Here is a 72,089-nt window from a genome sequence, read left to right as displayed (position 1 = left end):
AAAGCTGAGGGGGAACCCTCTAAAGAGAAAGATGGTGAAGAAGAAAGTTCTTCGTCTGAGGAGGAACAGGATGAGCAACCAAAGTTTGTTAAGACCTATTTATTTCCTGATGGCGTTGTGGGAAGTGTTCACGAAAACATCAACATTCCCCGTCACTATTCTGGAAATCTGCTCGAAAAATTTGAAAGGGCGCAAAAAGAAATTGAAGAAGAAGATCAAGATAAAGCGGCTAAGAATGCTGAAGTAAATCTGCCAGAGCAATCCCTGTAGGTTCATACAAACTTTGAGCATATTCAAAGTATGGCAGCAGAATCTGAAGAAGTGTCGTCTCACGAAGGGTCATCTACTAGAGGAAATAAAATGTTAAGATCTATGAGGTCTATGCTCTCCTCAATGTAGAAGACTATGTGTCAGTCAATGATCTCCAGGGAAGAGGAAAGAGCGAATTTCGGCAAAATTCTCAAGATCCTAACTGAGCTGGATAAGACCTTGAAGATGAATACTTATGAGACCCATGTCTCGAATGTAAAGTTTGCAAAGTTTGAAAAGGAATGCTTCAGCCGCCAAAGTGAACTGTTTGACATTGAGAGGCATATCAATGATGAACTCCACAAGGAAACCATGGATGAATTCAGTCTGGTGAAGAATCAGATGGTAGAAATGCAGGGTTGCATGAGCAGAAATGATAATGAACGTCAAGCATTTACTGAGACCATTGCTAGAAAGTTTTAAGCAAAGGAGGATGCTTTAGGCAATGCTGAAGGTGCTCAACCTCGACCAATTCAAGGTGAGTCAAGTAGAAGGAATGATGGTGTGTCAACCGAGACCAGATCCAGGCGGGCCCCAAGTACTGATGACAATCCTAGGCCAACCAAGAGAGGTGGTGGTCGAAGCGGTGCTGAGCGTGGTGGAAGAAGTGGTGGTGGCCTAAGTAGGCTATAAATGTCGATCAAGGAGGACGTGCCAGTGCTGCTGAGCGTGGAGGAAGATCGAATGCAGGAGGTCGTGGTGGTCGCGAATATCCTCATTTCATGAACATGCTTCCCGGGCAAGAGATGAGTCCAACCGATCCTCGAGTGAAAAGGGAAGAACAATGATCTCTCTTCTTTTACTCTGTTTAACTTTATTGAACATGGTTTCTTGATAGTTTTTCGAATACTGGTTCTTTTTGGATGAATGGTGTAAGTGAACAAGGTGTTTGTTTATTTACTTGATGAATGCATGTCTTGTTATATGTATGCAGGTGTGTACTTTCTTCATCAAAAAGGGGGAAATTGTTGGGTCAAATTATTTTGACTAAGTGTTGAAATAATTTACCCACTAATATTTTGATGATGAAATAATTTTATAAGTTTCAATACAGGTGTATTGAGACAACATGTCGCTAGACTTGGATCTAATAAGGGCCATTAGACCGATGATGATTTTCATTCTCATAAAATTAGACGCACAGTCTAACACATCGGAGTTAGACGTGCAGTCTAATAGACATGTAAATTAGACGTGAGTCTAATAGAATTAGACGTGAGTCTAATAGAATTAGACGTACAGTCTAACTCATCGGAGTTAGACGTGTAAGTCTAATAGATGTGTAAAGAATTAGACGGATAGTTTAATGAATACACGGAATTAGACGCAAGTCTAATGGAATTAGATGTACAGTCTAACTCATCGGAGTTAGACGTGTAAGTCTAATAGATGTAAAGAATTAGACAGATAGTCTAATGAATACACGGAATTAGACGTGAGTCTAATAGAATTAGACGTACAGTCTAACTCGTCGGAATTAGACGTGTAAGTCTAATAGATATAAAGAATTAGATGGATAGTCTAATTAGTGAAAGTTAGACGTGAGTCTAACTCCTTCAGATTAGTCTGAGGTAGAACCGGAATTAGACGTGCAGTCTAACTCAGTGAGAGTTAGACGTGCCGGTCTAATGGTTATTGAATAATTAGACGGGTAGTCTAATTAGTGAAAGTTAGACATGAGTCTAACTCCTTCAGACAAGTCTGAGGTAGAACCGAATTTAGACGTGCCGGTCTAATGGTTATTGAATAATTAGACAGGTAGTCTAATTAGTGAAAGTTAGACGTGAGTCTAACTCCTTCAGACAAGTCTGAGGTAGAACCGGAATTAGACGTCCAGTCTAACTCAGTGAGAGTTAGACGTGCCTATCTAATGGTTATTGTAATTAGACGAGAGTCTAATTCTATTAGACCAGGCGGTCTAATAGACGTTTTTCATTAGAAGGAGTTGACTTATTTCATCAGACTAATTTTTTCAAATCCGTCTAAATGAAATACGTCTAATGCTCTGTTTCAGTAGTACGCTTGAATCTAGAATTTCTCCTACTCACGTGCTATAGTTGTACCCTACTCCTGCTCCACTTTCTAATGAAGATTAGTACAAAAGCTATATGCATCCAATCAAGGAATGCCACGTAAGAGAATTTTCCTCACATTACCCGTTTTGCAGGTACATCCCTGATGGAATATTCGGCACACTACCTGTTCAGTACGGCCACGATCCTTGTGCTCAGATCCTACTGTGTACAATGGAGGCTTTCCAATGGAAGAGTGCCACGTATCATTCTTGAAGATTCGACCGTTAGCTCCTGCTCAGTATTTAACAAATCCTAAGGACAACGGACAATCTGCCGAACGAACAAGCGAATACAAACGAACAAGCATCCTGATTTTGCAGAGAGAGACTACTCAATCATCTTGCTTACTGAACTTATTCTGTGAAGCTTCTTTCTGATTGTACTATGTGTGAATCGAGAGAGAGAGATAGAATCAAAACACCATTAGCTGAGTGATATTTTTCATCTTGTAATTGAACAGAAAGTGTTCTGTTCAATAGTGAGCTAAGTGCATGTAAACTGTATTTGATTCTTATCATCTTATAGTGAATCCTTCCGGTGGTTGGAAGAAGGGGTGACGTAGGAGAGTTTCTCTGAACATCCATAAACAAACTGTTGTGTTCTTCATTTCTGTCATCTTTTCATATTTCATCTTGTGCTTCAAACCCAAGTAAACAATTCCGCCTTGAATCTGTTTCAAGTGTTTACACAAGTTTGCGTAGAATAGAAAGAGATATTAATCCCTAATAGGATTTCTATCAAACCGTTTTTCATAAGCCTTCATCCTTAGTCAGACCCCCGTCTCTAACGATAAAGCCGATCCTATCATAAAAAGTGTTAAAAACCTAAAAGTTCGTCCACGGAGGATGATTTATGGCCTAAAATCGTGCCAAAAGGTATAATCGAATATTGAGAGTGTCGTTTTGAGTCAAACAAACATTAGTGAGAAACTTAAGGGTTCGTCCATTGAATTTGATTTAGAGCCTAAGATCATGCTGAAATATGTAATCGAATGATTAAGAACCACAAATTTTTTCCACAAGGAGTGAGCCAAAGCCAAATATCATGGCAAAAGGCGTAATTTAATGCTTAAGTATGGTGAGAATTGAGAATGATTAAGGTTTTTTTTAAGAACTTTATTTAAATCTCAATTTCAAGAAAGATCATACCAAAGATAATTTAAATAGTATATATGGGGTAACATACAAAGAGAGAGAAACCTCTAGAGATTTCACGGCACGATCGGCACGAATGACACGATTGACACGAATGGAAAAACAACACAATCGGCACAGTATCAAGGTCACGGTTTCACTTGTTGTGGTCGCGATTGCAGTCGCTCAAAGTCGCTTGTCAATTCAAGAACGTGCGCACAATCAGCACGATCGGCACAATCGGCATGACCGACACAATCTACACGATCGGCACGATCGACACAATCAGCACGAAAGGCACGGTATCAACTCTAATAACTAGGTCATTTATTCATCTACAAAGCTTAGTTAGAATGTTAGGGTTTCTAGTTTACCATGTTCTATAATAGTTAGGGTTTCTAGTGTACCCTATTCTGTTATTGCTCTGTTTTGTTGTTGTGTTCTGCTATTCATCAAAATGGGAAGAAAGAAAAGCAATAAGATTAAGGAAGTCAGAGAATTTGTGATGGAAGGTTTAAGGGAGGTAACTGAAAAAGAAATTGATAGAATTACTAAAGAAATTATCAATGAAAAACAGGAATGCAGCAAAGGTAAAGAACCAATTACTGATATAAATTCTGAAGAAAATGCAGTAGGAAAACAGGGGAAAATGAAGGAATATGAAAGGTTTGGTATAATGAAAGAGAAAACATTTTTGAACTTAAAATTAAATCACAAAACTACTGATGCATGTAAAGAAAGGAGAGATTGTGTTCAACAAAAAGAAAATACAGCAAACAATCGTCCAATTGAATATACATTATCTTCAAGATTGGAACCTACTGAAAAAGGAAGAATACGAAAAGATAGTAAACTGGTCAGTGGAAACAATGAGGGAGCTAATGAAGTCCCCAAAATCAAAGACCTATAGTATTAGGAGCAATTCCAACTAGAAGGTAAATGAAGTCTGGAAAAAGAATACAAAAAAGAAAGTAGAAGATCATTATACAAATGTCAAATCTACTTGGGTGAGTTTAAAACAAAAGTTGAGATTCTCAACTCTCCTATTGAATTTAAATTGTCCACTTAAGTGGAGGAGAAATACGTCAAAGAATGGGAAAATGTAGTTATTGGGAACTACATAGGAAAGAACCGTGTATCTTTTCCAAACACTAAGGAATCACTAATGATAATGAAACAATGGGAGCAGAAGGGACTGGAGAAGGTTTCTACAAACATCCATGATCTCTATTTTTACAATTCAAAAAGGGAACGAACTTGGAAGATATTCTGAAAATTGGGCATACTTATATTGGATCCAACTGTATGAAGTTGGAGAGATGGTCTGAAGAATTGAGCCTTCTAAGCAAGCCAAAGGAAACAGCCCAAATATGGTTCAAACTTAGTAACATCCCAGCACACATGTATAATGCTGAAGCTCTAAGTCACTTTGCTAGTCTATTGGGAAAACCATTATATATGGACCCAATTATAGAGGAAAGAGAGCATCTTACTTTTACTAGAATAAGCATTGAAGTGCATCCTCAAAGTACACTGCCAAAAAACATGATAGTTGTTGATAGGAATGGAAAGCCCACAGTCATGAAAATCTCATATGAATGGAGGCCAAATAGGTGTGTTTTCTGCAATATTTTCCAACATGTTAGTACTAAATGTGCAAAAGCAATTGAGGAAGAACAGAAAATCATGAAAGTCTGGGAAGCAAAAAAGCAGGAAAATGAAACGGAATAATCAAGAATGGGAGAACATATTGTGGAAGTTAATGATAGTAATAAAAAAGACAAAAATGAGGAAAATGTAGAGGAAGAAAGCAAGAAGGATTCTGAGAAAAAGGAAAACAGCGAAAGAAAGAAAGTAAAAGGAATCAAGGTGAAGAGGAAAAGAAAATTTTCTGTAATACGAATGATCAGGATGGAAAGGGAAGATGAACCTCAAGTTGTTGTTGAAGCAACTCAAGAGAAAAACACCAGAATTTCAAAGCTGAAATAGAGAATTCTAAAGCCGATAAAGAAGATTCCAAAACCGATGTGGAGTCTGAAGCCGAAGCTGAAGATAATGAAGACAATAATACAGAAATTCAAGTTGAAGATAACAAAGATAAAACCCTGAAATTCTCAGAAATAATTCTTTCTATCAAATCAGAACGGGCTCGTACAAAGAGAGAATTCAAAATGAGAATCAACAATACTCATCATTCTCTTCAATACAATCTCCTTTTATCGTTAGAGGAAGAGGAAGAGGAAGAGGAAGAGGAAGAGGAAGAGGAAGGGGAAGAATGCATCTCAATGAAAATAGATTGTATGCGAAATCTCAGGCTGGGATCGTTAGGTTTGAATGTAGTCTTTTCTATTTGTAATCTTTATTTTTTAGAATGTACTACTAATTAGTTTTTTTAGGGTCTTTTGATTGTCATCCTTAATCATAGCTAGGGTTTGTCTAGCTTTGATTTCTAACCTCTCACTTTTGGAATTTTAATGAAATGGTTTTAACCGTTTTCCAAAAAAAAATTATATATATGGGTGATAAGATAAAAGATAAGACTTTTCCAAAATCTTTCTCAAAATTATTCCAAATTTTTCAAAAAATTCTCCCAAGTCAGTTTCAAAAATCCGGTCAAATAAAGAACCGGCCTACGATTTGCAAACTTACATGGTTTTGATAATTTTAAATAAAATAATCAAAAAGGGAGAAATTGTTAGATAAAATTAGACCGGTTCACAGAACTTAACATAAATAAACCCTCCATGCAGGAACAAGTAACCGGACCGGACAAACAAATGGACCGGTAAAGAAGATTAACCGGTCAAGCCATTAAACCGACCAGGACATTCAGAACATGACCGCACAAAGAAAGGATCGGCCAAAGCTAAAAACTGGAAACATCAGACAGCCGATCAGCCACAAGGCAAAGGAATAACCGGAAGCTGTCCGGTTAAACCAATCACACCGGAAGCCATTCGGTTAAGTCAAATGACCGACCAGTATAAGAAGACAATTCGGGTATCTGTTGAATATGATACCAAAGGAACAGACTGAACACTTTCATACCCATACAAGTCTGAGGAAAGTCTGCAGGCTACAGAAGACAGTCCTACAGGATCTTTCCACTTCGGGATAAGTCAGAAAGGAGATCTTCCAAGTACAAACAAATGTCTAACCAACAGTTACCACATTGAATAAAAGACAAACCTAACAGGTTTGTCTTACACACCGGAAGAACAGACTGCCAAGTCTGTGAGATTGACCGTCAGGTCTGAACAGTTGACCGCCAGGTCTGAATCACTGAACCTCTGCTCAGCCAATCAGATTCAAGGAAGTGAAATATGACCGTTGGCATATTTCACCTATAAAAGGAGCAGTTGAAGAAGAGTAAATGCGGGACACATTACGAGACAAGTGAGATACAGTGAGACACAAGTCACATAAGTGACCATTCAATTTACAAGTGACAAGATTGTGTTCTATCTCTAGAGAAAGCCTAAGTGCTAAAGTTGAAGTATGTATTTTACAATTTCGGTGTAAATTGTAAGGGTGTTATCGAGCAGAAAATAAGTTTCGATCGGATTGTATTTGTATTCCTTAGTGAATATCCTTCTCGCGGTTTCGAGAGGAAGGGGTGACGTAGGAGTTTTATCTCCGAACATCCATAAAAACCTGTCGTGTTATTTCTTTTCTGCCGGCTCCGTTTTCTAACCGACCTATACTAACTTTAAACCGTTCTAACCTACTTGACTCTATCCAAACCGGATCACCAGGTTACAAAAACCGACCCATCAATTTTCAAACTTTCATCATCCGAAACCGGTTCTACCTATTATACAAGCGTGCTGCTTCAACCTGAAACAAACCTCTTCCGCGCTTGAACCTAGTTCAAGGGTTTGTGACAGTTTGTGTAGTATTGAAACCTCGGTGTTAATCTCTAACAGGATTAATCACCACCCTTTGAGTGAGACGCGCTAACCGGTCCAACCCCGGTCCTCCAGCGGCGACCTAGATCCTAATAATGGGTGTGAGAGATTTTAATAATACATTTTTTACTTTTTAGTATTAAAATTATTAATTATATATATATATACAAAATTCCATAAAAATATAAAAATATTTTTTATTTTAATTTATAATGTTCCTATATATATATTAAAAATATATAAATTAGAAAAAAAATAAAAATATATTTAACTAAATATGTTAATTTGTAAGCATCGAGAACTTATTTTTGATTTACTTATTATTTTAAAAAATAAAATAAGACATTATGTACTCGAAATAATATTTTAGAATTAACGAAAAAATTTAAAAAGAAAAATATTAATATATATTTAATATATTATTAATTAAAAAGATTGAAATAAAAAAAAATATTAGTTAAAAATAAAAATTCGTAAAACAAAATAATAAAAATATTTAAATTAAAAAACTTAAAAGTGTATTTAATTAAATATGTTAAGTTTTGAATTTATTGAGATATGTATTTAAGATTTATTAATTATTATAAAAAAAAATAATACACTTGAAAAAATTATTTTCTTATTAGCACATTTTTTATTTAATTATATATATTTAAATATATTAATTTTAAATAGTTTTTTAATAATTTATTATTATAAAAAAAGCAAAATAAAACATTGTATTGTATGACAATTTTTTAGTAACATATTTTTTAATTTAATTATTATATTAATTTAATTATATTTTAATATTTATCCAATTATTTATTATACTAATTTATTATTTTGAAAAACAAATTAAGAAACTCATGTATACAACAATTTTATTATCATATATTTTTTATAATTATTTATATATTATATGTTAATTTTAAATATTTTATATTTTTCTAATTAATTATTATATTTATTTATTTTTAAAAAATAATTTTATTTATTTTTCTTTTTTTAATAAATATCAATAATTACTAAATTTGATTATTAAATAATTAAAATTATTATATATAAAAAAAATTTAAATGAATTGGTTAGATGGTTTTTTTTAATATTTTTATTTTTTAAATAAATTTATAATAATAAGGAATATTAGAATCGAGTAAAACTTTATATAAATTTATTGTTAATTTGATCCAAAATTCATTGGTCCGCATGCATTATATTGAACTTCATTTTTTTATCAATTAAAACTAATTCAAATATTTGAATAATATTATTTTTATTTAAACATTTATATATAAATAATATTTATTTTATATCCTTAAATTTGTATTTTAAAATTTTAACTCTTATCTCAAATATAAGCCTCCTATCTTGAATGTGAAAGATCATCATTTTAATTATTAGACCTGATTGATTTTTTAATTAATAATTTTATGTGTGCATGTTGTATATATTTTATAATTAAAAAAATTTCAAATTTTTTATATATTTTTTTGATAAAATTAACAAATAACATTAGACCTATTTTATTAATAAGCTAAAATTATATTTTCAATGTAAAAAATATTATTTATTATTTTGTGTTAAATATAAAATATAGATAAATAATAAAAGAAATTATTTTATTTTTAACTATTTTTTTAGTATAAAAAATGTTAGCTGTCATCAAATATAAATTGTAGACAAATAATCAAAAATAATAATTTATTTTTATTTTATAATATAAAAATAATTAATATAAATAGAATTATTGATATATATATATATATATATATATATATATATATATATATATATATATATATATTGATTAAAATAATAATTTATTTTTATTTTATAATATAAAAATAATTAATATAAATAGAATTATTGATATATATATATATATATATATATATATATATATATATATATATATATATATATATATATATAAAATAAAAAAATTATATAGAAGAACACTGTTAATATAATTAAATTAATTTTAATTCTTAATCTTGTTTAATTCTTGAATGGTTAATGTTTGGTTTGAAGGTAAAAATGAAAAAAATAATTTTTTTGATATAATTTTGAAAATTGGTGTAGAATTATTATTATATATATATATATTATTAATAACACTTATTATTCTAATATAATTAAATTAATTTTTAATTCTTAAATTTTTTTAAATTGTTAATGTTGATTATAAATTTTATTTATTAATTAGAGAGAAATGAAAAGATAAGTATATAAAGTCTTACCCGTTTTTTTATTCAAATCAATCCACGTTTTGACACAAACAGGTCTTACACATTTAATCTCAGACTAAGATCCAAATTAATCACAGTGTCCAGAACTCCCGATAATCCGATTTTAAGTATTATTATATATATATATATATAATTGAAATAATATAAGAAAAATATATTTTTAATAAATAATAATATAATCTATTAGTTATCTACTTTAATATTATCTCAATCTAATCCATTACTTATCTACAATAATATTATCTCTTCTATTTATGTTAAATATTATAAAATTTGGTTATTAAAAAAATTATTCTAAAGAACCTCTATAAATTTAACTGTATTACCAATTATATTCATTCTGAGAATGTCTGGGTAATTAGAAGATATTAAAAGTTTACATAATAATTGTTATTTTAAAATTAAGATTCATATTTTTTCAATCATTCTAATTTAAGTTCATATGGTATGTCAGAGAGTATATGCATGTACCACATACCATTATGATTTATAATTACCAATTAGAATTAGAGCATGTAAATAAAATCCCACCAAACTTGATTTCATAATATATATAACATAGATAATTATACCCCGTTTGTCTATATATAATTTCTTGATTTGATGGCTAAGTCTCTTTCGGTGGTATATCGTGATGCTTAGGATCTGAAAATTCGCATTACTTTAGTGATTCTTCTACCATTCAGTTAGTTGGAACCCATATTTTCGTGAAAGGATGTGACTCTCTAGTGTCATAGCCTGACCGAAGTCTATTGTGAATGTAGAACTTATAACCATCACCATAAGAATGAGAGATTTTAACAATATGAGATTTGTCATAGTATCTATATTAGAGTTGGGAAATGAGTTTGATAAATACGAACCAACACGATATTTATACAGAATGACACGATACGATATTATCTCACTCGGTTCTTGGGTTGACACGATACAAGCACGAGACAACACGATTATGACTTTATACGATAGTAACACGGTTACGAGTCGACATGGACACGACACGAGCAAAAATATACACACGAAACGACATAAACACAATTATTCAAATGAACTAAGCTACTCACATTAACATTCTCTAAACCTATTATATTTTTATTCAATTAATAAATTATTTAATTTTATAAATATAATATATATAATTAAAATTAAACAAACTAAAATACAATATTAAAATTATAAACTTAAATAATATAAATTAAAATAAAATAAAAATAAAAATAAATAAATTATATGAAAAGAAATGTGAGTTTATTAATAATTTTCTTCTATATTATATTTATTAATTACTTTTTAATTTTTCAATTTTTTAATTATTTATAATTTGAATTATTGTTAATACATTAAATAATAAATATATGATAATAATTTTAATAATATAATAATATATATTTATAATTTCTACCTACCTTTAGCACTTGCTTACTAAAAACTACCACATTTAAATTAACATTATTAAATTATCACGTCTCTCCGAATGTAATTATCATTTAATTGTTTATTATCAAATATTTTTAAAAAATCTTAAATCACTTCAAAATTTTACAAGTTAATAAGAAACTTTAGTTAACAAAAAAAAAGTTAATTTATAAAAATAAAATTATTAAATTAATTTTATTAATTAAATAAAATTTAATTTATAAAATTAATATTAATTCAAAAAAATTACAAAAGTGAATATTTATAGAAATATATTTTAATCTAAAAAATCTCAAACTACTTTTAATTATATTAAACAAAAAATTAATAATATATCAATTCTAATAATTGTTTTCTAAAATCTTTAAATTTGCAGTAATAATTATTAATATTTTTATATCACTAAATTATTTTTAAAAAAATCTTAAATCACTTCAAAATTTTAAAAATTAATAAAATATTTTAAAAAATAAATTTTATTTTATCATAAAAAATCTCCATTAATTTTAATTATATATAATAATAAATATCATATACCTAATTAAATAATTAGGTATAAATTCTTATCTTATATTTTAAAAATTATAAAATTTCACATATATAATATTTAACTAACTTAATATATATTTTTTAAATTTAACTAATTTTATTTAGATAATTATTTTTTATATTTTAAAACATATTTTAAATAATTAACATTTAAATTATTATTTATGAAACTATATGTTAAAATTTATATTTACACATTTTACATATTAAATCAATTTAATACATTTAACTTATTAAATTAATTTAAAATTTTTAAATTAAAATAAATTAATAATCATATTTTATAATTTTTACTAATAATATAATTTAATATATATAAATAAATAAATAATTAACATGAGTGTGTCAAGACACGATTGTGTTGACACGATAACACAATTTAGTTAGAATAACACGAAACCCGAATTTAAACACGAATTAGCACGACACGAATAAACTCGTAAACACGAATAACACAACACGATTAAGAGTCTAACACGATTTACCCAAGTCGAATTCGAACCTTTATGCACGATGCCCAACTCTAATCTGTATAGATATGAAATGAGAGAAGAGCTTGATGAGATTTTAAGGATCAACTTCAAACTATTTATATTGAAAAATAAGTAAGATCCACATATTAATATTAATTAGTTTTGTTATTAAAAAATATAAAATAAAGGGAAAAATAGATATGGTCTACACATGGATGGATAAAATTGCGTGAATCCACAATAAGTTTTGTTTGGATTGAAAAATTATTCTCTAACAACATGAATAATTATATTAAATTTGAGCTATTTTTCTTTTCATTAACACAAATCCTATTAAGATTTTTTTTAAAGTTAATAGTTTTTCTTTATTAATCCCGATATCCAAATAACACCTATACTTTACTTCATGAATCAAATCATAATAATTTATACATCTATATATATTTATAATGATTCTTAATTTTTAAAGTGTCTGGATCGCCGGGTCGAGTGTTGTGGTTAATTTGGATATATATGTGAGAGTAAATAGATATTTGGGTCGGATTGTGGGTTGACCTGCCCATAAACTTAAAACGGTTAAAAATAAAATTAAAAATACTATATGTATGTTTCGAACTTGCGTCCGGATTGTCGGATCGAGAGTTGTGGTTAATTTAGATATATATGTGAGAGTAAATAGATACTTGGGTCGGATTGTGGGTTGATCTTCCCAAAACTTAAAATTGTTAAAAATAAAAATGCTATCACATTTTTACCGTAATTATTTTTCACGATTTTTATATCATTACTCATGCAAATGCACGGGCTACATGTTTGGTAATCTTTTGATTAAAAAATATTGGATTTAATTCATATAGATGTGTGTTTTAAAAGGTACCAACACGAATGTGTAGGCACATTTTTTATTGATAATAACAAAAAGTATTATTGTGTATATTATGATAAATAAAATAATAATCTATTGTTAGAGAAATATGTTTTCTAAAAAAAAGATAAAGTTGTGAAACTTAATATAAAAGAAAATGTATTGTTTGAATTTGCTTAGTTGGTGTTCAATTTGATTTTATGAGGGTTTAAAAATAAGAGATGTGTTTTTCTTTAATATTATTTTCATACAAATCTGAAGAACAAATATCTTCAAAATAGATTTTATGAAATGAATTAATAAAAAAAAAATTGGCTTGTAAAGTTTTGTATGACTTTTGATTATATTATGATTTTAACTAAAATGTTAATACATGTGACAATTGTGTATATCATAAAGACAATGGAAGTGGTCATTTCATTATGTGTCTTTATACAATATTTTATCATTGGAAATTACGATAAAAATGATTAAATCTACTAAGGATGTGAATTGCACTAAACGAGGTGTCATGAAAGACTTTACGTCTAAAAGTGAATATGTTGACACTTGAAAGTGAAACTATATGGGTGGAAATCTTCTAACAAAAAATATCTTTTTTGTGAAATATGTAATCGTTTACATGAAAGCATAATAGTTCAAAGACATTTTATCTACTAGTTGGCCAAGTAAACAATATTTTTCACAAAATAATGTTTAAATGATAATTATGTATGAATTATCGGACTTATTTGAAGATATTCCATGATTGTCTAAAAGAAAATTTCTAATTATTGTGATAATAATATGAAATTAGACAAACTTAGAGTAATTGACAAATTTAGACATACACGTCTTAGACCTAATGTCATTACACTATACTCTCTAATAGAGTTATATCATTTGACTATGTTAGTCAAAGATAATATTGTGGATCCACTAACTAAACTTTTGAATATAGAGTTAGTTTAAAAGTATTTTAAGCCATGAGTCTATTATAAGTTTGTATGAAGAAAAACCCAACCTATACAGACTGGAGATCCCAAGAACTAGGTTCAATGGGACAATCTAAATGTACTGACTTGGAAGATTATTGTTGAAGATCAATCCTATAATGAAACAATATATATTTTGACGAGGATAAGAAAATCTCTTCTAATGATTCTTTGTGAGCAAAGAGATCACCTATGTGAGGGAGAAGTGGAGCCGCTTCGAAAGAATAGCACAGCTCAATTCTAGACCCTCTCACAAAACCAAGTGTGTGTTCCATGACCAAAATGGACACAACCATGGGAACTTGACATGGATCAGGAAGAATTTTATGTGAAACTGTGAATTGTTTACATAAATTGCAGAATAGTTCAATGACATCGAGTCTACTAATCGGCTAGTAATGTTATATACTTTCATAAGGGAATGTTCAAAGGGTTACACTTACCTATCATATGTAGGATTCAACTATTGAACATTTCACCGAATTAATCTTTCAATTTCCATTAATGTGAGGGATCGTTGGAATTTTAAACTAATTTCATTAATTAAATGGAAATGGTAATTTGGATAAATAAATTAAATATAATTTAATATAAATAAATATAAATCCATACCAAATTCAGATATGAATTTTGGTGAAATTTAATGTCAATGGATAAGATTGAATGTCAATGGATAAGATCGAATGCCAAGAGTCTTGAAATGTCAAGAGTCTAGGAATTACAGTCGTTGGATAAATTATCAATCATTGTGATTGTTTAATTTTCAGCTATAAATATCCCCCTCATGTTAGAACTCTTCATATATCTCATATCTTTTTTTCACTCATTCCATAATCTCTATAATTTGAAAGGTTTTTTATTTATTTTCTTAAGTGTTCTTCGAGTTCTTCACTCATCTAAGTATTCTTCGAGTTTTTTTATTCAATCATGTGTTCTTTGAGTTCTTGACTCATTGTATTTCTGTTGAAACTCGGTGATCGATTCAGGTACTTTGTCAAGTTCGTTGCGTTGTGATTTCAGTGCTGAATCACTACTATATTTATTGTATCCTAGGAGACAGTCATCTGTGATAAGCTTCAACATAAGAGGAGACGGTGGAATTGTTTTAAGAAAAATGTGTTAAGCACATGTCTCGAATCAACATTGTATTTCGGTGATTTCGTTCTTGTAATATTATATTTAATTAATTTATTTGTACGTTATTTATATATATATATTACTTAAAGACAAGATTTCTAACACAATCATCTAGACAATGGAATGTTGAATGTACAAACAATTTTTTATTATTTTAAACCGTCTTCGCATGATAATTGTTTATTTGTTTATCATAAAGAAGATAAATCATTGTTTTGATTGTATTTGTTGATGATATGCTAATTTCATAAAATGATCTGGTTGAAATTTTTAGAATTAATAAGTTTTTAGATAACAGTTTTTTTATTAAGGACTTAGATGAAGTAAAATATTTTTCTGGCCTGAAAATTAGTAGAAATAAAGCAGATGTTTATGTTAATCAACGTAAATTCATCATTGATATCTTAATTGAGACAGGTTTACTTAGTTCCAAACCTTATAAATTGGTTATAATTTTTTTTTAAATCATAAAATAGAGAAGACTTATTGGTAGACTTATTTATCTAAATTTTACAAGATTATATTGTTTTTTTTTTCTGTTCAACAACTTAGTCAATACATGTATCAACCAAATGTATTGACAATCAGCTCTAAGAGTTCTACGATACATTAAGGTAGTGTTTGGTATGGGATAATAAGAGATATAACACTGTTTTTTTTTTTGGAATAAAGGAGAGCTAGCATGACACTCCCACAGTCATAACTTTTCGCTTAAACTCAAAACGGTTTCAGATATATTCGAACTCGTAGATATAACACTATTGGTATGGTATAAAGTATACTAATATTGTTTTAATGTGATGTTTGTTAGAATTTTACTATTGGTATAAATTTATATTTCTATATAATTTATACATTATATTTAGTATAAAATTGTAACTAATCTTTAGGTACAAATAATTTTTAATTTCTTTTTATACTCATTATTAATATTACATATAACTTATTATTATATAATGGGGAATTAAATTAGAACTAACATGACACCCTATAATTATGGTCTTGTTGAAACTCAAAACTCTTTCAGATTGAATCGAACTCGTGACATTTTTATCTCTTAAGTCGACTCTTACCACTGGACTATTTTAGTAGGGTTATTATTTTTAAGATAAGTAAATGTATAAAATAATAATAATAATTTTAAATTCATATTTATATAACTTATATTATATTTTTATACTATATACCAAACACAAAATTATAAACCATATATATAACTATAATATAATTTATTATAATTCATATTAAACATCAATAACATATACAACTTATACTACCATATACTATTTATACATCGTTATAATTTATACTTCTATACAACTTATACCCTATATAATATGTACCACGTACCAAGCGCTACCTAAAGGTAATTTATCACTTGACCTTTTTTACCACTACAAAAGTAACAAAGTGTGTTATATAAATGCAGATTGGGCAAATTACTTATACATAAGTCTTTACATGTTTTTGTATTAAATTATGAGATTCAATTATATCTTAGAAAACAATGAAACAAACAATTATTTCAAGATCAGATGCTGAAACAAAATATCATAGTTTTGCATCATCAGTGTGTGAGATTCTCTGGATTTTCTATATTTTTACTAATTTAAAAGAAATTATGCAATTTCCTATTACTTTATGACGTGATAATCAAGCAATAATACATCTAACCAAAAATCCAAATTTCACAAGAGGATGAATCATCTAGATATCAATTGTCATATTGTCAATATTGTCAAGGAGAAGCTCAAAGAAGGTTTTATTGTCCCAAAGCACATTTATACTTACTTATAAACTGTAAACTTTTTTAAATTTTTTGGAGATAAATTAATTTTAGAACTTGGTGTCCAAGTTGAAATTTGAAAAGGCAGTGTTAAAATAAGTGTATAAAATTTATATAAACATGAAAATCTCCATGATAGTCTATAAAGTTGAAAATACATAGAGTTGTAATTTATAATTTATATTCATAGATTTGTTAAAATAGATTCTGACATTATTTTAGTCTAAAGTAATATATAAGTATTATTAAAATACTTATAAAGAATTTACTTTATTCATCCAATAATAAAACAGGTGATGTCTTCATGTCTCATCACTTTTTTGTTATAATTCTTTCTTCTTATTTTCTCATTTGTTTTCTTGATAATTACTTTACTTAGCGAAATGACTTAAATTACTTGTCTACTAGTTAACTAAGTCAAATTCTTACATTATCAGTACACAATTTTTACATCTCCTTAATCACAATAACTAAATTGATTATTTTTCCTTTTTTTTTATCAATATTGGTGAAGTGACAATTTGAGCAATTTTTAAAGTTCTTTAAGTAAACTAGCATAGTGCAAGCTGAGGAAGCAAACCTGAGTTTTTTTTATGCAAGGTCGAGAATCAAAACGATGAAGCTTCTTTCCTATATATTTTATCTGCAGATTTCTTTGCGTTTTGGTAATGGGTTTTATTTATCAGGTGAAGAATCCAACTGCTAGTGTGGAACATGAAGCTACAAAGTTCAAAATTGGAGATGATCAACTATTCTACTTCCAGCCATGGTGGCCATGATTTCGGTGGTTCAACGAGCTTCTTGACGAGTTTGGAGCCGAAGTGAATTACCAGCTCATGAGCCTCAAGCTTGAAGGTCTATGGGTTAAGAACCGAAACATCTAGTCTGGTTATGGATAGAAATATTATACTCCTTTTGTTCAAGATTTATTTGCAAATATTTTTTGTGGGTATAATTTTAAGATTGAACCAATTTTTTATACTTAAAAAGTTAACATTACTCACCTGTCATTCTTTTTTTACCTCAAGTTAAGACTTAAAACGTTCTAAATTAATGATAATAATTGATCTATTTGTGTATATAAATTATTGAAATGTTCTGTTATAACGAAATCTTCTTGATTAAATTGAAATAAGTAATTTTATTATTATTTTATTTTAAATATAGCCCTTTATTACAACTAAATCTTTTTTTTTTGTTTTTTGGAAAAACGACTTAGCGTCATTTCATTAAAAATTCCCAAAAACGGAAAAAAAAAACCACGAGTTTAAGAGATCATTCTAGACAGGCCTAAAATGATTTGGAAGTGTAAATGAATTATCTGTTTACAATGCTTTCAATTCTAGTGAGTTTAAAAAACGGTAAATTCCAGTTCCTGCAGATATTCCAGTTCTGCTCCGTGCTTGGAATTCCTCTCCACGTTCCCGCGAGGGCACTGCAATCCGATACAATATCTTTCCACAACTCGTCAATGCTCCTGCAGGTTCTGTCATATACCATTGCATTCCGTTCTTGCCAAATGTTATACACCACTGCTCCAAAGTCGCGCTTGAACACGCTTGTTGCAAATCTATTTCATTTGGCTTTGAGTAGTGCCGCTTCTTTGATTTCATTCAATTTTCTCGGGAAACTAATCAGCTCCAGGCTTTTATAGAATCTGTCACAAAGCTCCGAAGCAATACAGCATCTCCCGAATAGGTGATCTATGGTTTCTTCATTTCCTATGCATAGAAGACAGCTCGCATCCAGGATCCTCATATACTTACTAATACGATCATGTGTGTTGAGTCTTTCCCAGAAGGCGAGTCATAGGATGAACTGGTGTCGAGGGATAATCTTCGTTGACCATACAAGAGGAGCCCATTCTACTTTTTGCGCTTTTTCCCGGATTACCTCCCATATTTTCTTCAATGCCAGCTTCCCATTGTCCTCAGCTTTCCATTCATGAATATCCGGTCTGTCGTGTAGTTGTATGTTACTTATATGATCAAGTATCCTCTTTCCTTCTAGAATTCTTCTCAAGAGCAAGTTCCAATTCCCGTCTTTGATGTCTCTGATTTTCGCTTTTGCGTAGTCCCTTCTGATACGAGTATTTTGAAACTCCTCCTTGTCGATGATAGGCTGGTTTTCAAACCAAGGGTCGTGCCAGAATAGAGTGTCTTTCCCGTCTCCTAGTCGGATGTCATAAAAATCTGCAATATCGCTTCTTAGTTTAAGAATCTTTTTTAGAGACCAGCTCATACCTTCGTGAATTTTGCAGGTCCAAATGCTGGTTTCGTGTTTCATAAATCTCGTATGCACCCATTTGATCCATAGTGACTCCTGATTGCGCTCCAAAGCCCACAGATGCTTGAAGGTTAGAGACTTGTTCCACTCGATACAGTTCTTCAAGTCGATGCCTCCCTCGTCCTTCGGTTTGCAGAGAGCTGTCCATTTGACTTTCTTTCCTCCTCTTCCATTACTACCCCAGATAAAGTTTCTCATCATTGTGTCGAGTTCCTTCATTACCTTCTTTGGAATGACCATTTGCTGCGCCCAATAACCAACTATGCCCATAACCACGATTTTGATAAGTTCGATTCTCCCTACATAAGAAAGTATTTTCGCTGCCCAGCCAGATATCGTGTTTTTTACCTTGTCAATCAGCAGCTTGTAGTGTGAGATCTCGATCTGCTTCGCAGTTAACAAAATTCCTAAGTACCTTATGGGAAAGTTGTCTTCATTGATTCCCTGATGTTGAAGATGTCCTGCTTTGTTTCGTCCTTCACGCCTCCATAAAATGCCACACTTTTGCTTTCATTAATAGTTAAACTTGTTACCTCAGAAAAAAACGTTAGTGCAGCCCTAATAGTTTTAATGGAATCAACGTCTGCGTGCGCTAGAATGAACAAATCGTCAGCAAAGCATAAATGTGTTACCTCCTCTACCTCACAGAATGGGTGAAAGATGTATGGACGATTCTTTCGGAACATCGCGAAGATGCACTCAAAGATCGCCATGATAGCTACAAAAAGGTAAGAAGAGAGGGGGTCCCCTTGCCTTACCCCGTTTTCACCCTTGAAATAGCCTCTGTGGACTCCATTGATGCTAACAACAAAGTAGGATGATAAAACGCATTGCATAATCCAATCGATAAAAATCATAGGAAAAGCAGAAACAACCAGAAAGTCTCGAATGGCTTCCCATCTAACAGAGTCGAAAGCTTTCTTGATATTTATTTTGTAAGCCACTCTCGGGGATATTTTCTTTTTCCGGTAGCCTTTTAATATGCTCTGCATGAGAAGAATATTATGAGAGATTGTCCTACCAGGGATGAATGCAGATTGATTAAGATTTATTATTTTTCCTATAACATTTTTAAAACGTCTAGAAATGATTTTTGAAATTATTTTATAAATCACATTGCAGCAGGAAATTGGTCTGAAATCTTGTACTTTCTCAGGTACCGCAGTTTTGGGGATCAAGGTTAGGACCGCTGTATTCCATTGCTTTAACATCTTCCTGTTTTTGAAAAACTCCAGAACCCCATTAGTAACATCTTTACCCACAACCGAACAATTATCTTTGAAGAACTGTGCATTAAACCCATCAGGACCCGGGCTTTTATTCCCATCAATACTAAACAGAGCTTCTTTAACCTCAACCTTCGTGACCACCCTTATCAACTCGCGACTATCTTCTGCAGAGATTTTCCTATCAATAATTTGATACAAGGTATTCAGGTGACTTTGATGCTACTTTCTTGTACCCATAAGTTGCTTATAGAAATCAATAGACAGATCTTGGACACCCTTTTGACCCTGAATATATTCACCATCATCATTCTTCAGCCTGTACACATTGTTTCTCATGTTTCTAGCTTTGCATTTTCTGTAGAAAAAAGCTGTGTTTTTGTCACCCAACGAAAGCCAGCTCTGTCTTGATTTCTGTCTAACAAAATTCTCTTCAAGCAGACTCAGCTTCCTGAAGTTTTCAAGCGCATATCTTTCTGTTTCATTGATTTGTTCATCACTATCATCCCTTAATAACTTTTTCTGAACCTCTTCCAGTTCTTCTCTAGCAGCCAGAACTCTATTAGAGATATTGCTGAACTTCTTCTTTTCAAAGTTTTGGATATGATTCTTCAGGAGCTTAAGCTTCTCAGAAACCCTGTACATGTTGGAACCTCTGACATCTGTTGACCATACGCTTTCGAGAATACCCTTGAATTTATCATTATCCATCCAGAAATTGAAAAATTTTAAAGGGCCTCTTGAACCTTTCTTCCTTTTCCCAGAACAATTTAATCGGGCAGTGATTAGATATACCCGGATTCAAAACATGAAGTTGACTTCTCGGAAATTGGTTAATCCAGTTCTCATTTACCAGACATCTATCAATTCCACTTTTTCTAATTTTCTCATTCCTTCTCGTAAAAGACCAAGTGAAGAAGTTCCCAGAATTGGTAGGCTCGATACAACCCATATCTCTGATGCAGTCATTAAAGTCAATCATATCCCGAGTAATTTCAGATTATGGGCTACGATCAGATTCTTTCTGGTTATGTTGTAATCACCGAGGACAGCCCAAGATTTATCAATACCGATCCAGTTTCTAAGACAATTCCAGAGGAGTCTTCTGTCAGTGCTTGAGTTGCTACCATAGACAATAGCAAGATTAAACACGATTCTTGTGATTCTGTCTTTGACCTCCACTAGGATTGCTTGATCATTCGAAAAAAGAGTCATCACCTCAACAACTTTGTTATCCCAAATAACCCAGATTCTGCCCGTTTTGTCATTTGAGTTGTGAATGATTTCCCAGCTACTATCAATACACAGTTTGCTAACCTTCTAAACGTTCCGACTTTTGACTTTTGTCTCAAGAATACCCATAATAGTGATCTTCTGATTCTCAATGATCCTCCTGATTTCTTTACATCTTAGAGGGTCATTGAGTCCCCTTATGTTCCATGTCACTATGTTCATGAATGAATATAAGTGTTGGGTTCCTGACTTTCCAGACTGTCCTGGACCTCTTCATCAGAGAAATCATAAGCATCACTAGCCTCACTATCCTCAATGGCTACAGTTTGATTACATGGAATACTATTGTCATTGAGTGAGGGTTGCCTCATGTAGATCTCATCTTCTCCCGTGATAGATTTAGTAACTTCTGGATTTAGGATCTTTCTATTTTGTCTTCGATTTTTATCTTGTTCTGCTTTAGTAGGTCTTTTCTGACTTTGAACCTCTTCACTACTGGATTCATGTTTGTTATCGGTTTCAATTCGCCCTACTTCAGAACTAAGGCTCACTGCCTTATTCAAGACCAAATTGTCTTCTTCTGCACTTGATCTTTTGATTTCACAAAACCCAAGATTTCCCAGTCCATTATCAAGAGCTTCTTTATTACTTATTCCAAGATTCTCTTGTTCATCATCTCGAAAGGTGGCTCTGAACCCAAGGATCAGGTCATTTCGAATTTTGATGACATTGTTTTTTCGGTTCCTGCTTGCATTCCTAGAACTGTCAAGAGTAGACTCATGACCTATTGGAGTGCCTTCAGATCCAATTTTGATTGTTTCATATGGGCCAAGTATTCCCCGTCCCATAGATCTTTGAATTTCAGAAACTTTGGAACTAGGACATGTAGTTACATCAATACCAGTTATTTGATCAGTATTGGGATCGGTGGAGTTAGGACCAACAATAGTATCATCCACAATAATAGGACTTGTGCCAGTATCAGGACCAATATAGCCGGGATCAGCAATGGTTGCACATTTTTCATCAGGACCTGTAGTAGCAAGTCCGGTAGCTTGAATAGTTTCATGATCAACAAGTCCAAGACCAGGCTTAATATGGTCAATATGGCTAGGAATAGTAGCTTTATGAGAAGCTCTAGGACCGGTGTGTCTATGTCCAGCTTTATCAGGACCGATACCCTGACCAGGACTGACATTTTGAACAGGACCTATTCTTGAGAAAACAGAATCCCTAGGACCGGTGCCCTAAACATGACCAATATGATCAACGTTAGTAGGGTCAGCTTGTACCCTTACCCACTTCATTCTTTTTCCTATCTTCTTCCTTACCTTTATCTGTTATTGCTTTTGGTTGCCCATCTTATCATCTTCAGTGCGTTCATTGCTGTTAAGTTCAGACCTGTTCACATTTCTCTCAACCTGAGCCTGGTTAGAGTCATTGATATCGCTTACTTGAGTGTTGTTATTGGCCTTCAATTTTAGATTATTATTGACTGGACATTTATTCGTAGCGTGTGTGAAAGTGCTACACCATATACATCGATTTGGTTTCCATTCGTATTGTACTCCAATGTCAAATAAATTTCTCAGTCTATCTTTAAGTTCAAGCTTGATTGGAAGAGGGCTACTTGGATGGATTTCGACACTAACTCTGGCCACAGATGCACGCTCATAACCTTCCATTATTGGGTCAAACATAAGTGGTTTGCCTATAATGCTTGAAATATAGGCCAGGCCCATCGGGTTGCACATGTGTGGTGGAACATTCTTGAGATTCACCCAGATTTGTTCAAGTTCAGGCGGTCTATGATTAGTATTAAGTTCCTCGCTCCACTTGTACAACTTGAATCTTTTTCCCCTGATAAAAGTATATTCGCTCTCTATGATCGACTTTATTTCGCTTCCATTCCTGAAGGATAGAAAGTAGAATCCGTGATCATTGATTGTGATCCTCTCTAGACCAGAGGATTCCCACTGACCCATCAACGTTCTTTTAACCACAGCAAATGGTGCCTTCATGTTGCCCATAAAATGACCAACTATGACAAACTCCCATGCCTTGACACATTTTTCTTCAATTTCTGGTGGGAGCTCAAACCGGTGCGGATGATCAAGTGTAATTACCTTTGGGAATAAGGTGTCTATCTGGAATTTTCCTTTTTCTGGATCGCTCATGGCATTTCCATTCCACACTTTTCCTTCTTGCAGCAGTAGGAGGAGCTGAGGAGATGTCTGTTTCAGGGATGCTATCTTTCCTGACTTGTTTGTTCTTTTCGGCCCATCTAACCCTTATATTTCCCAAAAACCGTTGCCTTCAATTGTTCCGATCTTCTTTAGAATATCCTCTTTAGTGCTCTTCTCTTGTGTATCAGTTTTCCTCTTTTGAATGCTATCAATTGGCATTTCAGGATCCAGATTAACGAGTGGAGAAAACGCACCCAGGTTCAATATCTCAGGGTTAGCCTCGGGTGTCACAGTTTCCTTGGGATTTACTTCAGCATTCTTCTTAGAACTTGAGTTATTTGCCTTCATGTTTTTCCTTTCTTTGATTTTCGATTCATTCTTACCCTTCTTAGTTGTTTTAGAATTATTCGATCCGGTTTCTTGATCGATCTTTTCAATTTCAGCACTTGTTTTGGAAGAATTATGCCTCTTTGCTTTTGGTTTGATCTTTGTTGCCGATATCTTCTTCATGGACTTATGATATTCGAGGTCGCATATTATTGTTTCATCATAGTTAGTGTTATCGTCTGATTCCAAATCAACATCTATTCTTTGGTTCTTTTGATTCGACCGGTGGCTCATAGCTATGTTAGTAGATTTATTATCTTGGCGATTAGGACCGGTAGAAGGTGGATATGTGATATCAGGATCGGCATTTAAAGAGATAGGACAGGCATTAGAAGAGCTATGACTGGCATTAGAAGATCTATGACTGGCATTAGAAGAGTTAGGGCCAGCATTTGAAGAGTTATGGCCAGCGTTTGAAGAGCTAGGACCGACATTTGAAGAGCTAGGACCGGCATTTGAAGAGATATGACCAATGCCATGAGTAGTTTTAGTGTGTCCAGGACCGGCGTGTTCAGGATCAATGACTTGAATATTCATGTTATCCACCCTAGTTAGACCCAACTTTTTTGCAACCAAATTATCTTTTTCAGACCCAGCCAAGCGAAAACCGTTGGCTAACCCCATATTAGACCCGGCCAAGCGAAAACCGTTGGCTAACCCCTCATCAGACCCGGCCAAGCGAAAATCGTTGGCTAATTCTTCTAGTTTCATACATTCTTCACCTCTTATACCCTGACTTATATTCTGACCCAACTTATTTGTAGCTTCCATGAGATCCATACCCAAACCCAGATTGTCATTCATGATGTCATCAATCAACGAATCAATATAATTTCCAGCCAAGCTTTCACCATTGGCTATACCAATCAAGTTCAGTTCATCATCCTTTAGATTTGTATTATTAGGCTTTTCTAATTTAGCTGAATTTATTTCCATGAATAGCTCTAACTCAGATCCAATTTCTTCAGTGTTTCCAGATTCTATTAGACTATGTCCTTTAACAATTTCAGCTAGATGTGTAGGCTGTTTAGAAGATCCTGCAATTTTAGCCTCGGTTTCAGAATCATGTGCGCATTTAGTGTCTTCTGTCCAACCTTTTTCAAGCCTAGTACATAGTTTGGATATCTGACTTTCCATTTGATCCTTAGCAGGACAGGTAGATTTAGCATTCTGGTCATTAATGGAACCCGAGACTTTTAGATTTGCAAGATTTCTCATTGCAGAACAAGACTCTAAAATTATATCCTTCTTTGGACCTAATGGACTCTGAGCAGCTGATATCTCCAACCCTGTAGAGGCAATTTCAAAATGATCTATTTTGCCCAGTTTAGCATCCTCTCTAGCAGGACTGGTAAAATTTGTTTTTTGATCTTTCTCTGCACCTGAATTACCCAAACTGTTATGTTTTCCTGCTTCTGAAACTGACCCCGACCTTGTAATATTTTTTGAACCTATTAATTCTCGATCAACAGTCTTATTCAGTTCTGTCATACTTACCTCAATAGGAACACCAGTACCAACTTCAGTAGGATCATTCAAAACAGACATAAATCTCAGCATAATGTTTCACCCGATTTAGAAACAGACCCCAATTTTGAGCTTTCAATTGGACCCAATAAACCTGTACAATTTATGTCATTTTCCTGCATTACCTTAGAGCCTTTTTGACAGATTATCTCCAACATTGGGACCGAATTTTCAGCAAAAGCGACCTGATTGTCATCAATTTCAACAAGACAAGATTTCAAATCCAATTTCCCAACAGAATGACCGGTCAGGTCTAGGTACCAACCAGCGACTCTAACGGTCCATTCTGTGCAGCAAGTCCAGTAACAACATAATTTTCTAGAATTAAAGTCTTATCATTTCTATATGCAGTACTGTCTTTTCCTATCAATTCAATCTTAGCATTTCTATTATGAACATGCATATTGTTACAGTATGAATCCCCAATAGAACTATTCTCATGTAATTCATCAGCATGTGGAAAAGAACTCATACCCGATGATGTATTTGGCATATAATCAATAGGCGTATCTTCTTTGTTGTTTAGGACTTCATCCATGATTTCTGGCTTCTGCTTCCTGGGATTGTTAAGAGACCTGCGAGTTCGTCTATCAGACCTAGCCTTGCTGCTTGTCGACAGCCCCTTCAGCACCTTCTTAGGATCATCAGGGCGGACTTGAAGGACGCCCCTTGCCCGAGTAACTACACTGGACGGGCGCGTACCAGTCATTGGAAAGATCAAGCGCAAACTGCCTAATCTTCAAAGGAGCCACAGAGGTTGGAATTCTGCAGCAAAAGGTGGGCGCAAACAGCACGATTGGAAATCAATCGCACCGGAACAGGGGCTTGAAAATAATTGCTCAAACAAGAAAGGGTTTAAGCAATTTTGGAACGGTTTGTAGCTACGAAAGCTTCCTCCAGACCGAACACTTGACTCAAACGGCGATAAAGAAGTTCAATGGAGACCTACCCGCACCTCGCAGTGTGGTTTGATGTCCCGACCGAGGTCCGAACTAACCTGTAAACGAAAAGTGAGAAGAGGAGGGCGACCGACGCCGATTTGACGTCAAGTCTCTGCAGAAGCGCTGACTTCCGATGTAGAAGCGCGGTCGCGGAAAGAATCCGTGTCGTTTGTGTTGTTCGTGCCGATCGTGCCGAATGTGCCGATCGTGCCAATTGTGCCGATCGTGCCGAAAACGACCTAAGTATCCGATCTAGAAACTATAATCGTGATTTCTCCCGATTCCTCCGTTCAAATTGAAAATCCTTCGGTCAGATTGTAGGGGGGAAAGAGACGCACCTGCTGGAGAAATTTGAGATCATTCCGACGTCAAAAGCTCCGGCGGCGTTGATGTGCCGGTCGTGCCCGATGTGAGAAAAAAAATCTCCAGATAAAATTTCTCTCTCTCAGTACTAAATCTTACTTTTGACAATTGAATGCTTACATTGAATGTGAATAAAAAAGGCAAAAGATATATTTATATAATTCGTTGTTAAACTATAATGGGTAAATTGTTTACTTTCACTTATAAGAACTTGTTTGATGGTGGTTATTTGAGGATTTTTAGTGGGTTTTATAAATAAATAAGTTATTTGATAAAATAAAATAGGTTATTTAAATTTTTAATTTGTTGAATTTTTATAATGTAAGATTATTTTAATTAATAAATTAACTTGTTTAATTGTTAAAAAGTATATAATTTGATAGTTGAATTTTGAATAAAATTCTAAAAAAATAAATAACAATCCGAGATCTAAGAGCATCTCCAGCGCATGACCTTGTGACCGCATCGCGTGGAAAAGGACAGGTCATTGCTTTTTTTCATTTTTTGCATTGTAGATAAAAGTAAAAAGAGGGCAGTGCCCTTTATGTCCGGTCATGCCCTCCTCTGACATTTTCAAAATTATATAATATATTATATATAATATATTAGTTATATATTTAATTATAATATTTTTTCTTACTATTTTTAATTAACATTATAATAATATTAAATAAATATATATTCTAAAATTTTACTATAATATAGAATATTAATTATATATTAAATTATAATAATATTATAATATATTTTAAATTATAAAAATATTTTATATTTTATTATAATATAGAAATATTAGTTATATATTATCAAAAAATTTTATAATATAATAATATTAGTTATATATTCTCAAATTTGGTTTTTAATATTATAATATATTTTAAATTATAAAAATATATTATATTTCAGTTTATTTAATATTAGTTATATATATATTTAATTAATAAATATATATTTAATTAATAAATATATATTTCAAATAAATTAATATATTTTCTATTAATTATATTAACATGTTTTAAGGATGAAATTCTCACAATTTTCTAAATTTTCCTATAATATATAAGAATATAAGAATATTACTTATATATTTAATTAATAAATATATATTTTAAATAAATTAATATATTTTTTTATTAATTATATTAACATGTTTAAGGGTTTCAATTTTTAAATTTTCCTATAATATAGGAATATTATTTATAATAGTATAAATTAGTTATTTATTTAAAATAGTATAAATAAAATTCATTTTTAAATTATTTAGATAAGAGGGCGTGCGTAAGTATTGGAGTGTTTTGCCCAAGTACAATGTGTGCCCTTTTCTGCTGAGGTGGAATATAGATTTGACAAAATAAGAGGGCAGAGTTCTCGTGCGCTGCTGCTCTAAGTGAATTCAAAGAAGCATTTGCCATCATTCAGCATTGACTTTAATGCCACATTTCGATAGTAAATGATTTTGTCATACTTTGATGCAGCAGTGCCATGTGTAGCATTTAAATGCATTCGATAACCATACATAAATTGCAAAGTTATTGTACAATATTAATTAATGGTTAAAATGTCTAGCCAAATACAAATAACATTAATTAAGGGGTATTTGATTTTCTTCCAAAGTTGAAAATGCCTAGGCTTGATTATGCAATCGAATGATTTCATTGCATTAAAGTGATTTATTTTCTACAGATTGATTTTTCCAAAAATAAAAGGAACATTTTATATATATATATATATATATATATATATATATATTATTTTAATATCATGTTATCTCATCGTGATATTCATATTAGAGGTACAATATCTTTATTCGTTTTTAGTTGAGGGTTGATTAAAGTGAATTAACAAGTAACTACTATACATAACATAATAAAGGGGGAGATAAGAGTGATCTCATTGCTCAACCACATTTAGAATTTTGTTACGTCATAAGTGGATAACTAAGTGGAAATCACAAAATAAATGTTAATCACAAAAAATCGAAAAAGTAATACTGAAAGAGAACCATGTAAAATTCACAATGTTATTATGACGGAAATGCTAGTCAAGATCGTTAGGAAGCCATGGCAAATGTATTGAGATTTATGTAGATAACTGTTGATTTAAATATCTACAACTTTTTTTTTGTTTGAGTATTCCATTTGAGGAATTTTAAGAGGGATTTGTCACTTTTGATCTCTTAAGAACTATACTTACCACTTAATCTACCTGAGTGAGTTAAAAATTATATATAAATATACAATTTCCATCACAATGCTAGAGGTAAAGATTCTTCAATTGGTACCCGAAAAAAAAAACATAACTTTAAAATAACGGTGGATCACTTGGAGTTGTTTGCTCCCACATTTTGTTCCTGGAGATATGTGAGAGAGTAAATGATCTAATCCCATGATGAACATGTTGGTCATAGTTATACACTAATAATCTTTTATCATTTCATTATTTACTATTATTATTATTATATGATGTATTTCAAGCGTAAAGTACATCTGGATTCTAGATTAGTTGATAATTAATTGAAATTTTGTATGAGTCTGAGAAAAAGTATGAAAAGATGATAAAAGATACAAAAATAAATAAATGAAAGAATCACATGCATATAAGACAAGAGCACAAAGAGAACCATATCATGTGATGGATTTATGAGTTTTTTTTGTTTTGTTTTGTTTTTTAGGTCTCCTAAGTGAATTTGAGTTGTATTGCCTTAAAATGTGGTGACTATTTTGTCTTACTTTATTTGATTGTTTATCATAATTTATTTGTAATCTTCCAAAATATAAGAATTATTAAAAAATGATTTAGAGTTTATATTTATCTACATAAGATATAATGGTCATTTAGTCATTATGACTAATTGTAGTCTTTAATAATTAATAGTATGATAATTATCATGATTTAACTTTTTTAGTCCTCTCATTGATGATGCTCTCTTTAGCCTATCTTTGAGCCAATAATTATTTCCAATAATTTTATTTTATCATCTACTTAGCTCATTAATTCAGGGATATACTAAATTAAAATATACCCAATTCTCATACATCTAGCTACACCAAACAAAATTCAAAATATGTTCTTATCATTTTAACCACTCATTACCAAAAATGACCATGTCAACTCTAGCTAATGCTACTAAGAAAGTTGATATTCCCGTTAACTAGTGCGATCATGGTTGAAGTTCCATTCATGTTTTATATCAATTGTCAATGTAAGACTTGGAACATGCTCGAGACGATCCGGTACAATAACAAATTTTTAACTTATAACTTATACATTGGTTTTATACTTAGATACCAATTTTGCATTTTTGATGAAATCTTGATTAAAGAAAAAACATATGAGGTAGTACTTGTGGATTATTTAAAGATAAATGAAATACAAAAAAAAAAAGAAATTGAAATGGAGCAAATGGGAAAGGAAGAAGAAAGAAGACATGGTCATTAAGGCTGTGTATGATCAACCTTTTAAAAGAGGCTCCTCCGACTCCTCCCGACTTCTTCCCTCCCATGTATCCAAACGAACCTTAGCTTTCTCCACCTGGTAATTAAATATTTAATTAAAATATATTAAGATTTTTTTTTTTTGTTAGGGAATAATAAATATATGCATTACCTCTGTGGTCCAATTGGTGCGATATGTAACCCATATTAATATAATAGTCTGTAATATAGTGCCTCCCATCATCCCTGACCAAATTCCCTGCCAAATCCATTTTTAATTTAGAATAATTATGCAAATAATTACATTTTTATTGTAATATTAATTATATACCTTAGCACCAAGATTGCATGGAAAACCAAGGATAATACCCAAGGGAAGACCAATTACATAATAGCAACCCAAATTTACATATGCTACAAATGTTTGCCATCCACATCCCACAGCTACCCCTGTTATCATCATCATTATTATTATTTATTAATATATATGGATATGAATATAAAATTTATATATATATATATATACTTTACAAGTAACAACTAGTCAAAAACAATATTGTTAGGTAATGCCAACAAGAAGAAACCGACATGTTTCGATGGACATCATCTAGATGTTACAAACAATTCTTTAAATAAAATAAAATGAATTCAATTAATATAAAAAAAATATTTAAAAATTAATATTTTATTAATATCATAACCATTTTTTAAAATAAGAAATAAAAATGATTTTATTTACAACTCATTAGAATTGCTTAATTATGAAAAATATGTACATGAGAGACTAAAAGTCAATTCACTTTACAAAAAAAAAAACCTTTTAAAATAATAGATTTTGTTTTTATTTGATAAAAAAATATGTGATTAATTAGATGAATTTTTTAAGGTAACTTATCAGTCAACTTTATTGGCCAGTGCCAAAATCCAACTTGGTCACGTACTTCAGATTTGGAATATATCTCATACCCAACAATAAAACTTTTGACGGTGTAGGTAATATCTATTTTAAATATTTCTGAACTTTTAAAATGATCATACTACTTTTTTAAGGATAAAAGAGAGTAATAATGTATAGAAATTTTAACTTACCAGATAAAACAGGCTGAACTCCATTGAGTATAATGGAACAGGCCAAGAAAGGGGATAAATCTGCGACCGCGTTTGAAACAGTTATGCCTTCGGTAAAAATGTAACTGATGTAGTTTCGAAAAATGAAAACGATAATGGCCAATAATGTCGAAATGAAGAGTGAGCTCAGTGTTACTATCACCACCGAAAACTCAGTCGATTTCGGATGCCCAGCTCCAAGCTCGTTGCTTACTCTTACACTGTCAATCGCGGAACCACAATTTCATTACGAGTTCGAGAAGAAAAAATAAAAATAAAAAATCAAGAAAAGAGAGTTATATTAATTGTACCTAGCGGCTGCATTGAATCCCACTGAAATCATGTATACCCAACCAGTTATAGTGAAGCTGCGCATAAACAAAATTAACAGTTACATTTATATTTAAAAATAATATAAATAATTAATCAAGTGGATATACCTGAACTTGTTTTAATTGATTATGGAAAATATTAATGCCTTTAATTAATTAGATCATATAGTAAAAATTTCATATTTAAAATATTAAAATTATAAGAAAATAACATTTATAAACTTTTTCTATTAATAATTTAGCAACAACTAAAGCATAAAGTAAGTGTCATATCACACTAATTATGGACGGCTAATAATAAAAGTGTCGGTAAATCTTGTCTCATCTCACTAGGAAATATTTCGTTAGTTATTCTTAATCATCACCTCACTTATTTCATTAAACAAAATATTAAAATATTTTTTATTTTAAATTATTATTTTTATTTTATTTATATATATCAATACCTTTTAAATATTTTTACTAAAAATAATTATCATTTTCTCAAAATTATCAAGAACCATTAATTTTTTCTCCCTCTATATTTAAAAAAAAAAATCTAGATCCGCAACAAGGCCTTAGAGTCTTAATTAGAGATCTATTAAATAATTATTCTATAAAAATAAAGCATGTGGCCAATTGTTTAACTCGTTTATAATTTGTTTGTACGCACAAAATATAGTTTATAATTTGATATAGAACACTTCAAATATAAGTTATATATGAAAATTATTGATAGTGAGTAAAATAAAGTAAGAAAAACAAAACTTAATTTTTGTTATAAAAGACAATGTATGTGTATATTATATAACTAAACACTAATATAAGACTATTATTATTTATAAAAGATTGGAATACGATCATCCTTTTTGAACTCAGTTTAAACTATTACGACCATTACATAAATCCGACATTGAGTATGAACATGAGGTACGTCGATTTTGTCTATATCAATCACACGAGGTATGTTGATTTTGTCTATATCAATCACATGAGGTATGTCGATTTTGTCTATATCAATCATATCGTAAACATGGTATATTTCTTAGGGCAATTTCGCAGTTTGTACCTACCCATTGCAAGGTCATCCAAACAAAAGGGTCCAAAAGATGTTGTCAAATGTGCTATTAGTTTAATTAATGTCATAGGTACACTAATAAAGACTCATTGTTTAGTGTTATAGTATATATAAACTTATGTTTTCAATATTATAGATTCATGTCTAGTTTGAAAGAAAACTGAGTTGAGGGTTACATACCAGACTGAAAGAGAGTCCAAAGTAATCTCAGGATTATCGAGCAAACCAGCAACTAAGACAATGATTTGATAGTACCAAGTCTCCAAACACAACATAACACCCGAGGATGTTGACAACTTTAGAAAGTCCCAAAGACCGGTAAATGCTTGTATGTTGAACCCTGTCCAAGTGGCCTTACATCTACTACTAGTCAATATGTATACAAACTGCGCAACCACAACCACCCACCAAGAGAAACTTAGCGCCAACGACGCCCCCAATAATCCCCACCCGAGCTTATAAACCACCACCCACGTCAGCACCGTGTGCACCACAAGTGTCGCCGCCGATATCACCGCACTCGGCAACACTATACTCTGGGCCTAAACAAATCATTTTACAACTTAAATAACAAATTTGACAACTCTATCCAACTTTGTACATAAACTTACTTGGAGGAACTTCTGGATGGGGAAATTAACAGCGTAGGCGAAGATCTGAGGGATGAGACCGTAGAGGAAAAGGGCAGCGGCGCCAGCGATATCAGATGATTCGTGAAGGAGAAGAAGGATTGGTTTAGAACAAAGGTAAATAATGGTGAGAGGTATAGCGGTTAAAGTGAGAAGAATGATTGATCTTTGAAGATATACACCAAGCATGTCATGCTTATTTGCTCCAAATGCTTGTCCACATAGTGTCTCCACCGCACTTCCCATTCCTAACTATATATTAATTTAATTTATTATTATTAAAAGTAGTCTAATTGTTTTAATAGCTTATATGAATTATATATATTTGTACCATAACGCCATAGGCAAAGAGTTGGATGCCGTTGTTGCCAAGGGAGACGGCGGCGAGTTGGAGATTTCCGAGGTGGCCGCAGAAGATTTGTGTGATCATGGAAGTGACGTTGTTTAGTAAATAGACCACTATGGCCGGAGCTGCTAACCGGAAAAGGGTTTTTAGTTCTATGGCGGTGGCTTTTCTAAGGCGGTGGATGCGGGTGGTGGTGATGTCAGATAAGACGACTTCTAGATCAGAGCTTATCATCTCCGCCGCCGCCGCCGGCTGCATGTTTTTTCCACCGTCGTCGTCGTTATCTATACGGGAGTAATCCATAACAATTTCTCTTTCCTCTCTCTGTTTCTTATTTTCTTTCTTTCTTTCTTTGTAAATGAGTCTATTGGGATGCTATATATATAACAGAGTGATTGGGTTTGAAAAAGATAAGAATTAAAGTTGATTAATACGGTGAGTTTGAGCCAGCTACTTTTTATTTTTTTAGTTTATAGGAACGACAAAACCTTGTTTTACTCATAAACTTACTTGGTTGGATGGTTGATTGTTATTCTTTACTTCAAATTTAAAATCTTTGTAATTCAATATAAATATATAGAATAATTTCTTATTATTTTACCCTTATAATGTTTTGAAATGTCTTTCTATACCTGATTAGGTTTAATTTACTCTATAAATAACTAAAATGTTATAACTTATAACACCAATCATTTGTGTTGAAACTAGACATACATTTCTCTTATATACATGATGTATTTAATTTTTTTTTGTTTCTAAATCATATTGGGAATCTCACCACGTTCGTCTTCTTTAGTTTTTGTAAACGATAACACAATTGTTTCGCTCTATTTTCAGAAAACGATCAAAATGTTGTAAAATAAGACGGGGACGAGATGTTGTTCATTTGTCTTATCTATATTTAGATGTTGTGCCGTTACAATAAAAAAAAATATGAGAGAGGACGAATTAACAATAGTTTTATTTTAATCTGCAATATCATTGTATAGAAATGAATAATATAGTTATATCGTCATTTGAGAACAAGAATAAAGTTAACAAAAATTATTATCTAAACACGAAAATGAAGGTATGTCCCTGTAGAATTGTAGGATATAGGAAAAAAAAGGTGGATATATCCCTTTAATGAAAATTTTATATTGATCCATAATACCAATTATACTGTATAAGGTAAAAACATACCAATCAAATCATTATATAAAGGGCCAAGCATTAAATGTAAAAGAAAGAAAAACATAAAATACAAATTAGAGCACATCAAACATTATGATATTGTAATTAGAAAATATATATATATATATATGATTCTTGTATAACACTGCTACATTACATTACAAAATCTTCTCTCTAGAATTAAATGGCTACTCATTTTTCAAATTTGTTAGAATTATTGTGATCATAATTGGGTATGCGTCACATTGAAAGATGTTTGGATTGGTATGGGACTAAAACATCATTGAATCTTCGTTTGTATACTTGTATACTTTGGATCATTATTATCTAACCTGTCGTCTCATAGGGAGGAGTATAATGATTAAAAAAAATATATTACATTTTTATCCCTTCTTTTAAAATGGTACATGTAAAGTTTGGTAAGAGAGGATCTCAACTGTTATTTTTTGATCTATTTAATTTTAAGAGTCGAAATATTAATCATTATATAATGTCTATTAGACTATATGTAACACATTTTTCATCTTTTCAACGAAAGTACTTAATCGTGTTTGGCTGACTCGCCTACAACTTGCTTTGATTATTGTGTTAGAAATTTTTTGTAATATTCTTATTTATTTTACTTAAGCTATTTGATATATAATTATTTTTTTTCCTTTAACTATGGTAACATGCGACTTAAAAGATTTCTTGAACGTACATTCTATAAAAGAATTAAATGGTATGAATACGATCCATTTTTTGACCATCTTGGAGATTCAATGTTGTGTACAAGTTTGCATTCTCTTATAGGGCTTCCTAATTCACTTTAAAGATTGTTAATTAGTCTGGCCTGGCCATCATCTTCACCATTCATCATCTTTCCCTTCCATTAATGATTACAATAGCTGATCTACTCACCAAGAACATCTCTTGCCTCCAACCGGATCCGTGCTGCAAAAATGAAAAAGACGACGAAGAAGAAGAATTCAAAAGGTTGTGCAACTGTTCTCAAATCTGTTTTTACAAGATTTTCAATATTTTGTTTGTTTGTTTGTTGTTTTTTAATCTCTTAACTTTTGTTTCTAGTTGTCCATATATACATGTATTATGTATGACTAATTCTCAATCAGGAGCTTTCATGCTTTAGAACAGTTTGAGATTATTAATTAATTCATTACAAAGTTCATCAAATCCTCCAGGGCAAAACCAAGATATTTCAAATATATATTATATCTTCTTTTATTACCGAAGCTCCACTAATAATTTAAAATTCATAATAATATATTAACATAGTATTTAACTAGATATACTGTATTACTTTTATTAGTTACAATATATATATAAATTATTATATATGATCTAAAATATAATTACAAAATAATAACAATTTGCAGATTACTATTTGAGTTATTTGAATAATTAATTTGTAAATAATTCACTATATATCTTTCTACATATCTTATAGTCAATTAAATTATCAATAAAAAATTTTATAATATATTATTAAATTTTAAATCTTCTTATCAAATAACTCAATTTTTTGTAATTTTCAATTCGGATAAAATTATTTAAATAATTAAAAATGAAATTACAAGTGTTTCTAGCTAGGATTCTATTATAAACATTAATAAAATTTACTATTATTAATTAATATATATATATATATATGATCCTTATATTATAATTTTTGTTATAGTTGATAGAAAAATATAAATATTTTATAACAAAAATTAAAGAATTGTCATTTCTTTAACTAAAAACATTATTAATATACATAAACTGATAAAAGGATAAAATATGTAGTAAAGACACAATTAAATCATAATGCTAAATAAAACAAAACATAATAAAAGGTCATAAAAAAAGATTAGAATATAACAAGTCATGCCTACCATTAGTTACATATAAGTCCAACTAAATAGGTTTAAAAAGAAAGTAGATAAAAACCCTTTAATCATATGCTTTCATTATTGTACAAATTGTGTGACAATGTTACGCACCTCTATGAGGCCTGCATCCACAGTAGCTTTGTTTTGTTTGAAATTATTTATGACTTTAGAATCAGATATGAATCATAATGAGAAATCGAAAAATAAATTATGTATCATGATCATTTTTTTTACATTTGATATGAACAATAATATTGTTGTATACATGAGATGCAAATATGTTTGAAAATAGTTTTCGTTTGGAATTAAATTTACACATCTTCTATATTTTTATGCATTTATTTACAGTACTATTTTCTAGACAGCTATTAAAAGAACAATATTAAATATCTAAACACAGACAAACTATTAAATATCTAAACACACACACACACACAAACTATTAAATATCTAAATGTACATATTTTATTTATACAATTGATATTTATATTCTCTTACAAAATATAAAATATATTTGTTATTGTTACTAAAATATATTTGTTATTGTTACTAGTATGTATCCCGTGCATTTACACGAATAATAATATAAAAAACCGTAAAAAAAATATTACGGTAAAAATGTTTATGGGCGGGTCAACCCACAATTCGACCCCAGTATCCATTTATTCTCGCATTTATTCAAATTAACCACAACTCTCGACCCGACAATCCGGACACTTTAAAAACTAAGCATCATTATATATATATATATATATCTATATATATATATTATAGTTAGTTAAAAAGTTGAACTTATATTGTTAAAATGTCTCGCGTTCATCAAATTTGGTGTTGAATTTAAATATAAAGTGTTATTAGCCTATTTTGTTAAAAGGTTATACTTGTTTTGTTATGTTGTAAGTTCGAACCATACTTGTAACATTTTTATTTTTAACCGTTTTAAATTTATGGGCGAGTCAACCCACAATCCAACTCAAATATCCATTTACTCTCACATACATATCTAAATTAACCACAACTTTCAACTTGGCAATCCGAACACTTTAAAAATTAAGTATCATTATATATATATAGATTAGTTAGTTAAAAAGTTGAACTTATATTGTTAAAATGTCACGAGTTTATCAAATTTAATGTTTAATTTAAAATATAAAGTGTTATTAGCCTAATTTGTTAAAAGGTTATACTTGTTTTGTTAGGTTGCAAGTTTGAATCATACCTAAAGTATTTTTAATTTTAATTTTAACCGTTTTAAGTTTTTGGGCGGGTCAACCCATAATCCGACTCAAGTATCTATTTACTCTCACATATATATTCAAATTAACCACAGCTCTCGACCCGACAATCCGGACACTTTAAAAATTAAACATCATAGATTACTAAGAATATCTCAAAAATATTCAAGACCTTGTTCTCTTTGAATTTTTAAAATAATTTAAACAAAATCAAGTTTTCAATCAATCATTTCTCAATAATCACATTACTCGTTTCATTAACCAAAATACTAAGATACTCTCTATTTTAAATTATTATTTTTTATTTTATTTATATATATCAATACCCTTTAAAGTCTTTTTATCAAAAATAATCCTAATCTCTTCAAAATCATTAATAATCATTATTTTTTTCTCCCTCTTGGTTTAAAAAAACCCCAATCCGAACAAGACCCAAAATAACATAAAAGTCATTTTATAATATATATTGGCCATAACAAATATTTAACAAATTTTGTTTTTTAATTGTTTTTTTTATATGTTTAACAATTGTAATCACTGTTTTTTAAATTTAAGTATTTTAAATGCTTTTTTAATTTCAATTTTTATAGCTGTTTTTTTTATAAGAAAAAAGTAGATAATATTTTTAAAGTATAATAATAATTCTTTACATAAACAAAAGTAAAATTTAAAAAAATCAGTTAAAAAAACTGAAAGCAAAAAATCAAAAAAATCAAAAAAACCTTGAAAGTAAAAAAAATTATAAAAAAACTGAAGTAAAAAACTAACTAAAAATTACTGAAATATCATTTAAAAAATTTCAAAGAATAAAAAGATAATAGTCATTAAAATTGATCATTAAACTAAAAAAAATCAAACTAGTGTATATAGTGATTAAATTTTAAATATATACAATTTCAGCACAGAGGTGGATTTGTGCAATTTTTTTTTAATTTATTTAAAAATATTTTTTTATATTTTATTGAGATATTAATTTAGATTAAATAATATAATGATTTTTTTAACTATATATATTAAAAAAATTAATATCATTTATTAACTCCAGTTTCATCTATTTTAAAATCGGCCTACTATACATTACATTTATAAGTTGGAATTTAAATAAATAGACTGGCGCCATTCGAATCTCGGTTCGATAAAAAATTTGTTCGAGCTTGTTCGATAGTCTAAAAGAACCGAGCTTCAGCTCGTTTAAAAGCTTAATTTTTTTTAAACAGTTTAGTGTCATTTCATTAAAAAAAAATACAAAAGAAAAAAAAATACAGAAGTTTAAGATCAAATCTAGACAATTTCTAAATTTGACAATTAAACAATAATTGAATTACAGAAAACAACAATAACAATTAATTAGCGCCTATAGTTTTTACTTTGATTCTACATTTGACTTTCTCAAACGAAATATCTCATATCTGGCAGAGTTTATTATTCTCTTCATTCATTTCGATTCCTCTTCAGGATTGAATGAGTGTATTTCCATCTGAAGTTATATCTTCCCAAATATCTTCAGTAGTTCTACTTCTTTCACTATGAGTTCTTGAATTTATTTCTTTTTAGATATTGTAGATTACTGTTCCAAAGTAGCATTTCAACATATATATTTATATTGAAGAATATTCATTTTCCTTTATTCTTCATCTACTCCTAGGTTTCTTCTTATGTTCTTAGAAAGTTGATGATGTTCATGTTTGATACCTTCTCCAGATTTGTATTACAAAAGAGCATTCCCCAAATAAATGGTTTATGTTTTCCTCAACTTCCGAATATAAGACACACTTGATATCAGAAATGTTTATGTATTTTCGAATTCTGTTTTTTGTTGTCAACATTTTCCTGTATATCAGCCAGAGAATAAATTGGTGACGATGAATAATCTTTGGAGACCATACCACATTATGTCAATATACCTCATGTCCTCTTGTTCTAGCCATTTCTCATGCTTTTCATGTAATGAACTTCTTGTTGCTTTCTATTTTTCAGCATATTTCATAATTTCTTTCATTGAGTTATTTTTGCCTCATTAGGTTTAGGATACTATCACCTTTTGAAATATGCCTCAAAAGTAAATCACATTTACCTTCATAGACGTTTCTTAATGAGTATTTGATGTATTCACTAAAAACTAAAAATTTTAAACGAGCTAAATTAAAACTTTATATAGTCGGCTCATCAACTCGCAAATATGTTTGCTTAAAGGCTGATTTAAAATATTGACTTGAATATTTTTAATTTTATATTTATTATAATTTTATATATGTTTAGATTTTATATATATATTTGGATTCTATATTGGATAGAATTATATATATATATATATATATATATATATATATATATATATATATATATATATATATATATATATATTATGCTTTTATATTTTTTAGAATTTTTTTATCTGTAAATGCTTATTTAAAGATACAATTAGTCAATTTAAAAAACTGAAATCTTTACTTGTAGAGTATTGATTTCAATCTAATTTTATATCTATTTTCGAGAGACCAAATATTATATAAATTTGTGTTAACTTTAAACTGTATAGATGCGTTCTTTATTATTATAATCTCCTTAAAAATATTTTCTTTTTTTTTAGACGAAATTAAGTTTTATTTTGATAAAGCATGTTAAATCTGTGTTTTTTATTTATTATTTTTTACCATATTTTGCAATTTGTTTTAACATATATTAAGGCTGAAATAATAAATTGGGGCTTCTTATTAGGAGCTAATTGCAATTTGGGACTCTTTTTTTGAACCTCACAATTTGAAGCTTTTTATTGGAGGTCAATTGCAATTTGAGACCTCTTTTTTCGAACCTCGCAATTGATGACTCCTTATTGGGGCCAATTGCAATTTAAGACATTTTATTTTGAGCCTCAGAATTTGAGGCTTCGCATTCTCAGGTTTATACAAAAATGGGGTTTTGCCCTAAAAGACATGAATTTTTGTCAAAAAAAAATATTACTTGGCCACGTTAGTATTATTTATATTTAAATGTCACTGTTAAATTTTTAACTATAAAAGTCACGTAATACATTTTTTTTACGGACATTCATAACCGTTAAGGCAAAACCTCATTTTGTACAAACTTGACAATGTGAAGCCCTAAATTGTAAGGTTCAAAAGAAGAGGTTCCAAATTACAATTTGTTTCAATAAGAAGTCTCAAATTGTGAAGTTCGAAAAAGAGGTCCCAAATTACAATTGACTTCAATTATGAACCTTAAATTGTGAAGTTCAAAAGAAGATGTCCCAAACTGTAATTGTCCCCCAATACGAAGCCCTAATTTGTTATTATGGCCTATATTAATATTTAAAAACGTTGAAAAAAAAGAAGAAAAAAAAAGGTGAACTCACCTAAGTGAAACATCTTCTAAGTTATAAACGATCTCTCTAAATGAGTTCTTCACGTGTTTTCTTACCGAGTCATAAACGAATTGAGCTCAAGCAGGCCTAACTAAACACATACGAGCCGAGTTTCATGCTCTACTATAAAAGTTTAAATCAAGCTCGAGCTCAATATATTTTAAACGGTCCAAAATCAAGCCTGAAACTGATTGACTTGGCTGATTTCGTATAGAACCCTGTTAGTGAGAGGTATTTAAAAAAAAATGTATATAAACTATTTAGAGATTTATTAGAGAAATAAGCAATTACTAATTATCCCAATTTAGTATTAGGCCTATCTATTTCACCACGGGACAAAGGGATTTCTGTATTGGGCTATTATATATAACTTTTTATTTAATTGAAATGAGTATATTGTTACTCCTTTCAGAAAATAAATTCAGTTAAAAGTAAATAATTTATTATCATATTTATTAATTAGATAAATCTATAAATTATTTATTTTTAAAAAGTACTAGTTTTCATTAATTTTTTATTAAATAAAATTTAATGTATACATAAAAAAAAAAACTTCTAGAAAAAAATAGACCAGACGATTGAAGTAGTATCATTAGTTTTAGGTTTGATAGAAATGTTTTCATAGGTTATTGGTGATCAAATAAAAATAGACCAGACGATTGAAGTAGTTAACATTTTTTTTTTATGGTGATCAAATAAATGTTGGTGTTCTCCACTGCATTTGTTCACATAAAAACAATAGTTTTTAATTAAAATCTTATCTTATTCTCTTCCATCCATCATTTCTAGCCACAAATTAAAAATCATTAATTCGTGTTACTTTCAATACTTTTCAAGGACAGGGTAGATGGGGTTTTTAAAAAGTTTATATAAAATTAAATAAAATAATGATAGGGATGATTTTGAGAGAGTGATAATTATTTTTAGTAAAAAAATTTAAAAGTATTGATATATATAAATAAAATAAAAAATAATAATTTAAAATAAATAGTATTTTGGTTAATAAATTAAATGATATGATTGTTAAAAGTGATTAATTAGAAAATTAATTTTTTTTTTTATTTTTTTTTAAAAAACTAAGGAAAACAGACCCAAGCAAATAAGTTTAAGTTTGGGAAATTTTATTACTATTAACTTTGATATTGACGCAATAAAGTGTCAAAATATCTAACATTTTAATCGAGTATATGCTACTAAAATATATAATCATTTACAAAACTCTAAACCATCAAAATCAAATTAGTCTATCACAAATTCTCGAATTAATATCATTTAATCAAGGGATGGTTAATTGCAAATATATAAATATTTATTTTAAATGGCATAATATATATTAACTTTTGTGTAATTTTTTTATTTTAAGTTTCTTTATCATAATTTATTTATCTATTAAATTCATTAATTAAAATATTTAAAAAATATTTTATTTTTTAAATTTTAAATTTAAATATTAAAAATTAATTCAATTTATTAAAAATTCAAAAACTTAATTTTTCCATTAAATAATATATATATATATATATATATATATATATATATATATATATATATATATATATATATATATATATATATATATATATATATATATATATCAAATAACCCACCATCAAACAAGCTGTAGTACAATCAAACTATTTTCAAACATGATCTTTTTCATTTACTTCAAAATAAAACTATTTTCAATGTTTTCTTTATCTTTTCTAAAACCAACCTGAAATCAGGTCTTGCGGTTACCCATTACCATCATTCGATACGAATATTGATTGTTGCCAAACCAAATAACAACAAATAAAAGTTGGGCAAAGTGAAGAAAGAATCAAAGATGGTAATCAAACCGGGGAATGCGAAAGAAGAAAGAAACGGACAAGAACAAAAGAAAGACGACGAAAACAGGCTCCATGCATCGTCAGAAAATAATACAAGGCAATTGCTAGCTACCACTTAGTCCAAACAAATCAGATCCACAACTACTGTTCTCATCCAACCACCTAATAAATGAACTTGTAAGACCACAAAAACCCTAAATGAGGGAGTGGTAGGTTCAACAAAAAACATAGTCTTGACCATATTGGCCTTTTGTCATTATGCCAAATATCTGATAATCCTGAATCATTTATGGACCACGAATTTGGCAAAAAAAAAAAAGACATACTTTCATCTATTTTTCATAGGAGAAAGTTTTATCTCATACAATCACATTTTTCGGACCAAATTCTAAGAACGATATATTTACATGATTTTTGTCTTCTCTTTTGCACAAAAACAATTCCTCTAAAGAAAACTTATTACAGAGAGAAGCATGAATGCTTGGATGAAACAATACATTAATGGTATTTGAACCTTTTCAAACAAGAGAATAATGATCTACATGGGTAACCTCATCATCTAAACACAATTAACAGAACAATACCAGCTGCAATGACCAGATTGAAGAAGACCATCTTCTCATCATAAACACCTGAGATCAACAAAGGTCGGAAATAAAGAACTTCAAGTAAAAAAGAAGCAAGTCCTTTTCTTTAATGGGTACGTCTTGTAACATTTTCAAAGTAGATATTGTTCAAAGTGGATTGAAAATCGTTGGAAGTTGGCAAAGTGTTCCAAAGACGTCTCATAATTGGATCCTTTGTTTTAAATGGGGATTTAAAAGTGCCGAAATCATGAAGAATGTTAACCACATGTGAGAAGATGATGAAATGAAGACCAAAGTCGCTTGTTTCTCAATAAAACATTTTATCTCCAATCATTAATATGGTAGAAAATATAAATTGACTCAACTAAACAGAAAAAAATGCGCAAATTAATGTTTGCTAGCAATAAATAGGAAGACTGACCATTTACTCCATTTGCTGCAGCGGGCAGAGCAGGAATTTTGACAGCTGCGGCCAAATAAAGTTGATTGCGTGAATTAGATTAGATTAGATCTCACCACAGGGGTAACAAACAGTTTTAATGATTAAAAGAATAAAAGTGCAGTAAGCAGAATATACTTTTGTTGCAAGATGAAGCTGCTAACTGAGAAGAAGGCCAAGGAGCCGGAATGTTGTCATTCAAATCACAAAGGAAGCTGACTCCTGTTATTCTGTCAAATGTTACATCTGATGGCAGGCTAGACAAAAGGCATCCTGTTGCTGTTGTACAACAAGAATGCAACCATTAGCAAACAAGAAGAAAACTTAGTTATAAACGTAATGGAAATCTTTGGCTATGTTTGGTTTGGGAAGAATTGGAATTGAAGGTCCAATTCTAAATCCTATGTTTGTTTGATCACTTAAATAAGAAACTGGAAATGAAATTGAATGTAAATGAATTATTAAATTTCAATTCCATGATTTCTCCAAACATAAAATTAAGATTGTAATTCAATTTCAATTCTTATAAAATTGGAAATATAATTATAATTTCAATTATACACATCTAACATAGCGTAGAGCAACGTACCTAGTGGTCCAACTGTACGTAGCATCCAAACATTAGTCCCGACAACGAACAATCAGAAAAATAAGCAACAAGAAATCAGAATCCAATCAGTATATTCAATATGTTTCCTTCAAAAACAGATGTAAGAAATGCAGCTGATTAGGCTAGTTATGATCATTTGTATTCAACTTATGAAATTTATGATCTATATTTTTACTTTTGATAATGAGAATTCAGCATCTCATTAAAAATTCTGTAAATCTTTCACTATTAATGCAATGATTTTTCCTTTTCGCACAAAAAGAAAACAGATTACCTTGAAGAGAGAAATCCTTGAGACTGATATGGCAAAGATTATAAAGATTTTCAGTAATGTTAGCCTTCTGCAGTTTATTTCCTAAGGATGTGGCACAATTCAACGCTTGCAGATTTGTCACGAAGCTCTGACTCTGCAAGTGATCCACATAGCTCTTCATTGCTCTACAACATGATGTCTTGTTCTTTATGCCATCTCGACAACCCTTAGTAATATGCTTCATATCCGGAAAGATTAAGGGGCAAGCTGAAGCATAATGGAACATATCATTCACGAAAGAGTTAACAACCACCGTGAATATGCTCAGTGTTGAGTTGTTCAATAAATAATGTTGGATAACGTGTTCAAGACTTAATAATTTGGGGACACTTAATGTTTCTGTATATGGAAACGTTTCCAGATAATAGAAGCAAAAATAAATTTCTCAATCTGTAACCAAATTTTGTTTCCAGATACAGAAACAAAAATAAGTTTATGAATATGTAACCAAATTTAGTCTCCAATAATCCAGATACAAAAATAAATTTCTGAATCTGTAACTAAATTTAGTTTCCCAACATTTATGATCCAGATACAGAAACAAAAATCACCAAGTGTTCCAAAAGAGGCTTTGTTACTACAAACATTAACATTAAGGCCTTGTTTGGATTGGGGTTATTTAAATAACTTTGTTTGGTTTGGGGTTATGAAAAGTTGCGTTTTTTGGTGAAAATAATATTTAATGATTTTTTTTAAAAAGGAAATAGGTACTTTTAAATTGGTTGATTTGATTTATGAAGGGATAGGTGAAAGGATGATTGGTATTTTAAAGATTATTTAAACAACCCTTACCAAACATGTCCAATAAAAAATACAAGAACTTCAATCAAATCATATACCTTTGTTAATTTTACAATTGGAAAGACCTCGAAGAACTTCCTTTGCCTGAGATGGATCAAGTTTGCTCGCCAACCATCGATGTACAATGTGTTTACAATCACTAATCCGTGTTGAGTGATCCACAAAACTATGTGAACTCTCCATGCTAGGAGTTGGACCATAAGATTTCAATGCAAGTTTCCTCGCAGCTTCTAATATGGCGTTCTCACACGTTTCGCTACAACATTCATTCACAGGATCAACATTTTCACAAGAGGAAAGGAGTGTTGAAGTCTCAACTACGCTCTCGAACTCATTAACATCACTGATTGGACAAGAACCTTGGGTGAGGTTTGAAGGCCTAACCGAACATATTTGTCCTACAGTATTGTTAGCACCTTGCCCGACTAGAATTTGCTCGAAATCTGATAGGCAATACTTAGCTTGTGTTCCGTTTAATGCAAGCATGCTTGTATCTTTGCTAGATTGACCAATTAGAATGGCTAGAGTAGATTGCAACTGTGGGCAACATACTACATTAGCTAAATATGGTGCAAAAGCAGATATGCAATCAATTGCTGATTCACTCATCATACTCTCGAGTGCCACAAAGTTTAACGTACAAAACCCTGCGAAAGAAATAAAAATATGTTAATATTGACCCATTCAGATACAGAAACATTTGGAAACTAAATTTATTCAGAGCCAGATTCAGAAATTTGTTAAGCGGACAAACCTGATAATTTTGGAATAGTACTATTAGTGAACGGAGTCAATGGGGTTAAGGGTGAAGGACCCAGAAAAGGAAGGAGAGGCTGAGGCTGAGGAGCAGGACTTGGAGAATTGTTTCCGAAAAGGGAACCATCTTCTTCTTTCTCCATTACCAAAGAAACCCTTAAGTACTCCAGTGAACTGCAGCCAGTCTCTTGAAGAGCTGGAAGATATTAATAGATCTCAGTTTGTGTTTGCATCTAACAATAAAATAAAATAAAATAAAATAAAATAGGAAAATTGAATGATGATGTCAGTGAACCAACAAAAAGAAGAAATGTAACTACAAGAGTTGCAGGTTAAGACATTTAGTATGACTGTTGTAGACAACATCACTTCATTAGGATTTCTCAGAAATCCTAAGAATTCCTATGCTCATCGTCTTAAACTAATGAATGGAACAAAGAACATAGATTATCAACTCTTATAAAAGTCTAAATCTATCTAAGAGATGGGTGGACCTTAATAACAGAGTAGGGTTTCAGAAAGAAAAAAATTAGGTTTTTTTATGTTTGAATCAGCAAAGATAATTCTCTTATCATTCATTCATCCATCATTCATCATTCTCCTTTCAGTTAATCACTAGCATTGTAATCTAGAATCAACATTTGTGTTCAAAAGTTTCATAAAAATGCAAATTCAACCATTGTTAATTATGAAGAGAAAAGGGTTTAGAAGTTCAGGAAATTAAAAACAAACCTAGAGTCATCATCATAACAAGGACATTGAAAGGAAAAAATGGAGACACAACAATAATAATAATAATAGGTGTAATCTAGTAACCACATTTACAAACCAAACCCACCAAATATTGTGTTTCCAATCTCGAGTAAATGATGTTAATCGTATAGTTGATGAAACCCACTTCGATAAGTAGTGGAACCCAGCAGATGATACAGAAATCGAAGAGGGTTTAGCAGTAATTTAGGAGAAAACAAAAGGAACATACCTAAAAAGAAGGTAAGCAGAAGAAGAAGAAGAAAGAGACCGAGCCTCTGAGGTTCTGCTCTTGGTCTCATCCCTGCTGCCTGCCTGCGGACCCCCAAACAGATCACGGGCACCCAAATGAGAGTGAGAGTCTCGAAGAATGCAACAGAGAAGCGGAAGAAGGGGGAAGGGAAGGGAGGGTATTATTAATATTAATGTTATGGTAGAGATTGAGAGAGTCTAATGGGTTGGGATTGGAGAAGAAATGAAAAGAAAAGAAATACGGTTGGGTATCATCGAGAGAGGGGAGGGGGGAGAGTGGGGGAGGCGCCATGAATGAGCTTGCATATGTGGGGACAAAAGGCAGTCATCATGAAACCACTGAATAGCTGTCCGTATTGACACCCCTGACCCCACAAAGAAACGAAATTTGCGATTTACTCATTATAATAGCAGCTAAGCAACAGTTGCTATGCATTCAATTCCCTCCAGTTGATTTAAGATGATGATGATGATGATGAAGAAATTTCAGTATGAACCTCAAACTTTTGGCACCTGAATTGGCTGCCTGCCTTATTATTCAATCAACTTGCTACTCATAAAGAATCCATTTTTCCTTGCATAAAGTCTTCTAATTTGACCAAACAATCAAATGTCCTGCTTTCTTAAAACAAAGACCCAACTTGCATTCATTCAAATCTAAACATATTATAAATGATTCTCTACAAGGGTCGGCCCAAATTTTGGGACTATGAAAAAAAAAATGTTCTTATGTTTTTTTAAATTCTTATTGTTTATGTTAAGAGTGTAAATATTAATAATGTTTACTATATTTAATCTAAATAGTTTAGTCGATATAATAAATATTAAAAGATTTTAGGTTCAAAGCGAGTTGCATTCTGACGAGAATTTCAAATAAATAAAAATATTCTCCCAAATAAAGTAGAAGATACCTCCAAATAATGAATAATATATAATCAAGATGTTAAAGCTATGAATTTTCATTATTAATATTGCAAATAAAGGTAGAAGACAACTTTATAAATGTAAATGCATTGTGATAATTCAATAGACAAACTCCTAAATCAACTGGAAATGACTATAAGAAAGCAAGACACTTCAAATAAAAAAAAATACATACTAAAAAATCAATGTCAAATTACAAATGAAGTCATCAGAACATCAGGAGTTTAAGAACAGGGCAATGCACCCTCTTCTTCTTAGTAAGAATCAAAGAGTTTTTACAAGGGGAGAAGTGTGAAGCTTGTATTAATTAATTAGTTAAGGGGAAATTTGTTCTTTAAGAGTTCATTTAAAAAACAATATATAAATCTCAAATGCTTCGTTCTCTCTAGGATTTTGATCGGTTATATACAGCTACATTGTTTCCTTCGAATTTGACAGTAATCAAAGAGAGCGTGTATATTAAATTGGATAATATCTATTCAACAGATGCATCACAGAGACCGGAGATATTAGACCCAAATATATAGACGATCTGAAACGGTCGGGATTGTGGTAAAGCACTGAATATCTGAGTTTTTAGAGTTCTTTTTATCTTTCTCTTTATAATAAAAAGTTGTTATGAATAAGCATAGTTATTGGAAGCCAATATTCGATGTGCCTCATGTCCCTCAGGAAGAATGGTTATTGGTTATTAGGCGAGGTCGTGCGGTCCACTTGATGGACGGACAACCTTAGGTGAGTGTTCAAGGTAAATCAATACAGAACATGGTGAGAGAGTCAGGAGAAATCAAAAGGTCAAATTGGACATCAGTCTTCAATCGGCGTAACCTCTAATAATACCTCAAACGTTTGGGTCCGGGAGGATATGCGTTGTAACATGAATGACACAAGTGGTAGAGGGAGGGTCCTAAAAAGGGATCATCAATCGACTAGACTCTGAGTCCACAATAAAAGGAAAGAGACATCTCCAGTTAGAATTCAACATGCCGCGCAAACTATGTTTGGAGCGGTATAACCAGATTCTCGTAAGGCTGAAGCTCAGACTTATGCAGTAGTGGTAGGTGCTAAGAAACAGACTGTTTGGGTCAACTGGACGGAGACGGTTAATGTCAGAACTAAATCGTTTGAATTTCAAACGTTGAAAGTGCGCCTCGGAGTTGTGGCTATGTCGGAAATTAAGAACGAAAAAAAGAGCAATTGCAGTTGATTTAATTCAATTAAAGTTCTTACGTCGGGCCCTTCATACGTCGACTTAAAATCGAGGGCATTTGGGGCTCATACCTAATGATGACGTCTTTTGGTATGGATTCAATTCTCATTGAAGATAGGTTGTTTTATGGAAAGAATTTAAAACAACATTTATCATGTCAATTGATAAACGTATAGACCCTTAGTCGATAAAGTAATTCGACGACTCGTTGATGGTCAATCAGTTAATATTGAAAACTAACATGTTAATGTATCCGCACACAACATAAGACTGCCCTTAGATAGGGAGGGTAAATGGATTTAGTTGTTTAGAATGACTGTAGATATGTGGAATCATGATCTTCTTAGTTAGGCCAGTAATGATCTTAGAGGATTTATTGAACTCGACGAAGATACTCAAAGAGCATAGGAGAATAGTTGAGTTAGAATTAGGGTGCATCAATCTGATCCACATAGTCATTACCTTGAATTTATTTGTGTTGATAACGAGAAACAAGTATATAAAGTGATGGTGTGGCCTAGATGTCTTATTGTCGTATCTCCTTCACTGAGATCAAATATGCATGTGTTAGAGGCGTTAACTTCATTTGGGCTAACGAGAGATTCAATGATAACCCTATTTTACATCGATCGGATCTATATGGTTAGCCTTATAGATGTTGAAAGACTAGTTGTTGAGATGACCAATTCGGGGGATTTGATATGGTCGGGAGGGTGATTGAGCAGGATGAGGTTGTATTAAATGAGCCAATAGATTCCCATGAGGCTGAGATAGAGTATTCGTCTTCACACCCCTCAAGTTATGATGTCTCCCCTATGTCAAAAAACGGGAGAGTAGACAGATGGTGGTATATCAAAAGTTGAGTTCATTAACTCATCGTCCTATTTCAGATTTTTTGTCTGAGAAAGAAACTATTGGCGATGATAAATAAGTTATGGTCACCTGTAGAAGATATAATTCATGTCAATTCTATTAGAACTCTTTATCCTGAGATTAATACTCTTGAATCACCAATTTTCATAAATGATGTGTCTGATAAGGAATCAGTGGTTTCTGAGTCAGATTATGATGTCAACGAGAATATCCAAATAGAATTCTCGACACATAATATGATGATGGATAAAAACAAATACCCCATAAAGGGGTACTTGAATTAAAGACTAATTTGTGGCCCATTGTGCACGAGATTTCACCCCTCCCGTATATTTTTCATCCAAGTAACTCTTCATCGAAAACTACCAACATTGTCAGATGAAGAAGCTAAATGAACTACAGTAGGGTTATATGCAAATAGGAAAGCGTATCTCGAATTAGAGAAATGATTATTCTTATTAGATTTTATCAATAATTGGAAAAAATATTGTTTTGAATGTTTATGGATTAAATGATGGTGTGAAGAGATGTATCATTAAGTCATTAATGGTAGTTGTTGGGAAATTTCAATTGATACGGTTAATATGGCAGACCTACGTAATTAGGTTATCATTCCAATTATTTTTTGGTTGACTATCTGGTTTGAGAGAGATCGTCAAACTTTCATTGATCATAGTCGTCCGATGTGTATCATTTATAATGTTATTATTATTATGATGCTTTTTGAGATTCAATCTGAAAAGTCGGTAAAGTTTTTCGGGGAGTTAAGCGTTCTTCTCGAGAACTTACGACATCGATAACCTATGAAGTAACGCTTTTTATATTTTTTTATTTTTATTTATTTTCTCTTTATATCATGCTTTTGTCGTTCTATTCTAAACTATTTTTATCATTTTTAATATACATTAACCTATTTTAATAAAATAATTTACATATTAAAAACTCCATAACATTTAAAATAATTTTAAGGGCAAATTATCTGGGCGGCCCTCGAACTATCTCGATCGCTCACTTTTGGCCCTCAAATTAATTTTTGAAACAAATCGCCCCTTCAACTTTTATAAAGGTCACCAGTGGCCCTTCCGTCAACTTTTTAGTTAAACATAACAGTTTAAGCTTAAAATATTATTTTTTTTATATATTATCTTTAAACTTATATTTTATATTTATATATATAATTATTAAATCGCTTATATATAATATTATATATATATAATTATTAAATTTTATATAATTATTAAATCTTTTATATAATAAATAAATAATATATATTATTTATTTTTATCAATATATATATATAATTTATATATATTATCTTTAACTAATTTATATATAATATTTATATAATATATATTTTAAAAAATAATTTAAGTGTTAAAAGTATTTGAGTAGTATTATTTTAACATTTAAATTATTTTTTAAAATATATATTATATAAATATTATATATAAATTAGTTAAAGATAATATATATAAATTATATATATATAAATAAAAATAAATAATATATATTATTTATTTATTAAATAAAAGATTTAATAATTATATAAAATTTAATAATAATAATATATATATAATATTATATATAAGAGATTTAATAATTATATATATAAATATAAAATATAAGTTTAAAGATAATATATAAAAAATAACATTTTAAACTTAAACCGTTAAGTTTAACTAAAAAGTTGACGGAAGGCCACGGGTGATCTTTATAAAAGTTGAAAGAGCGATTTGTTTCAAAAATTAATTTAAGGGCCAAAAGTGAGCGATCGAGATAGTTCGAGGGCCGCGTAGGTAATTTGTCCTAATTTAAATATATATATATTAAACTTTGTGTTTTCATTATTAAAGATGGGTTTTAGCTGTTTAGCCCACTCTCTATCCTCAACCCAAACTTGTCGGGTATTATCTCACATCACTATTTTAGATCACTTGCTTATTGGGCTTCGTGACAGCCCATTTACATATTTTGGGATACTGAGTGATAGGGTTCTCTCAAAATCTGCATCGTTCAATATATAAAAATGAGATCAGTGAAAATGGAAAGTTTATATAAAATTGTTATTTTTGTAAGTTCATAAAAGTTAGAATTAAGATAAAACAGTAAATTTAATTTCAAAATAATAGTTATATACTATTATTATCTATATATAATTAAATACATTAAAATTTTAAAAATATATATTTAAATATCAAATTAATTAAAAATAATAATTAAATGACATTATAAAAAATTTATATTTATAAAATTAATTATATTTATTTATTTTAATAAATAATAACATCTTTTAATTTATAAATATAAATTTGTTTTCTTTGTTTTTAAAACCATATAAAAACGTTAAATTATTTGTAAACTCGTAAAATCTTAATATCGTAAAAGTTTATCTAAAATTAAACCAGTTAAGTTAACTTGTTTAATTTTAGATAAACTTTTACGATATTAAGATTTTACGAGTTTACAAATAATTTTGATTTAACCGGTTAAACGGTTTAAATTAAGTCCGGTTTTACTTCTTATTTTACAAACCGGTTAACCAACCACTATTGGTATCGGTTTTACCGGTTTTAGAACCATTGTTTCTGGTCAATACCTATCGACCTTAAACCGATATTTTAATTTTTTAAATTAAGCATTAAACTTATTAAATAATTGTTTTTCAAAATTCTTGTTTGTGTCGTAATTTTATGTTATTCTTCATTTTTTTAATCTATATTATAATATATTATATTATTGTTATAATATAATATATTATAATAATATTTCATAGATATATTTTAAAATATTTTATAATATATTATTCTAATAGTATAATATATTTTAAAATTATTCATTTTTAAATTAATAGTCTTATTTTTTTTTTAAACAATTCTATACAAATTTTAATTTAAAATTAAAAAAAATTATATATATTATTAAATATTATTTATAATATATTTAATATTTACAAAAATAACTAATATATATATAATTAAATTATTATCAGTTTACCAGTTAAACGCTAGAAAAATAGTTCAACCGAAAACTGAACCGTTTAACCGGTAAAAAATCGGTCGAAACCGTTAGAACTGATTAACCAATAAACTGGTAAAATGAAACCGGTAAGCTATCGATTTTTCAAATTTTTTTCAAAGCCATATAGTTAACAACTTCTCAAACTTAAAAGATTTTAAAAGTCTAACCCAAAATATTAACATTTATATGATAACAACTCAACTATAACATAAGTCCAAATTTGCGCCATTTTCAATTCTTACATGTTTTTCTGCATTGAATTATGTTTTCAGCCATTTGACCATATGATTTTTCAAGTTGCTCATCTTTTTCAATGCAAGTATGAATTATTATTTTTTATTTCAATCTATATAAATTAAATTATATATTCTTACAAGATTTGTCACCACCTTAAATTTCATTAAATAATCTAACTGATAAGAGTTTTTTTGCTTAAAACCATATATCTTAAATTCAATTCTTATTAAGAACGACTTAAATTAAAATGAGATCATTATTGTTGATTTCTACTTTAAAAAAAAAAAACCATACTTAAATTGACCTAACTTAAGCCCATTAGATAATAAGTATTAGTTAGTTGTTAAACTTGAGATTTATTATATTACTAGTATAAAATTATAGTCTTTCAACATAACTTTAAACTTAATTAACACACACACACAAAGAATATATTGTGACATAGTAAAAAAAGATATAATAAGATTTCATTTAGTTAATAAAGATTCAAATAAGGGTTGTACCATTATAAAAAAAATCTAAGACTTGAATTAATCCCAAAAGTTGAGATCAAATTGTTTTAAACCAAAAGATGCAACATTTGGAGACTTGGTCTAAATGGTTGAGAATTAACAAAAGGAACAAAAATCAAACTAGTAGTCCAATAGTTGAATTTAATAAAAATGAATTTTTAAGAGTTTAAAATTACTTTAAGCCAATAAACACAGCCTAAAAGAACAAACAAAATGTTACCCAAAATTTTAAGAAATTGTCATCACCACCAATCAACCACATCCAAACCCGAGATCGATTGCACCAACCACAAGCTTTGTCCAACACAGATAATTGTTGAGCTACTGGTTAGAATCAAAACCCTCCTTGAAGTGAGGGCTGTCTTATTGGCTAACTTATCTTTATAGGAAGGTTTGTTCAAAATCCATGAAAAAAAAACATGATTTCAAATAAGGCCATATATATGTCATGCTAACTAGACATAGTCACATAAATAAAACTAATTAGAGGAATGAAGAGATAAACAAAACTTCTGAATACCTTATAAATTGAGCCTACCAAATATTGTATCTATTTAAGCAAAATAATTGAAATAATTTTTAAAAAATTTTTCCTAAAAACTTTGGAAGAAGTTATTATGACTCGTACCGTCGTGATCTCTCAATCAAATTAATACGGTTTTAGTGAGAATCAAATGTTTTTTTAATATAATATTTTTAAGCAAAAGAATGAGCAAATACTGAATAGTGATGGTGATCATTAAATATCCTCCAATGTCCAAACCAATGGGTAAAATTGATTTCAAAAGTAAGGAGTGGCTCTAACACCTCTAACACAACTGTCCAATTAAGTCTCTTTCTTGGAAAAGGTAAGTCAGGTCCATAAGACACCAATTTTAATTAATTCATTAAATTTTATAACCCTTCATTTACAATTATTATTTTAATTTTAATTATTTTATGTGTTTTTTTTTTTGGTGGGACCCGTAATAATCCAAATCCATCACCTTCTAATAAAAGAAGGAAAATGATTTTCCTATCTATTTGGGATGGTGGACCCCACCACCACATCATATAATTGTTTATCATTTCCTTCACCTTTCATCACTCCACATTGATCCGAAAACCTTATTCGATCTCCATTTATTTTAATTTAATATTAATTTTTTATTAATTATATTATTTAATTAATAAATGAAATAAAACAATTAAACTCCATCCCACCTTCCCACTTACTTTGCTTTTTGCTCCCACAGCATCAGATCCAAGAAGAGAAAATAAAATTCAATGACATGAGCTAGTTAACAAATGAGTGGTTAAAATTGGAGATTCATGTCACTAGAGTGTGACATCCCTAAAAAACGATTACATTTGAGATAAACCCTAATATAATGGTTCGGTATTGGAAATAGTCGAATTAAAAAACTAAAACGTGTTTGATTCTCAGTGAAAGCATTTTGAATGAAAACGATAAAACACGATTGTAAGTGTACTGATAGTAGTTCGTAGTTCAAACGAAATAAAAAAGATTTGAGATAAATAATAATAAACTCAAACCCAATCCAAACTTATAATTACTTCTTGTAGTCAAGATTCGATAAAAGAAAAAAATGGAAAAAGGGATATGAATTTGTTGGGTTTGACTCTAGCCATCGAAACCGGTTTGACTCCAAACAGCATCCCGAACACGTCTCATATCGCGACCCTTCAAGGTCCTTCCAACACCTTCAAACACCGATTTAGCCGCCATTTTCCGATACTCTCTAGCCAAATACTCATGAGGAGGAATTACAATCTCCGATTCCCGTTCATCAACACCATCGTCCGATTCACAATGCATCGACTCAACCGAGTCCACACGGTATATCTTTGACCAATCAGGAACGTTAACCGGCGCCGACGTTGCCGCCATCATGTTCCGTCCTCCTCCTCCTCCCTGACGATACTGATGTATAATCCTCGGACACGTGTTATTATCCTCGAACGCCAGCGACAACCCTCCTACCTGCTGTTGCCGCCGACCGCGATCGACGTTGTCTTGTCGGGAAATCCTAACAGGGGTGCGTGTTTCCCACTCGCTTCTCATCATCATAGATGACTGTTCATCTTGACCGTCGCCGTCAACCATCGATGACCAAACGTCTTCTTCCTCGAGTTCAGGTGAATCGTTTGGGCAATCTTGCCCATAGCTGTAGATTCCGATTCCGAGTGCCCGTTCGCTTCTGCTGATCGTTAATTTCCGACCTTTAACCATTAATTGGCTATAATAATCGCCGGAAAATTCTTTATATAATATGCATGTAGCAGCTTATGGTCTTATATATATATATATATAGGATTAGGATTTGGAAGAAGGGAGAATAGAATGAAATGAAATGAAGGGGTGGCGGAATTTCATGTGAATTTGGAGTTCATTTAAGGGTAAGAATTTGAGAATATGAGGACATATGGTGAGAATGGAAGACGAGAAAGAGGTATAGTAAAATGATATGACAGCAAAGTGCGTTTCATTAGCTGAATATACTACTCTGTTTAGATAATGGGCCCTAATTTTCAACTCTTCTTTTTTTTCTTTTTTTTCTTGTTAAATCTTTTTATTTTTTTTATTATTTATAAAAAGAAGTTCATTTTCATATATAAATTATATTAACAAAGAATGTGACTTTGGTGGGTTTTGTTTGATCAATTTATTATTAATTTAATCCATATATTATCAGAGAAATTCAAATATCCACACATCATCTATGTTTACCTAAAAGATAGGAATGACTTATTTTCTATAGCCATAAGTTGCAATAATAATTATAAAAAGAAATTTAGACCACCAAGTATATAATTCATGTTTTGGACGTAACAACTTATAACCTGTTCCTCATAATTTGCATCCATCACTATTTCAAAATTTGATTTTCTAATTCTTTTCTCCTTCTCTATCTTTCATGGAATACAATTTCAAAAGTCAAAATCACCATTGAAGTCATAATTAAAAGTCTTTTGTTGTTCCATCTTTCTAAGTATAGTAATAACTTTAAAAAAATCATTTATTTTTGGTTATTCATAAATATAATTTTATTATTAAATAATTTATGCACGACTTAAAAAAATAATATAGATGTTTCAAAAACATTTGGTATACATTGAATATTTTGAAATTTCTTTTAAAACATCATTTCTCCATTTTATTTCTTAATTTTTGCCAAACTTTTGTACTTTCACTTAGTATATCTAGAATACATATTATCATTATGATCATAAGCTATATGTGTGACAACTATTTATATCAAACTTGCATGAATTGAACACTCTAATTTCACTTAGGACCAACCTAATTAGTCACATGATATCCAATTTTGAACCGATTAAGGGACATATATATGCACCCATCTATTCTCAATCATATTATCATTTGTAGTCGAAGTCTTATAATTGAGAATGTATTGCATTTACAATATGTTCATCTAAATTTTATATTTTTAATATTGAAAGCTAACATAACCCTATAATGATATTCACTGTAATATTTGGTCTCTTAGAAACCACTTTTACCACTTGAACTATTAATAAGTTAAAAAAAATATTCATATACATGTATACACTATAAAAGTAAGTACAATTTGGATTGATTTTTAATATATTGGTTTACAAATTCTTGCATTTCTATTATTATCTCAAATTCATTGATTATATATCGTCTTAATGAAAATATAATAAGGAAAACATATTTCGGGCTAGTTTGATTCAGCTTAATCTCTGTTTATTAACGCTAGCTTATTCAGCTTACACTAATAAAAAAAAATGGTCTTTCACGACCAAAAGAAACGATTGGTATAAAGACCCATCGGCATTATAAAGATAACACTAATGGGCCTTTATACCAATTGGTGAACGAGTGTATACACCGATTGACTTGAAAACCAATCGATACAATCCCATAAAACACCGCGAAATAAATGACGCCATCTTTTGGCACTTTTATGCAACATTAGTACGGATTGGTTGCTTTACCAATCGGTGATAGGCCCTTAGTATCGATTGGTACGTCTACCAATCGGTGATTTCTATTTAATTAGAAACCCGAGAGATTTTTTCTTTCTCTCTTCTTTCCCCGATCTGAAATCATCCCTTGCTGTCGCTGCCGTCCGAAACCCTTTCCGAAGCCGCTCCTCTCTTACAACTGCCGCCGCTTCTAGTTTCAGGAAGAGCAGACCAGGTTTCTATCATTCTCCTCATCTATTTCCCACCTTCTTCTATCGATCTTATCTAGTCTTAATCAATCTTATCTAGTCATCATGATATTATATGGCATACATTTACAAGGCGAAGGGGAAAAATAACGCATTGAGATCAATTGAAGTAAAACCAATCTATATAGGGTAATACCGATTGATAACCATGGTAGTACCGATTGGTAAACCAATCAGTATAAACCCTTTTTTTACTAGTGTTATTCGCAAATACGTTTGATATGATCTCATTTATTAATCGGTGTTACTACATAGGGTAACACCGAGAGAGATTTTATCGATTGAGACTGATTGGAGTAAAACTAATTGGTATAGGGTAATACCGATTGGTAACTATGGTAGTACCGATTGGTAAACCAAACGGTATAGACCCTTTTTATACTAGTGTTATTCGCAAATACGATTGATATGATCTTAGCTTATTAATCGTTAAGTTTGAGTATATTTTATTTAGCTTATAGGTCAACTTATTTATTTTTTATATTTATAATATTATTTAATAATTAATTATATATATATATAATGTTATATATATTAATTTAATTTAAATTAAATTAAAAAAATAATATATTTGAAAATAAAACATATTAATTTTTTTAAAATTTTGTTAATATATAATTTTAAATATTAATAAATGATTTAAATTAAAAAATAATATATTTTAAAATAAATGATATAAATATATTAATTTTTATAAATATATAATTTTTATAAACATATAAATATGATATAAATATATATATATATATATAAATATATAAATATTTAATAATAAGAAATGAAGTTGTTAGTCGTTGGATAGAGAAATGAACAAAATATGAGAGAGTTGAGACTTGAGATAATGAGATAAATTATAGGTTTGAAATATATATATATATATATATATATATATATATATATATATATATATATATATATATATATATATATATATATTTTATTTTCTTTCTTCTACACATGCGGGAGGTTAGGATTAAATTTGTGGTCTTGCTTTCTTTCTCTAATCATTTCTCTAAATAAAATTATTAAAAATATTTGAAATAAATAAAAAAAATGAATAAAATAATTAGGTAAACGTTTGATTATAATTTTGTGCAGGAGCTCATTACTATTGTAGTTTATTAGGTAAATGCTCTAACGCAATATTTAAACGCGGAATCAAAAGGAGGTTTTCAAACTAAAGTTTTTTTTTTACCTTCTATCATTGTATATGATATTTTCTATCCTATTTTTGTTTTATCTTGTATTGTGTTATCAGTTAGACTTTTAGGCCTTATTAGGTTTGAATTTTTTAAATAATTCAAATAAAATCAAAAATTATTTCGCTCTCTATTATTTGTCACGTCACTCAAATTATTAACCAAAATATTAAAATGTCCTATATTTTAAATTATTATTTTTTATTTTATTTTTATATATCAATACCTTTAAAATTTTTTACCAAAATAATTTTTATCACTAAAAATTATCATTAATCATTATTTTTTTTCAACCTTCTAAGTTTTTTAAATAACTCAAATTCTCCAAACAATATATATATATTTATTGATGAGACAACTTTGGATTTTTTATTTATTTATTATTATTATTATTTTTAGATATGGTTGTTTTAAAACTTTTTGTCTATTTTCAGTTTAGCAATTTTATTTAATAAAAAAAAGAATCTTTAGTTAAAGTAAAAGAAAAAAAAATCAATTGGAGCCCACTTTCATACCAAATGTGATGACATCCTATCCCAAAACTCCTATGCCAATTACCAAAACACTGACATGCCACGCAACTTGATGTACTTATGATATATTAGTACTATTTTTACTTCTAGGCTTGTTTAGTCTTAAGAACCATTCCAAACAAAACTATAAAATTGTAACTCTAAATACAAATGTTTTACAAACAAGGCCTAGGGTTTGTTCGAGTCTGCGGGTTTTATTAACATCGAGGTGTCTAGACAAGCTTGATCATCTTGACTATTCTCGATGAGAAGATCGTGACATGCATGATCAAAATGATACATTTAACAAACAAGGCCTAGGGTTTTTTCGAGTTTGCGGGTTTTATTAACATCGAGGTGTCTAGACAAGCTTGACCATCTTGACTAATCTCGGGATTGTTTGAATTTTTTGGGTCACTTGTATAATAAATAATTGTGCATATGTCATATTTAATATAAGTCAAAATAATGTAATCTAATGTGAAATTAAGTTTATGGCTTATGGGTGTATTTGTCATGAATATAAAGTGAGAATACCTAAGTGATATTTCTAATTTTATGAAGGGGCTAAATTAGAAATTGTCAAACCATAATAATTAACTTATTGTTGGTTATATGTAACGGTAATGGTCCTCATTTGATGTAACGTCAATTCTCATTTGCGTCCCCATCAACAGAGAGAGAAATCTATTGACTTACTCATCAAATGGAAGAACCATTCCACATAAAGAAAGTCTAAAGAAATTGAGGATTAAAGACGTTTTCTATTACAAGGAAAGAGAAGATTCATGCGATTAAATTAAGGTACGCTTTCACCGCATTCAGATTTTAATTTCTCACACATTAAATTATAATCTAATTAAGATAATTCTAACAGAGATGACCCTGGCATGGCATACATATATAAGATGGAAATGATATGTTTAAATGTCATCCTTCATTTCCAATATTTTAACCTATCTTGTTATGTTGTAAGAAATAAAACAAATACAAACATAATATATTTTAAATGACAAATGAAATAAGCAGTAACACGTGGACGTATCTATTGGAAGTGGGTCCATACTCCACGTGGACAAATGGTTACCTGTGAAATTTGTCTAAAAGCATATGATGCCGTGAATAAGATGAGGTTGAGTGTGATTTATGATTAGCATAATTAATTAATCAATCTTATTACTATTTAATTAATTAAATAAAAGATGAAAAAATGGCAAAAGTATTTCAATTGATGGGCAGTGCACATTGGGTGGATGAGAATTGTTTAAATTGGGACCCACCGTCTGTAATTTGTGATCCAAACAAAAACCCAAACCTTATCATCATCTACCAATCACTGTCAAATCATTTCACACCAAAGCTACAATTAATTAATTAATTAATTAATTAAATATAGTCATTACTTATTTGATGATAAACATTCAATTGATTGATGATTAAACATGAGTTGAGGGATAGGTAGGGTCCGATGAGAAATATTGTCTCTCAGTGAAATCAAACCTAACTAGCGGTTTTTATTAGTGAATATGATGTAGGGTAGTAGGGTAAGTTCACATTTTTTTTATATGACATCGGATATTATTTAGGACATGTTTGGATTAAATTTTTTTAAAATATAGAAGTGAAAAAAATAATGATGGTTAATAATTTTAAAAAAATGATGATTATTTTTGATAAAAAGATTTAAAGGGTATTGATATATATAAATAAAATAAAAGTAATAATTTAAAATAGAGAGTATTTTAGTATTTTGGTTAATGAAATGAATAATTTGATTGTTGAGAAGTGATTGATTAAAATATTAATTTTGTTTGAATTATTTTAAAAATTCAAACCGAACAAGACCTTAGAGCTTGTTTGATCTTTTGTTATTGAAATAAAACCAGTTTTTTATGTCAAAATTCAACAATTATATCAATTATCTAATCAATTATTTTATTAATTTAAACACCAAAATTTTTATATATTTTTTAATATAAAATAAAAATATAGAAAGAAAGGAAAATTTGATCAAAAAATTTATTTAAAAATCAGTTTTTGTTTTTGTTTTAATCAAACAAAACCCCATTAACCACCCCTTCAAACAAGGCCTTAGTTAAAAAGTAAGTAAGCATAATTTCTAAAGAATCTTCCGAATACACACACGAGGGTGTTAGTTTGTGAGTTAACATTAGTGATTATTAATTTGTGATTAGTTTTTGGAGTTAGTATAACTACTTAAAAAACAGCCTTTATTGAAATTATTGTTACCATAAAGAAGAATTTGTTGTTATTTGTTATGAGGATTGATCATAATATTGGGGTTGAATTTCTATCTAGAAAAGTAAAAATAATTATTGTAACTTTCAATTTTTAAAAATTAATAAATATAACCGCTTCCCATCCGATTCTTCTGTTTCCATACCTACAATGAACAGACTTTCTTGGGACTCACAAAGAAACAATGTATAGGATGATGGGACCACACCTATCACTCAAATTATAAGTATCCTATGCACGGTGATAAAACAATCGGATTTATTTATTTTGTTATTGGAGTAAAATAATATTTAAACTTTAAATATATAATATAGAGACAATTGAATTAAGCTGAAGGGTTAAATTGATGTTATTTATTGGGTCGATTGAATTTTGAAATATGAGTCTTCTAATGGTTAAAATTATATAAAAACGTTGTTTTGTTTTAACGGTTTCAACCGCCGTTAATTATTATATATGTGTGACATTATAAATCAATAAATAATAAAAAATTCATATAACTAATTTAATTACCGAACAACAACGAAAGAATGATTTTTATCACTGAATTTAAGAGAATAAGTAGTAAAAAAATCTTCAATTCGTTAAAATTGGTATTTAAATTATTGACTTGAATCTTCTATTTATTTATGTATTTGTAAATATAACGTAGATAATAAGTTAACTACGTCTAAAACGGTTAAGGCAAAACCTCGTTTTTGTATAACTTTAATATTTATACTAATTTGAAAGAAGATATCTGAAATCTGGAGCTGAATTTAACAATTCGACCATTGAACTAGAGTAGGTTAAATTATATTTTGAGTCAGGATAAGTATTTGAGTATATAGATCATTAAAAAAAGAATAACCAACATAATTTAGCTTAAATAAAAATACATGACACAATTGATAAGAAAACACAAAATAATTATAAAAAATATTGTACTATTAAAGGTAAGTAATTAAATTTCCAACAGAAATAAATCAGTTACATGTGCAGCATGTGTTTTTCTTTAAAAAATAAACGGATTTCCCATTTGGAGCCATCCAACTTGGTCCACTGTGATAGGAAAATTGATATCACATGATCATAATGATAAGAATACAACAACAACAACAATAATAATAATAATAATAATAATAATAATAATAATAATAATAATAATAATAATAATAATAATAATAATAATAATAATACATGGTAACTAACTTGTATGCGCAAATTTATTATCAGACCATATTTAATTGCATATTTCTAACTCAATTTTCAAGAGAGCTGATTGACATTTACCTAATTAATTCTCATTTATTAGTTTTTCAATCATTATCCAACACCGTGACAAATATTAATGTTCCCAACCAACATGAACTGTTAATTGGTTAGTTATATTAAATAATTCATTAATCTATATTGACAAACATATTAAATTATTATAAAATCTGCTAAATAAACTTAATACAAGTTATTCAATTGTAAATTTCTACATCTAAAATTCAAACGGACAATCAACCGAGTAAAGAACAGTAAATAAAATAAAACAACATCAAGATTTATGTCTATTTAAAAAAAAAAAAAAGACTCAGAAGATTGAAAAAAGACATTATTGATTAATCTAAAGCTAACATGAATATAGATATGCTCGTTTCTTTATATTATTTCAGAATTTTCTCACCGTTAGATGCTTAATTTACTCTATGTAATTTATAGTTTACATTTTTAATTTTGTCTTTTGTTTTTTTAATCACCTTGTCGTGGTCTATTATTTGATTGTTGGGAACACGGTGACAGATCTACTATGCGATTTCTAAACATATGTTCCGTTTAACTGACATTTACTTCATTCTCTTTGAGACTTCTAGTCTCGAGTTAGGCAATTCTCAGAATTTGTTATCATGCCGGATAAAAAAAAATAGAAAAAAGGTAATTTGAGATAATTCTACCTATTCAAAATGATCAAATTTAATTAGATGTTATCAATTCTTTAGTGACATATATAGACATTTTTATATATTAATGTTACTAACTAATGACACATTTAACTTGTTTTCTTACACCTTACTGATTAAAGGCAATGCAATTACTTTTAGTTTTCTTATAGTTTGGTTAAAAGTTTTGCAAACTTGAAATAAATAATTTAAAAACCTACTTGAAATAAATAATTTATCAACATTTTTTGTTCGCTATTTATTTTCTTGTGATATATTTAATGTAAAATTAATCTGAAATAATAGCGGTGCCAAACTTTGAATAGGCCACGCTATATAATTTATGTATCAAACCTAGATGTGTGTGCTTATTTTTATTTTTATTTTTTATAAAACATTTTAAGTTACATAATTAATTCGAACTACTTCTGATCTCTTTCATTTTAATTGATTGATGGATTGCACTACAAATAAATAATGAAAATAGTACTTGTCCATGTGATTTGTATACATTCAGGATTTATTAGGATTTGAGTTTTTAAAATAATTAAAAAAGTAATGATTATTTATGATTTAAAAAAAAACATTTTTGTATAAAAATTAAAAAATATTAATATATAATAATAAAATAAAAATAATAGTTTAAAATAAAAAGTATTTTAATATTTATTTTATAAATTAAATAATATGTTAGATGAAAAATAATAAAATAATATTTAATTATTTATTACTCCAATCAAACATGCGCTTACATTAAATACTTAATTTAGCCCATATATGGCGGCTATGCCAGATCGTTAGCTTGAATTTTTAAGTTACAAAGAATTATTAATAATAATAATAATAATAATAATAATAATAATAAATTTTAGTTGAGATTATGGTAGAGTAAATAGTTAAACCCAATTACATTATATTTTTTAATAAAATAAATTTATCCAACTAAATTTCTCGTGTCCATAGTTTAATTTTTTTTTACAGCTTTAACATGTTTTCCCTCTATAATATTAAATAAGAAAATCAATGTAATAAACAATTTAAATTATTATAAATATAATTTAGTTAATTATATTATTAACAAGTTTGGATATTAAACATGAGAGAAACCACCCTGGTTACATCAACTTTCAGTCTGAGTAATTTGAATGAACTTATTTTAATTCAAATCCAACCGAACGCAATCTTATCAAAATCAAAAATATTTAATAAATTATTAATTTTGGGAAAACTCTTTTTTTTGTCCACTCTTAAATCAGATGGATACAACCATCTCGAGCAACCAATAAGCTCGTTGTCAAGGAAATGTGGATATTGAAACAATTAATGGTTATAGTTGATCAAGCCAGACTACACTTTTATTGGTTGCCGAATGGATTGAGTCATCTTGGTGTAGCAAAACTCGTATTTTATATTTTTAGTAATGAACAAATGTTGGCAATAAACATGTTGCTCTAATCGTTGTGTTAGTTAATGAAGATAATGTCGTGCACATGTAAACCAATGTTTGTACTACACTCCACGATTGCATGTGGAGGTTGTCATCCCACATGAGCGAGTTGTTGCGCCTTTTAAAACTAGCAATGTCACTTTTATAACACTTTGACGTGAATATTTTTCATGCTGGTTATTATGAGCGAGTTATTGACGATCTTGCTAGGTTTGCACTAACAAACAAATTGATAAGCATTAAAGAAATTGAGGCGAATGAGTGAATCATAAACATACAAAGAAAGGTTAAGAATACTTAAAATATTTTTGAAATAAAATAACAATGAGAAACCAAAATTTATTAAATAGAAAATAGAAACATTCAATAAAATGGTTAGAAAAAGTCAAATAGAGTAAAAATCAGTTATATATATATATATTCTAAATAAAAGATTTGAAAAAATTAGAATATAGATAGATTTTTAATTATTTATTTATTTTTAAAATCTTTATAACAACATAACAAATTTATTGTATTTGTATTTTATATTGAATAATTTGTTTTCAACCTATACGCGCGTTCAAAAGCGTCGAATAAAGTTTGAATGTTTCAAAAAATGTGTAATGTATAAAAATAATTAAAATATATATATATATATATATATATATATATATATATATATATATATATATATATATAATTGCTACTTTGTTTTTAGAATTACTCTAACCTAATTCAGAAAAAAGCAAATATTTTGTTTCCCAAATATCCATTGATCCATTTATAATTATGTAACTAATTTTTGTTGGTGTTTCACAATTAATTTTTAACTTTAAGTATAAATATTATGAATTGGTGCAATAATTTTATTTGTTTTAAATTATAATTTGAAAAAGAACTATATTATTAGTAAAACAATTAGAATATTTAATAATATATATATATATATATATATATATTATCTCAAATAAAACTCAAAATCACCTTTAAAAAAAATGTTATGGATTATAATTAATAAAATTATTATTTAGAAAATAATTTATACGGAATAAAAAGTAATTTTAATTTTAATAATTTATAAATGAGACTGACCACTTTATTTTTGTTGACAGATTTTAAATAAATTAAAGAATCGAGAATAATGTTTACTTTTTCATTGCATGAGAAATTGGACATTGATTATATTAATTAATTTGTTTCTGTTACTTTTAAAAACAATATTTTTTCACTAATAATTAAATAAACTGTCCTATATATATACATATAATAAATGTAGTATCAATATGAACAGGATTCAGGATCAAGAATCAGAATCTCCTTCAAACCATGCACATCTGTTTTCCATTCATTGGTTTTCCAGATTGGATGTATTAATTTAATTGCATTTGCATGTTCAAATTATTTCATATATATTTTTGGATGATTTGGTAGTTTATTCTTTATAAGGTTTATCTACTAATTAAAATAATTTATTATGTTTATATATTTAATTGTTTCAATTTATAAAAAAATTCAAATTATCAAACTTATTTCGTTAAATGTTTTATGTTTGATTTTATTTAGTTGGGTTAACTAATTAGCTAAAACTCTTATTAGGCAATTGTGATTTATTAACGTTATAGTTTATAACTGAGGGTTTGATCTAGCTTATTTGCTAAACGCTTAAATATGTTTGATAATATTCAATTTATTTTAATCGTTAACGTTGAGTGTTTTTTTACGTTTAATTGCTTTAATACCCCTTATTTACTTTAGATTATGCATTTTATTCACGAAACACTCGTATATGTTTGATTATATAATTTATACGAAAAAACTTATTCACTCAAATTACTTGTAACAACGAACTTATTCCCTAACCTAATATTTATTAGGGTCTTACAATTATAGGTTGAAAAGACATAAAAAAAAATATATATAATAATAAAAAGAAATCAAAGAAAATTAAATATTCCCAGCTAAAAGGTTCTCATTTGAGATATTGATTGAACTTTCTTATTATTAAACATTTTTTTTCTACGATTTATATAATTCATCAACCAATAATTGAGAGATGAGAAATAAAAGGTATACACAACATTAGATATTAGTTTATGAGATATTAAAAAGGGCACCTAAATTTTATTTTCTTACAATTTGTTTTAAATAAAGTAATTCCTTTTGTCTATCTTTTGGGGGTTAAAAGATTCTTAAATTAATTAACTGATTTTTTGGGATAAATTATTATTAATTAAACAATCAGGACCCTAAGCACAAATTTCATCTTTTAAATTTTATTTGACCAATTTAAATATTAAGTATTTAATTTATATTATTTATCATTTATTATTAAGACATTTAATTCATACAACTTTACTGATTTTTTAATAGAGAAATATATATAATATATGTAAATCTAAGATTAATCCAAAAGAATTAAATTACTTAATGTAGTTAAGATATCTACGATTTTATTTGACTGAAATATAAAATTTTAATATAATACATATATTAAGGTCAAATATATGATATATCAAAATAATAAATTTATTTCGATCATCAATTTCACTGAGCTTGTACTTAAAAAATAAATATATTAATGTGGTGGATGCTAAATAAGTGATGTAAATATTACCCAATTTAAAATATTAAAGTATGCAAATTTATTTTTAATTGATATTTATTAAGCAATTTAATTATTTTTTTTGTTAAATTTTAAAATTTCAAAAAATAATTTAATTAATGATTGTTTATTATATATTTATTTAAGTAAAATATGATATTTTAAATAATTATTATTTATTACTATTTGAAATTGTTATTATGTTATTTTTTTACTTAATTTTATTTAATTATTTGTTTAAAATTTATTTGATAAGATATTTAATGTGAAGTTTAAAGTATATATAAAAATTATTAAATTTAGTCAATATATGATCTGATAAAATATAAATTGAGACCGAAATAAAATTTAGGAATGCAATCATAAATAAAAGTAAAATAATTTTAAAATGTAATTATTAATAAATAATAATAATCAGTCATGATCAACTATTAAAAGTAGGTCATTTCTAATTATTAATAGTACCAACGTGTGCATATGGGTCCCACCTTTTCTGTAATTCAGCTAGCTAGCCATGTGCCGACCACGTGACACCAATGTTTTTTCTTTCTTCAATTGTCTTATTTGTTATTTTGTATTTGGAATCTTATTAATTATATATATATATATATATATATATTTTAAATGCCAATTTATATTTTTCAATGTTAGATTCTCGGGTTCCTCTTTGGATTTATATGTTCAATTTTAATTTCTTAACAAGGTGAACATTGAAATTGATATTTTTTTTATTAGGGTCAGTTTGGATGATTGGAATTAAAATTAGAATTGATATTAATATTCTAATTTTAATTCCACTAAAATCGAAATTAATTTATAATTTAATTTTTTATTTGAAAAAAATATAAAATTATATTTGAAATCTAATTCATATATTAAAAATAATTTTAACATATATTATATATATTATTAAAATACTAGCTTGACACAATTTATCATTGCAACACTAATGTTAAAAGTTTTGACTGAAATTTCGATTCTCATTCAGAAAAAAAAAAATAATGATTCGAAATATTAATTTTTTAAATTAAAGAAATATATATATTTTATGACATTTTAAATTTTTAAGTTAAAAAATGTCAATTCAACATGTTAATTTTTTTTAATTAAAAAATAATATCAATTCAAATTACTAATTTACAAATTAAAAAAATACATTAGTTATTAAATATAATAATAACAATATTAAATAATAATAGTAAAATAATAAATTAATTTAGAGAATAATAATAATTAAATACTAATTATACTAAAATAATTTTAAATTTATATTTTCACTTTAATTAATTAAAGGGGTAACATCTTTTTATTCTTATACTATATACCAACCACAAAATTATAAATCATATAAAACTTATACCATTTTTATAATACAAACTAAACAATAATAATTATACAACTTATACTACCCTATATAATTTATAATTCTTAATTTATAATTTATTCTTTTTTATAAATTATACCATGTATAATTTGTATCACGCATATGTTACAAATAGCCATTCATACAAACTAAATAGCAATCAAATAGTGACTTCAATTGTCACAATTAATAAAAAATCAAAAAACAAAATGAAGAAAATTAAATCTTTCATTGCAAGTCTCATCAACTTAGTTAGTGACTTATTGCTCTTAATTAGAGAATCTAAAATAAATGTGACAAATTGAGTTTCCTTTCCTTGAACGTGACTATATATCTCATTCAATCTTAGATTAATCATTTTCTTTTCTTTTTTTTGCTTCTTTGAGTTATTTTTTTTAAAATTTCTTCAATGTGACTAAGCTCATTCTCATTTGTGACCTTGCCACATTAAATAAGAGCGCACTCAGGATTTGCTCTTTGTTTTTCATGGGTTCACTGATTCCTCAACTTCTTTTTCTCATGTTACTGATCCAAAATAAATATGTGGAACCTCTTCACAAATGAGTATTGTAACTTTCTAGTAAATGACCAATTCAATCACCGCGATCTGATCAACAATTTTATCGAGCTCAAAGATATTCACCAATCCTTAGTTATATCTTTCAATTGGTGTCTTGGGCAAGAATAATCTCAGTATTGAATTTGCTAATCTCTGTAGATTTCTTAAGTGGTAACAAAAATAATGTTCACATATTTGTAGGACAAACTCAAAGGCCACTAAAACAAAAGAGGATTAGTTTACTCTGTCCTCTATCGTAAACAATATGAACTAATCCTCTATTTGCTTAATTTCTTGCCACTCTTCTGAACTAAAATTGCATCACAGGCCTTGTTCGGATTGAGTTATCGTTTAGAGAGGGAAAATAAATAATGATTGATTATGATTATTAGAAGTTGAAAATATTTTTGGTAAAATTACCTTTTTAAAAGATATTGATATATAATAATAAAATAATAAATAGTAATTTAAAATATAAGGTATTTTAGTATTTTGAGTAATGAATTAAATGATTTGATTGATGATAGGGGAGTGAAAAGATGTTTGAGTGAGTTGAGTTATTTAAATAACCCCAACCAAACAAGGCCTTGGTTTTCAATTTAAGAGATCTCACTCCTCATCTACTCGGATCGGTGTTGATGTTGCTCGGGTAGTCTAGAGGTCGGTAGTGGGCCGAGCTGGCCCGACCCAGCACAACAAGTTTTGACGGGCCACATGTCAGCACGATAACATATCATGGGTTGGGCTGAGTTTGATTTTTTTAGCCCATAAGCTCAGCCCGGTCCGACCCGCTAATAGTCCATGACACAGCCTAGCCCGACCCAGCCCACATCCCGGCATGACACATTAGTAAATATAAAGACAAAAAATGGTAACAAAAAACGGTAACATTTATAAAAAAGACAAAAAAACGGTAACAAAAAAAACGTCACATTTCTACCGACTCTATAAATTGAATATTTCTCTTTATTTTTAAATCACCTAATTTTCTCTCTCTTAATTATCTTTTCTCAACGGCTCAATCTCATTAATTGATCTTCTCTGTAAAGTTTTAACATTTAATTATCATTTCTCATTTAATCTATGATTTTTTCTACTAATCACTAATGGCAAATTTTGGAAGTTCTTTTTCTAGTGATGCAACAGGTGCGACCAAGAAGACATGTCATTGAAGATGTCTCACCATTTCATCATCAAGAGGATGAAGATGATGAACTCCAAGTCGATGATGAAACCCAAGCTTTTAATAAGTTTTTTTTCGATACAACTAATATTTTATCAACTATTTATACACCTACATGTCATAATGCTTTTCGAACTATAATCAGAATGGAAATTCATTTTCAAAAATATAAAAGTGATCCACTTTTTAATG

The 72,089-nt window shown here is 29.2% G+C and overlaps 3 protein-coding genes across 3 annotated transcripts; all 3 read right to left on the bottom strand.

Annotated features, from left to right (window-relative positions):
• Positions 1 to 30,243: 30,243 nt before the first annotated feature.
• Positions 30,244 to 34,254, bottom strand: LOC124920657 (protein DETOXIFICATION 40-like). Its single transcript, XM_047461197.1, has 8 exons — positions 33,896 to 34,254; positions 33,547 to 33,816; positions 33,116 to 33,477; positions 31,858 to 31,914; positions 31,529 to 31,767; positions 30,771 to 30,889; positions 30,612 to 30,698; positions 30,244 to 30,536 (listed from the first exon to the last, which is right to left on the bottom strand). Exons 1-8 carry the CDS (start codon positions 34,211 to 34,213, stop codon positions 30,456 to 30,458), a joined length of 1,533 nt encoding a protein of 510 aa, XP_047317153.1. The 5' UTR covers positions 34,214 to 34,254; the 3' UTR covers positions 30,244 to 30,455.
• Positions 34,255 to 43,726: 9,472 nt separating this feature from the next.
• Positions 43,727 to 48,337, bottom strand: LOC124930777 (uncharacterized GPI-anchored protein At1g61900). Its single transcript, XM_047471168.1, has 8 exons — positions 47,868 to 48,337; positions 46,884 to 47,081; positions 46,168 to 46,776; positions 45,290 to 45,535; positions 44,995 to 45,006; positions 44,544 to 44,684; positions 44,388 to 44,432; positions 43,727 to 44,011 (listed from the first exon to the last, which is right to left on the bottom strand). Exons 1-8 carry the CDS (start codon positions 47,935 to 47,937, stop codon positions 43,935 to 43,937), a joined length of 1,398 nt encoding a protein of 465 aa, XP_047327124.1. The 5' UTR covers positions 47,938 to 48,337; the 3' UTR covers positions 43,727 to 43,934.
• A 7,765-nt stretch (positions 48,338 to 56,102) lies between these two features.
• Positions 56,103 to 56,951, bottom strand: LOC124921320. The gene has a single exon (XM_047461957.1). The coding sequence runs from the start codon at positions 56,892 to 56,894 to the stop codon at positions 56,286 to 56,288; it is 609 nt and encodes a 202-aa protein (XP_047317913.1). The 5' UTR covers positions 56,895 to 56,951; the 3' UTR covers positions 56,103 to 56,285.
• Between the last annotated feature and the right edge of the window lie 15,138 nt (positions 56,952 to 72,089).

Source organism: Impatiens glandulifera, chromosome 1, assembly GCF_907164915.1.
Source record: "Impatiens glandulifera chromosome 1, dImpGla2.1, whole genome shotgun sequence".
Lineage (NCBI taxonomy): Eukaryota > Viridiplantae > Streptophyta > Magnoliopsida > Ericales > Balsaminaceae > Impatiens > Impatiens glandulifera.
The sequence above is the reverse complement of the archived record's forward strand: the minus strand, read 5'-3'. Positions and strand labels throughout refer to the sequence as shown.

Excerpts from the sequence above, each read along its gene's own strand:
- LOC124930777 (XM_047471168.1), bottom strand. The coding sequence starts at position 47,937 with ATGAGACCAAGAGCAGAACCTCAGAGGCTCGGTCTCTTTCTTCTTCTT. Across the intron at positions 44,433-44,543 it reads AGCTTCATCTTGCAACAAAA|CTGTCAAAATTCCTGCTCTG; the intron begins GTATATTCTGCT and ends ATTTGGCCGCAG. Across the intron at positions 44,012-44,387 it reads TGCAGCAAATGGAGTAAATG|GTGTTTATGATGAGAAGATG; the intron begins GTCAGTCTTCCT and ends TGTTGATCTCAG.
- LOC124920657 (XM_047461197.1), bottom strand. The coding sequence starts at position 34,213 with ATGGATTACTCCCGTATAGATAACGACGACGACGGTGGAAAAAACATG. Across the intron at positions 31,915-33,115 it reads TTGGACTCTCTTTCAGTCTG|CTTCACTATAACTGGTTGGG; the intron begins GTATGTAACCCT and ends GTTTATGCGCAG. Across the intron at positions 30,537-30,611 it reads GCACCAATTGGACCACAGAG|GTGGAGAAAGCTAAGGTTCG; the intron begins GTAATGCATATA and ends TTTAATTACCAG.
- LOC124921320 (XM_047461957.1), bottom strand. The coding sequence starts at position 56,894 with ATGGTTAAAGGTCGGAAATTAACGATCAGCAGAAGCGAACGGGCACTC.